At 38.1% G+C, this 72,089-nt stretch overlaps 3 protein-coding genes across 4 annotated transcripts; 2 read left to right on the top strand and 1 right to left on the bottom strand.

The window, feature by feature from the left end:
- The first annotated feature begins 12,835 nt into the window (after window positions 1-12,835).
- Window positions 12,836-29,172, top strand: LOC106876906 (cell cycle control protein 50A). The gene is made up of 8 exons (XM_014925655.3): window positions 12,836-12,993; window positions 18,449-18,582; window positions 19,785-19,925; window positions 20,759-20,957; window positions 21,480-21,590; window positions 24,129-24,350; window positions 27,990-28,155; window positions 28,622-29,172. Exons 1-8 carry the CDS (start codon window positions 12,858-12,860, stop codon window positions 28,644-28,646), a joined length of 1,134 nt encoding a protein of 377 aa, XP_014781141.1. The 5' UTR covers window positions 12,836-12,857; the 3' UTR covers window positions 28,647-29,172.
- Window positions 29,173-30,812: 1,640 nt separating this feature from the next.
- Window positions 30,813-41,432, bottom strand: LOC106876908 (EKC/KEOPS complex subunit TPRKB). The gene is made up of 4 exons (XM_014925658.2): window positions 40,988-41,432; window positions 37,736-37,858; window positions 37,242-37,415; window positions 30,813-35,707 (listed from the first exon to the last, which is right to left on the bottom strand). Exons 1-4 carry the CDS (start codon window positions 41,177-41,179, stop codon window positions 35,615-35,617), a joined length of 582 nt encoding a protein of 193 aa, XP_014781144.1. The 5' UTR covers window positions 41,180-41,432; the 3' UTR covers window positions 30,813-35,614.
- Window positions 34,036-55,464, top strand: LOC106876907 (dol-P-Glc:Glc(2)Man(9)GlcNAc(2)-PP-Dol alpha-1,2-glucosyltransferase). Of its 2 annotated transcripts, none has more exons than XM_014925657.3 (3): window positions 34,036-34,175; window positions 50,872-51,060; window positions 54,354-55,464. In XM_014925657.3, the coding sequence occupies exons 2-3, from the start codon at window positions 50,881-50,883 to the stop codon at window positions 55,413-55,415; spliced, it is 1,242 nt and encodes a 413-aa protein (XP_014781143.1). In that variant the 5' UTR covers window positions 34,036-34,175; window positions 50,872-50,880; the 3' UTR covers window positions 55,416-55,464. The 2 variants fall into 2 exon arrangements, with proteins under 2 accessions (XP_014781143.1, XP_014781142.1); XM_014925656.3 differs by lacking the exon at window positions 34,036-34,175 and adding an exon at window positions 43,193-43,407.
- Window positions 55,465-72,089: the final 16,625 nt, after the last annotated feature.

Genomic DNA, 72,089 nt, shown 5'->3' with positions numbered 1-72,089 from the left:
GTTGCAGGTGAAATTTTCCGTTTTCAATTGCAACAATCTCTCACTCTCTCTCTCTCTCACCTTTGTTTTCATTAAGATAAAAATGAAATTTTTTTTAAATACCAGTATAATTAAAAAAAAAAGTTAAGAGGTAATTTTGTTGGTATGGCTGTTTGGAACACTATAAGCCTTACAATAATAACTATGTGACTGATGCTATTTCTAGCATGCTAAACGTAGTTGGGTTACCTTGAAGTTTGTTTAAATTAGAGATATGATGAATTATTGAAAGAAATATTTACTAAGCAACTGAGGTTTTTTATAAATTGAAGTTTTCAGGAAAATTTACTTTCTGAACTTCCTTTTATTATTGAATATTTCAAGTTCACAAATTTAAACATTTGGTACAAGATAGTTTTTAACAAGCTTTTATTTATATGATTTTATTCATTGTTTGTAATGTTCTCTCTCTCACATACATACTAGAAGAAAATTATATTGGACAACTTATTCGAACTCATATGACTTATTTCCTTTCCATCACTATCTAAGAATTATCAAGTGAATTTGTTGCTATGGCAATTTGATACGCTATAGGTATTTATACATACATACAAACACATACATATCACATGCTGGTACGAGTTGGGAATGTCTCATACAGTATATTTTCATTATGGGCTCTTATTGTCTGGTATTTCTTCACACATTACAAGCATTGTTTGGCAATAAGTAAGTTCCTCATGCTGAGTTTAAGGGGGTTCAGTTTCTTTCCCAGTGTAGCTGCTTCGCTGTGATTTACATTGTTAATGGATTTTTCAGAAAGGCTTGAACATCATATAATCTCATTAAAATTTTATAGCATTATTCTGATATCAAATAATACGACATCTTGCACATCGGGGAAAGTCATGTGAGTTTTGGGATGAGTAGTTTTAATCTCAGATTGTGGCTATTTCTTCTCAATGATGTCACAAATGTCCTTGGTGAAGTAGCATGAATGTTATAAAACCCCATTTTTATCTTCCTTTAAACATAGAGCCTTTACACCTTGTTGTAATAGATACCAATATCTGTGATTGTGTACCTGTGTATCAGTGAGCCACAGTCATTTCATTTCCTTTGTAACCTTACTGCAAGTATCGTGTTTCATGTCCATGTAACAATTATCATGTATAATTAAATACCTAATTTTTATGGTATCCTAATTTAAACATATCATCATTTCAAATTTAGTCATTGGTATTTGTGCTATTAAATGTTTTAATTGTTTCTGTTTTTCTCTGTTATCCTGGTGCAGTACGGTAGATTAATTTAAGACTTTAGCTCTTATTTCTAGCAGGTAGATGCTTGTTAAGCATCATTACACTTCGTGCAAATTTATAATTCATAGCTATTTAATGTTATTGCGCCTGCAATCCACCTATGTCACTGCTGGTGATATCATCAATTTTAAAATTTATCCACAGATGATATGAACAGTAATGACATCTGATTTCAAATCTCAGTATCTGAATGTTTTGCATATATATATATATATATATATATATATATATATATATATATAATTTAAAATTTAGGGTACAGCAAGAATTGCTTCACCACACACCACAGCAATACTTGCTGAACCCTAAATTTTAAATTGTGTTTATACATTTACCGAAAATGGTTTTTAACACACCGAACTACTTGGTAAAATTACTAATTATCAATTAATTATTAATTTTTACCCTATATCTGTATGATATATATATATATATATATATATATATATATATATATATATATATATATGGAGGCTGTTGGATGTTATATGATAATGATTGCTCACAAAAATTGAAAGAGAAGACTTATACAAATACAATATACATAAACATATATATATATAAGTGCCAGTTGATTACTGGGGGTTAATGTATTCAACTTACCCACTCCCCAGAAATTGCTGGCCTTGTGCCAAAATTTCTAACCAATGTGTGTATTTGTGTGTGTGTATGTGTGTGAATACCCATATGTGTGTATGTATATATGTGCAAGTAATTATTTCCTTTCATTCTTTTACAAGTTTCAGTTATTAAGTATGTAATTATGCATCGTGATTTCTTTCTTATTATCCTTTTGGTATTTTTTTGATTTAAGCAATTTTGTCAACTGTCTTCTACCTGTCTCTCTCTCTCACACACATGCACATACATACACATGTACACACAAACATTTGATAAGTTTATATTTAAATTTCTTTATTTTTCTCCTTTTTTTTCTCTCTGTGTGTGTATATACATATATATGTGTTTCTGTGGCACAATAACGTTTCAAATTTTCACTCATATACACTTAAACACTCATATAAACTTCTCTACACTATGAGGAGTTTCAAAACCCACCATGTATCCAAAGAATGGAGAGAGAACAAGAGAGAAAATACAATTTCAAAAATGCAGCAGAATATCTGATCTGTTGGGACATGTACTAAAGTTCTGTTGAACGTTTTTCCAGGAATTTATCACATATGTTTGATAATTCTAGCAAATATGCATGACAGGACTTTATCAAACATATCCTTTCCATGTCAGTTAGTTTATCATAGTAAGGTATCACTGTCATATAGAACAGAGAACAAATTTGTGCTAGACATGTCTGATGGAATCTGTTATCCCCACATACTCTTATCATTAAAAAGAACATAATCCTATCAAGACACAAATGAGGGTGCATGTGATTGAATCTTTGTATCACATAGCTCAGTGGTCAAGGTGTTGCACTCACGACCCCAAGATCATGGTTTCAATTCCTAGCTTAGGTGAGTAAAACACTCCATTTCATATTGCTCTGTAATCACTTAAACACTCATATAAACTTCTCTACACTATGAGGAGTTTCAAAACCCACCATGTATCCAAAGAATGGAGAGAGAACAAGAGAGAAAATACAATTTCAAAAATGCAGCAGAATATCTGATCTGTTGGGACATGTACTAAAGTTCTGTTGAACGTTTTTCCAGGAATTTATCACATATGTTTGATAATTCTAGCAAATATGCATGACAGGACTTTATCAAACATATCCTTTCCATGTCAGTTAGTTTATCATCGTAAGGTATCACTGTCATATAGAACAGAGAACAAATTTGTGCTAGACATGTCTGATGGAATCTGTTATCCCCACATACTCTTATCATTAAAAAGAACATAATCCTATCAAGACACAAATGAGGGTGCATGTGATTGAATCTTTGTATCACATAGCTCAGTGGTCAAGGTGTTGCACTCACGACCCCAAGATCATGGTTTCAATTCCTAGCTTAGGTGAGTAAAACACTCCATTTCATATTGCTCTGTAATCACTTAAACACTCATATAAACTTCTCTACACTATGAGGAGTTTCAAAACCCACCATGTATCCAAAGAATGGAGAGAGAACAAGAGAGAAAATACAATTTCAAAAATGCAGCAGAATATCTGATCTGTTGGGACATGTACTAAAGTTCTGTTGAACGTTTTTCCAGGAATTTATCACATATGTTTGATAATTCTAGCAAATATGCATGACAGGACTTTATCAAACATATCCTTTCCATGTCAGTTAGTTTATCATAGTAAGGTATCACTGTCATATAGAACAGAGAACAAATTTGTGCTAGACATGTCTGATGGAATCTGTTATCCCCACATACTCTTATCATTAAAAAGAACATAATCCTATCAAGACACAAATGAGGGTGCATGTGATTGAATCTTTGTATCACATAGCTCAGTGGTCAAGGTGTTGCACTCACGACCCCAAGATCATGGTTTCAATTCCTAGCTTAGGTGAGTAAAACACTCCATTTCATATTGCTCTGTAATCACTTAAACACTCATATAAACTTCTCTACACTATGAGGAGTTTCAAAACCCACCATGTATCCAAAGAATGGAGAGAGAACAAGAGAGAAAATACAATTTCAAAAATGCAGCAGAATATCTGATCTGTTGGGACATGTACTAAAGTTCTGTTGAACGTTTTTCCAGGAATTTATCACATATGTTTGATAATTCTAGCAAATATGCATGACAGGACTTTATCAAACATATCCTTTCCATGTCAGTTAGTTTATCATAGTAAGGTATCACTGTCATATAGAACAGAGAACAAATTTGTGCTAGACATGTCTGATGGAATCTGTTATCCCCACATACTCTTATCATTAAAAAGAACATAATCCTATCAAGACACAAATGAGGGTGCATGTGATTGAATCTTTGTATCACATAGCTCAGTGGTCAAGGTGTTGCACTCACGACCCCAAGATCATGGTTTCAATTCCTAGCTTAGGTGAGTAAAACACTCCATTTCATATTGCTCTGTAATCACTTAAACACTCATATAAACTTCTCTACACTATGAGGAGTTTCAAAACCCACCATGTATCCAAAGAATGGAGAGAGAACAAGAGAGAAAATACAATTTCAAAAATGCAGCAGAATATCTGATCTGTTGGGACATGTACTAAAGTTCTGTTGAACGTTTTTCCAGGAATTTATCACATATGTTTGATAATTCTAGCAAATATGCATGACAGGACTTTATCAAACATATCCTTTCCATGTCAGTTAGTTTATCATAGTAAGGTATCACTGTCATATAGAACAGAGAACAAATTTGTGCTAGACATGTCTGATGGAATCTGTTATCCCCACATACTCTTATCATTAAAAAGAACATAATCCTATCAAGACACAAATGAGGGTGCATGTGATTGAATCTTTGTATCACATAGCTCAGTGGTCAAGGTGTTGCACTCACGACCCCAAGATCATGGTTTCAATTCCTAGCTTAGGTGAGTAAAACACTCCATTTCATATTGCTCTGTAATCACTTAAACACTCATATAAACTTCTCTACACTATGAGGAGTTTCAAAACCCACCATGTATCCAAAGAATGGAGAGAGAACAAGAGAGAAAATACAATTTCAAAAATGCAGCAGAATATCTGATCTGTTGGGACATGTACTAAAGTTCTGTTGAACGTTTTTCCAGGAATTTATCACATATGTTTGATAATTCTAGCAAATATGCATGACAGGACTTTATCAAACATATCCTTTCCATGTCAGTTAGTTTATCATAGTAAGGTATCACTGTCATATAGAACAGAGAACAAATTTGTGCTAGACATGTCTGATGGAATCTGTTATCCCCACATACTCTTATCATTAAAAAGAACATAATCCTATCAAGACACAAATGAGGGTGCATGTGATTGAATCTTTGTATCACATAGCTCAGTGGTCAAGGTGTTGCACTCACGACCCCAAGATCATGGTTTCAATTCCTAGCTTAGGTGAGTAAAACACTCCATTTCATATTGCTCTGTAATCACTTTGACATTTGACGTGTGGCACACCATTCATGATTTGACATTGCTTATCAAATTGACAGACAACATTGACTCAACGGAGTGAGTGAGCTATTGTACAACACAAACATTTGATCACTTTAAACAAATCATCTATGCAGATTTCTCAGTAAGAAGTTGTGGAATCCTCATTTGTTATTTACGACTGGTGAATCTGCCATAATTGTCATAGAACATGTTTATGGTTTGGTTTATCAGGTACATCTCATATTGTATAATCATATCAAAGCACTATTGTCAGAGACAGAGGGTGGGGCAGAAAACAAGAGGGACTTCTATCAGACATGTCATACAGAGTTTATTATACCAGTATACCACTGTAATACAGAGTAGCGATATCTTTTGTATATTACAATATGTGAAGATTAAAATAAAAAAATGTATTCTAGTAATAACAAGTTGTTATTGTTGTTTGTTCAAGTTTTGTGTTTGCTATTGAGCGAATGTGTGTCATTGCATCACCATTGTTTTAATGCCTACTTTTGCCATACTTGCATTTAGAAACATCCAAGCAACTCCCTTTACCCCTCAACGAGGAAACTCAACCTTCGGATTCTCAGTCTATTTACCCAGATAGCACAACCAGTTCCCCAGCATCCCAAACATAATTAAGCACCGCAACAATTTATTCCAACAAAGAAACCCGAACCATGTGCTTCCAACCAGTTTACTCAGGCAGCAACACCAACCTCCTAGCAATCCCAATATAATAATAATAATAATAATATAATACTGATTTAATTAATAACACTAATAACTTTTACCAACCAAATTACAGTAAACATTTTTTAGACCGAGTGGAGAGAAACAGGGACACGTGTTGGAACAAAACTTACAGGAGAAACCCAAGTAATAAATTTATCAAAGAAAACTATCCCTGCAACAAAAATCAGTATAGTAGCTAAAGGACTAAAGCTTCTTTGCTACAATAACAACATATTCTTATTGATTTATACTGCTAAAATTTATGTGAGTCCTTTCAGATGCAGGAAGCATGCTTTGTTTGGCTGCCAGAGTTTAAGAAATAATCAAATAGATTTTATTGAGAAATTTTCCTTTTGGGTCAATATTGCCTCTCAGGTTAAGTACTTCATTATTTTCCTTGGAAAGACATCAGCAGCAGTAGCAGTGTCATCGTCATCGTTGTCATTGTCTTAACATTCATTTTTCCATACAAGCATGGAAAAGTGGATGTTAAAACAATAAACAATGCCCTTCTTCTTGTCACCCTTTACCTGTTTCCAAGAAAGATAATATTTCCCCTTGACCAAGCATGTTTTTCACAGAACATTAAAAATGAACGACATTCAGTGAAGACAAGACACAAACACACACACACTTGCACATGCATGCATGTATATATATATATATATATTCGTGGGATTTTCGATCAGGATCGTTGCCAGTGCCCCTGGACTGGCTCTTGTGCGGGTGACACATGAAATGCACCATTTTGAGCGTGACCGTTGCCAGGGCCGCCTGGCTGGCCTTCGTGGGATTTTCGAGTGAGATCGTTGCCAGTGCCCCTGGACTGGCTTTTGTGCGGGTGGCACATAAATTGCACCATTTTGAGCGTGGCCGTTGCCAGTACTGCCTGACTGGCCTTCGTGGGATTTTGGTGGCCAACCAAAACCTTGTGAGTAGATTTGGTAGATGGAAACTGAAAGTTCATCATATGTACACACACACATATATACATACATACATACATACATACATACACATCTTTTTTCTTCTCCGGGACCATCAATACTATTTCCATAGAGCAGACCAACTGGCTACCAGCTTCATTACATCATACAATATGGAACGACAGTAACAGTACCTCTGTAGTTTGTGGTACTCTAGACCAGGGGTTTTCAAACTTTTTAACTTGCAGACCCCTTTATATTTCAGGCTTTACCTCAGGGACCCCCTTATAAACGCTTATGAAGTTTATACATAAATATTTGCTTAAAATAACATATATCTTTACATTTATTTATTTAACAGTATTTAACAAATAGGTTTATTGTCAATTAAAAGATTTCGATTAAAAAACATATATAAAATCAAATTGCCCATAAAAAGCATTTGCTGTCCACGGACCCCCTGTCTTGTCCTTGCGGACCCCCTGTGGTCCACGGACCACAGTTTGAAAACCCCTGCTCGAGACAACAGCACCTGTAGTATATGGTGTACTACACATGCATTGCCAAGACCTCTTCTCCTAATTACTAAGGAATATCAATGGAGACTGCAGCTGAATTGGCTTTATAAAAGAATTATTGATGAATATTAAAATAATTATCCTGAAAATATTCAAGCCAAAAACAAATAATGTGGATTAATGACAAGAACAAACACATAAGGAAATTCGTCATCATAGCTGGATGCCAAAATATACATCCTGCAATGCCCACCCCACACAGTATACAATATTAATTTCAAATTTTGGCACAGGGCCAGAGGTTTCGGGGGGTGGGGGGATCACTTATATTGATCTCAGTGCTCGACTGATACTTATTTTATTGATCTGGAAAGGATGAACAGCAAAGTCCACCTTAGTGGAATCTGAACTCAGTAATTAAGCTGGATAACACTGCTAAGCATTTACCTGGTGTGCTAATGATCCTGCCACCTTGCTGCATTATCAAAGTATACAATATTATAGACTTGTTTCAGCCAGTCTTACCAATCAGTTACAAACTAGATGTTAGATAACCAAATATTAGCTAACAGGGCAGTTATCTGAATACACATGCTCTTCGGGAGTGGCATACCTCATGTATATTTAAATAACTACCTTGTTATCTTGTATCTGGTTACCCAATGCTGTATACTTTGGTTAATATACCCACTCTATTCAATAAAACATGAATGCATTTTTTTTTCTGACTTAGTGATTCTTACTCTTTTACTTGTTTCTCTCATTTGACTGAGGCTATGCTGGAGCAAACTAATTGACTCCCAGGACTTATTCTTTGTAAGCCTAATACTTATTCTATTCGTCTCTTTTGCCGAACTACTAAGTTACAGGGACGTAAACACACCAGCAGTGGTTGTCAAACGATGGTGTGGGGGGACAAACATAGACACACACACACACACACACACACACACATGATGAGTTTCTTTCAGCTTCTGTCCACCAAATCCACTCAAGGCTTTGATCGGCCTGAGACTATAATAGAAGACACTTGCCCAAGGGTTCCATGCAGTGGGACTGAACCCAGAACCATGTGGTTGGGAAACAAGCTTCTTACCACACAGCCACTCATATATATGTATGCAGTTAAGTATATGTCCAGTCATAGAGTGACCAATGGTTTTGCATCCATAAAGTGCTTCGTTCTCTGGATGACTCATCAGATTCTAATGGCAAAAGCCATATAGCTCTTCAAACTGCAGAGGCAGAAATCCATTACAGTCAGTTAGTCAGTGAATAAAGAATAAACAACCCAAGTTGGTGAAGATCGGTTATCTCACTTAGCTCAGTTAGTTGGCAGTTCATATGGGCTAAAATGGTGAACAGGGATCTCTGCTCTTCACCACAGCAATATTGCCAGACCCATGCTCCATAATAACAGCTCTAATAACAGCAGTGACATCAACAACATCTCTAGGCCTGGAGCCAATGGAAAATGCCCCAGAGATGTAAACACAACCAACACTTGAGTTCAAAAATGTCTTGGCTCAGCCAGAACTGCCTTCAAGCAATGCCTCTACAATCACAGGTCCTCTTTCAGGATTCTGGAAAGACAATTTGTCACATCTATGTGTGGCGCCTGAAAAACACATGTTGTTAAAGAATATAAATGTAAATAATCCTCTGTAATATAGGCACAAGGCCTGAAATACTTAATGAGTACTTGTTATATTGGCCCTGAAAGGAAGAAAGGCAAAGTTAACCTCAGTAAAATTTGAACTCAGAACACAAAGACTGATGAAATGCTGTTAAGCATTCTGTCTGACATGCTGACAATTCTGCCAGCTCACCACCAATAATAATAAAAATGGTCTTTAATTGAGTATGTTGACTGCAGTGCTCACCTGGTATTTATTTTATTGAGCCAAAATGGACAAAAAACAAAGTTGACCTCTGCAGAACCTAAACTCAGACAGACAAAATGCTGTTAAGTATTTTTGCTGAGGAAGGGCATCCAGCTATAGATCCCTTGCTAGATCAGATTGGAGCCTGGTTCAGCCTTCTGGCTTGTCAGCCTTCAGTCAAACTGTCCAACCCATGTCAGCAAGAAAGGTGGATGTTAAACGATGAGGATTTATAGATGTAAGTAATAAACAATTTGTAATAAAGTCATTGAAATTAATCATGACTCAAAATGATTTCGTTTTATCGATGAATAACCAAATTTGATGAATGGCACCCGTGCCAGTGGAGTGCTATCAGCACTGTCCAAGCGTGATCATTGCCAGAGCAGCTGTCAGGCTTCCATGCTGGTGGCACGTAAATAGCACCATTTGAGTGTGTTCGTTACCAGCGTCGCCTCAAGCGAGGTCGATGCCGGTGCCGCTGGACTGCCTCCTGTGCAGGTGGCACATAAAAACACCATTTGAGTGTGTCCGTTGCCAGTACCGCCTGACTGGCCCTCGTGCCGGTGGCATGTAAAAGCACCCACTACACTCTCGGAGTGGTTAGCATTAAAAAGGGCATCCAGCTGTAGAAACTCTGCCAGATCAGATTGGAGCCTGGTGCAGCCATTTGGTTCGCCAGTCCTCAGTCAAATCGTCCAACCCATGCCAGAATGGAAAGTGGACGTTAAACAATGATGATGATGATCCCAATATAAGAAGTGACCAGTAATAAATTTTACAATACAATTGTTTTTGTTTGTTTTTTATCATCCCACAGTGGGGCACCACCTTGAAGAGTTCAGGTGTGGCTGTATTCTAAGAAGTTTGCTGCCCAACTATATGGTTCTGAGTTCATTGATCCTGGGTAAGTGTGTTCTACTACAGCTTCGGGCTGACCAAAGCTTTGTGAGTGGATTTGGTAGACGGAAGCTGAAAAGAAGCTCATCGAATTTATATATGCATATACATATATATATATATATATATATATATATGTGTGTGTGTGTGTGTGTGTCTTTGTGTCTGTCCAATACCACTGCTTGACAACCGGTGTAGATGCATTTACAACCTTTTGACTTAGCAGTTCGGCAAAGGAGACCAGTAGAACAATTACCAGGCTTAAAAAATAAAATAAGTACTAGGGTTGATTCGTTTGACTAAAATTCTAAAAGGTGGTACCCCAGCATGGCAGCAGTCTAATGACTAAAACAAGTTGAATATATATATATATATATATATATATATATATATATATATATATATATACATACATACATACATACATACATACATACATACATACATACATACATATATATATATATATATATATATATATATATATATATATATATATATAGGCGCAGGAGTGGCTGTGTGGTAAGTAGCTTGCTTACCAACCACATGGTTCCTGTTTCAATCCCACTGTGTGGCACCTTGGGCAAGTGTCTTCTACTATAGCCTTGTGACGGAAACTGAAAGAAGCCCGTCGTATATAAGTATATGTATATATATATGTATGTGTGTCTGTGTTTGTCCCTCCACCCGACCATCGCTTGACAACCGATGGTGGTGTGTTTACGTCCCCGTAACTTAGCGGTTCGGCAAAAAGAGACCGATAGAATAAGTATTAGGCTTACAAAGAATAAGTCCTGGGATCGATTTGCTCAACTATAGGCGGTGCTCCAGCATGGCCGCAGTCAAATGACTGAAACAAGTAAAAGAGTAAAGAGTATATATATATAGTTTTCATGCTTGGAATGTTGATTGCAAGAGACCTGCTTCTTCTTAAGGCCCGGTTTACCTGGTTCAGGTGTCAAAGACCACCATTCATAAATGTTGTGCCAACAAACTATCTCACCCACAGAATCCATCAAATTGTTTTACGCTTTTTAAACCCTTCCATCGTTATTCTCATTCACTCGTCATTACTTACTCTCTCTCTCTGTTTATCACTCTCTATATAGAGATAGATAGATACATATATTATATACATACATCTATATACATACACACACACACACATATATATATATATATATATATATACACATACACACCAATGTCGCCTTCCTGGCACGTGAAAAAACATTCGAGGGAGTTCGTTGCCAGTGCCGATGGACTGTCTCCTGTGCAGGTGGTACGTAAAATACACCATTTTGAGCATGGCCGTTGCCAGTACCGCCTGACTGGCCTTCGTGCCGGTGGCACATAAAAGCACCCACTACACTCTCTGAGTGGTTGGCGTTAGGAAGGGCATCCAGCTGTAGAAACTCTGCCAGATCAGATTGGAGCCTGGTGTAGCCATCTGGTTCACCAGTCCTCAGTCAAATCATCCAACCCATGCTAGCATGGAAAGCAGACGTTAAACGATGATGACACATATATACAACTATATATACACACACATATATATATACACACATATATATACACACACACACATGTGTATATAAATATATATATATATATATATATATATATATATATATATATATATATATATATATATATATATACGGTTTAGATATAGATTCAAGGCTTGAATATGGTACTTATGCGAAGGCACCCGAATATCGCATCCCAAAAGGATGGGTGATTAAAATCAAACAATAAGCAACACGGATTTCAAAAGTGATTGCAGTACGCACGTTTCATGCTACTTCAATTTATATATATATATATATATATATATATATATATATATATATATATATATATATATATATATACATATATATATAGGATCTTGTTGAGGGAAATACTCGGATCTTGTGAATTTTCTGAAGTCGTCTCCCCCACCCCTTGGAAAAGATTTTACCCACAAATTTCTTGATAATCGTAACATATACTTGTGAATTTTCCGAGGTTCTCTCCCCACCCTCCCGTTGCTTTGCGCTCATTTTTTTTTTTTTCATATTCGTTTCCTACACATTTTTTGGCTAATATTTACATTTTGACCCAACATTAACCAATTTTTTTTACACTCTTTGCACTATTTTTTTTCTGATTTTCGTTTCAGGGTCAAGTTGTAAACATTAACCGAAAAAAAAAAAAAAAAAAGTACTGGGGTCGATTCATTCGACTAGAAACCCTTCAAGACAGTGTCCCATGCTGGAGCACCGCCTTAAAAGAATTTCAGTCTAATGACTGAAACAAGTAAAAGGTAAATGTAGGTCTGCCTGAACAAGGCCAAACAACTGGAATTTGAATAAACTAGTGATGGTCTACAATGGCAAAAATTAGCTAATAAAAGTAGTGAAATAATTCATGAGTTGTGTGAAGAGTTCATTTCGAATAGAATACATGAGCTGAGGAACTTTTTACAACCTCATGAATATTCCTATATAAACAACCAAGTACAGCACTTAGGTTAAGCTTGCTTTGAGCTCTTTTGCTTTACAATGGCAGAAGACAGTTTGAGTTCAATCCCCTTGAAAGTTCGCTCTCGTATTAGTGAGTCTCCTCCTGCTGCCATCATGGCTTCTCTTCCGCGAACCAGCCTTAATGACGATAAACCCAAAAGTCGTAAACCTAAAGGTAAATAATGTCGCCCTCTTATATTCCTGCCTACAAAAGCACATTTGAACATCATTAGCACTGTTTCATAACACATCATGCCTTCATCCAATTCGTCATAGAAGATATATATATATATATATATATATATGAACACAACTCTGTTATGTTGTGTAGGCGGAAGTAGGGTGTTGGTTGTTTATGATATTTCTTTTCTTTTGACACACTGCAACATTGCTGTCCAGCTACTGTGTTTTAGATCAGGGGTTTTTAAACTGCGGTCCGCGGACCACAGGGTGTCCGCAAGGACAAGACACGGGGTCCGTGGACAGCAAATACTTTTTATGGGCAATTTGATTTTATATATGTTTTTTAATCGAAATCTTTTAATTGACAATAAACCTATTTGTTAAATACTGTTAAATAAATAAATGTAAAAATATATGTTATTTTAAGCAAATATTTATGTATAAATTTCATAAGCCTTTATAAGGGGGTCGATCCCTAAGGTAAAGCCTGAAATATAAAGGGGTCCGCAAGCCAAAAAGTTTGAAAACCCCTGTTTTAGATAATATGGTCAAGGTTATATCAACTTATATCCACTATGTTAGCAGTTTGTATTCAGTACACACATATAAAAAAAAAAGGTAAAGTGTATTTAGGAAGCTGAGCTTCGTTTTAATGTCGCTAATGTTTTCCGGTCAAACTAAAAGGTTTGACCCGGTGGGAAATAAAAAAAAAAAAAAATTCTTATAGGTGTAAAACAACTTGCTGCGAACGAATATGAAGAAAAAAAATGCGCACTCACGAACGGGGGGGTGCGGAGAGGCCTCGGAACATTCACATCGTCACACACACTCAGACACACTCACATATTCGTTTCCAGCAAGTTATTTTACACCTATTAGAATATTTTATTTTTTTAATATTTCCTACCGGGTCAAACCCTTTAGTTTGACCTATTTTCCATCACCCTTGAGCAACGCACTCAAACTTTATTGACCTATTTTAATGACAGCAAATAAACACATTATTATTATTATTGTTGCTTTTGGTAGAAGGCACTTGCCGTTTTGTGTTTGTGGTGCACTTCAGTGTTGCACTTAAACTTCGTCCGGTTGTTTTTGTTATTGTTACGATGCAGTTCAGTCCTGATTAAGTGGCCCCATCCCTTATACAATAACCACTTGTGTCTGTTTTTGCCACGGAGTTTTGGAATAGCCATCAGTACCTCACGAGGAATGAAAAGCGTAAGGAATTCTGGTGTTCCTCCATTATATTTCTAAAACATATTTCAGTGTTTCACAATAGTAATTATCAAATTGAAAGAAAAACAAAAACAGTAAATTTCAACTTTTAGCTCCGCTTTCCGTAGTTCCATGTTTTTCCCCGTTTTATGGGATAGTGGTAACTATTCCAGGACATGGCCCTTCATAGGGTAGGAGGAAGGCAAAGAATTCAGTAGCTTTTGTTTGTTTATAAAGTGTTCTCGTTTCATACAACGGGAATTACGATTCTGAAATAATTTTTCTCCGAAAATTTTAATTGTTTTTACATTTTTACACCCACCCCACTCAAATCAATTTCATATCATTTTACTTCCTCATGAGGTTGTGATAGCTTTTACAAAACTCTACTGTTTCTTTTGAGAAAGAAGGTATAAGTTGACAGAGATTTGGCTGCTATTTCTAGCTTCTCGAGTGACCACATATAAACAGACTGCTATTGGCCATTGCTGCTGCTCACTTTAAGTGCTGGACTGGACATGGATGTAGGCGAAATTAATGACTGTGATGTCATTATCTGGCATATGCTGGACAGTTTGACCGGAGCTGACCAGCCAGGGAGCCACACCAGGCGCCCGTTGTCTATTTTGGCACAGGTGCTTTTTCCGTGACAGGAGCGATGCATATAATCATTTAATGCCCGTTTTCCATGCTGGTATGGGTTGGATGGTTTGACAGGTGCTGGTAAGACTAAGGGCAACAAAAGGGGTTCATTGTTTATTCTGGCATGGTTTCTGTGGCTGGATGCTCTTCCTAATGCCAGTCACTTTACAGAGTGTACAGGGTGCTTTTCTTGTGGCACTAACACCAATGCTTTTAAAATCCTGGCATGGTCGGTTAAGAGCAAAACCAGTTGTCAACCTCTGTTTTTACTGGGTTTGGATTCTTCAAGAAATATCTATAATAATACTAGTGTTTTTCTCCGTCACAACATATTAATGACAGAGGAAAGGGTACTAGATGAATAAGGAAGAGAGAAGTGATGGCTAACTGGTAGTGGGACCATTTTGACTCTGTTTGAGTATGTGTGTGTGTGTGTGTGTATGTAAAAGTGAGGTGTGTGTGTGTGTGTGTGCAATGGAAGTGGGATGGGGTGAACATTCAATGTTGAAAAGAAAAATCAAACAGCGTTTCAATTCTGTGTGTGTACGTGTACAAGGGAAGTATGTGAATGTTTGTATGTGTAAACCAGTAACAAACGATGATCAATGTCACATCTCAAAAGACACTGCGTGGCACCTTGGGCAAGTGTCTTCTACTATAGCCTTGGGCTGACCAAAGCCTTGTGAGTGGATTTGGTAGACGGAAACTGAAAAAAGCCTGTCGTATATATGTATATATATATATATATATATATATATATATATATATATATATATATATATATATATATATGTGTGTGTTTGTCCCCCGCAACATTGCTTGACAACCGATGGTGGCGTGTTTAGGTCCCCGTAACTTAGCGTTTCGGCAATAGAGAACCGATAGAATAAGTACTAGGCTTCCAAAGAATAAGTCTTGGGGTCGATTTGCTCGACTAAAGGCGGTGCTCCAGCATGGCCACAGTCAAATGACTGAAACAAGTAAAAGAGTAAGAGTATATAAAATACTACAATTAACCATCATTTTTTATGGCACGGGGCCAGCTGGTTTATAATAATTCTTTCTATTATTGGGACAAAGCCAGTAATTTGGGGGTGGCGAGTCTTGTTGATTACTCTAACCTCAGTGCCCAACCGATATTGATTTTATTGACACTGAAAGGATGAAAGGCAAAGTTGACCTTAGCAGAATTTGAACAAGGAATTTTAAAACTGGATGAGATAATGCAGAGCATTTTGTCTGATGAGTTAATAATTCCACCAGCTTGCTACCTTAGAAGCATTTATAATGACTGTTTCTCTTATAGGTACAAGGCCTGAAATTGTTGGGGATGGGGCTAGTCAATTATACTGATCCCTGTGCCCAGCTGGTGCTTATTTTATCGACCTTGAAAGAATGAATGGCAAAGTCAACCTCACAAAAAGAAACATTTACAACCGTGCTGTCAAAAATGATGGCTAGTTGTAGTATTTCATATGTAAACAAGGACAAATGATAGAATCATCATCATTTAATGTCCACTTTCCATGCTAGCATGGGTTGGACGATTTGACTGAGGACTAGTGAACCAGATGGCTGCACCAGGCTCCAGTTTGATCTGGCAGAGTTTCTACAGCTGGATGCCCTTCCTAACACCAACCACTCCAAGAGTGTAGTGGGTGCTTTTACGTGCCACCGGCACGAAGGCCAGTCAGGTGGTACTGGCAACGGACACGCTCAAAATGGTGTATTTTACATGCCACCTGCACGGGAGCCCGTCCAGCGGTACTGGCAACGAACTCGCTTGAATGTCTTTTCACGTGCCACTGGCACAAGTGCCAGGAAGGCGACGCTGGGCACAGGTGCCATCACGATTTCCAGAAATAAAAAAAGGACACTGCTTACATTATCATCATAACTTAGCAGTTCAGCAGAGAGACTGATAAAATAAGTACCAAGCTTAACAAAAAAGAAGTACTGGAGTCGATTTGTTCGAGTAAAAATTCTTCAAGGTTGTGCCCCAGCATGACCGCAGTCCAATGACTGAAATGAGTAAAAAATAAACGATGTAAGTTAAATTAGCACCCAAGCCCGAATGGAAATGTGAATTTTAAAATGATGCAATCAATAGGCTTGTTTGTGTGAATATATTTACAAATAAACACAAACATACCTTTTCCTTTGAAGGTGTTTATTATTTCCATAATCCATTTATTGAAACTTCTGTCCCACCTCTGAGGGAAACATATGCTACCAGTAACTATACTTTGCTATTGATTAACTTATCTCTTTTTCCTTTCTCTCTCCCAAGGTTCTATGATTGTCAGTACTTGACTCTATATGGGATTCGCTTTGTCTATTATCTCCACCTAGAAAGCCCCCATAAAAAGTCCTTAATCTGTTTGATACCAACTCATTTCAGATTACCCTTGTTTCTAATACAAACTTCCTAATTTCAAATGATCTAAATTAAAACACTTTTATCAAAATTTTTTTTGTGTTTGTAGGTTACAAAAGCCAGCTTAATAATGACCTATTTTATTAGAATCTTCATTATTTTCAAAATTAATTTTAATGAAGGCATTTGCTTTTCATTAGAGACAGAGTAACAGAAGGATTAAAATGAAGTTATGGGCAAGGGGTAGGTGGAACCTGACACATATGTAGGAGGAGTATTTTCTCCTGGAACTGTCTCTGCAGTGGCCAGTCTTCTCATGTCTTGAGCACACTTGAACTTAACATGAGTGTGTTTGTGTATACGTATCTCTCTCTCCCTCTATATATATATATATATATATATATATATATATATATATATATATATATACACACACACACATACTTATCATCATCATCATTGTTTAATGTCCACTTTCCATGCTGGCATGGGTTGGACGGTTTGACAGGCTCCAATCTGATCTGGCAGAGTTTCTACAGCTGGATGCCCTTCCTAATGCCAACCACTCCGAGAGTGTAGTGGGTGCTTTTACGCACCACCAGCATGAGGGCCAGTCAGGCGGTACTGGCAATAGCCACGCTCAAATGGTGTTTTTACGTGTCACCTGCACAGGAGCCAGTCCAGCAGTTCCGGATTCAGTCCCACTGCGTGGCACCTTGAGCAAGTGTCTTCTACTATAGCCTCGGGCTGACCAAAGCCGTGTGAGTGGATTTGGTAGATGGAAACTGAAAGAAGCCCATCGTATATATATATATGTGTGTGTGTGTGTGTGTGTGTGTTGTATATGTTTGTGTTTGTCCCCCCAACATCGCTTGACAACCGATGCTGGTGTGCTTAGGTCCCCGTAACTTAGCGGTTCGGCAAAAGAGAACGATAGAATAAGTACTAGGTTTACAAAGAATAAGTCCTGGGGTCGATTTGCTCGACTAAAGGCAGTGCTCCAGCATGGCCACAGTCAAATGACTGAAACAAGTAAAAGAGTGTAAAGTGTAATAAATATATTTCTGTTTATTAGAGAGCGTGTTTGAAAGATTATTAACTGTAGAGCTTAGATCTAAACATGAGTTATATCCCTTTGGTCAGTGCTATTTAATTATCTCCTACAGTGACCTTACATCCTCTTTCTTTTTTTATTTTTGTTTTCCTCTAGATACAAAGTTTAAGCAGCAACGTCTCCCTGCATGGCAGCCTATTCTAACAGCAGAAACTGTTCTGCCAGCATTCTTTGCTCTTGGAATCACCTTCATTCCCCTCGGAGCTGTCCTACTGCTGACATCAAACCACGTAAGTGATCACATTAACCAATTCATGACCATAAAGGCGGGTCAATATGCTAAGTCAGAATGTTTTTTTTGTATTCTTCCTTTCTACTTGGAGAGTTTAAATGTAATCACAAAAGATATGTCCTTCTGTTGAAATGAAATTTCAGTAAATTTCTATATCTTTGTGCAGCTGAAGATTGCTCTGCATTTTACATTTGATGTAATGTTTCACATTGCTTAAATAAATAGTCGCATGAAACGATCATACTGCATTAACTTTGGATATCCTTGTTGCTTATTTTGATTTTAATCACACTTATATGTCTATATATAAATAAATTTAGTAAATGGAGTAAAACGCATATGTTAACTGAATACTTTTATTTCCAACATATGTTTCGAAGATTACAAATTATTCCTTCCATAGGAATAGGTGATGTTGATAAGAATGTAAGGGAAATGCATGGGAATCGGTTAAAATGTCTTACAGTTAAGCTGGTTCCCATGCATTTCCCTGAAGAGAAGATTACATTCTTATCAACATCACCTATTCCTATGGAAGGAATAATTTGTAATCTTTGAAACATATGTTGGAAATAAAAGTATTCAGTTAACATATGCGTTTTACTCCGTTTACTAAATTTATATATTTACTCAAGTACCCAAAATAACAAGGAGTTTCTACCTCATAAACAGGAGTTACACCACAGTCATTTTGTGATCTTTGCTACCCTGGTATCTATTAAACAATTTATTTTGTCCGGGTTAATTATTAACTAAGAAAAAATAAATACATATAATAATAATAATAATAATAATATATATATATATATATATATATATATATATACATATATATATATATATATATATATATATATATACATATATATATATATATATATATATATCTACATATATATATATATATCTATATATATATATATATATATATATGTGCCTGTGTGTGTATGGTGTAGTGAAATGGTCTAAGATAAGATCTTTTGTGGTGAAATTAGGATAGACATATATGTATATGTAGGTATGTGTGTACGTGTATAGATGTGTGAATGTTAGTGCTTGCTAAGTTGTGGCATTTGTTGAAATGTTACTTGTTGAGATTTTACTTGCTGAGTTGTGCTCCAGACATAGAGGTGGGTGCCTTGTAATGAGTGTGGACAAACAAGTGGACAGTGCAGCTGTATGTTTTGTCTTTTGCTGCAGGTGATGGAAGTAACAGCTGACTACACCAACTGTGTTAGTATTCACAGCACCGCCAATACAACCTGCTCTAAAATCATCAACAACAACAGTACCTCGAACTGTCAGTGTCGTATAGAGATTGATCTCAAAAATAACTTTAAGGTAAGGAATTTCATTCACACATTTCTGCCTCTCTCTTTCTACCTCTGCCTCCCTCCTTCTCTCTCTATCTTTCTTACTCTCACTCTTCCACCTCTCTCTCTGTATTATCTCTTGTATTGAGTGACTGAAATCATCAACATCATCATCATTTAACGTTTGTTTTCCATGGACAGTTTTGACTGAAAACTGGGCAGCTACACCAGACTCCCGTCTGATTTTGGCTTGGTTTCTGCAGCTGGATGCCCTTCCTAACACCAACCACTCCGAGAGTGTAGTGGGTGATTTCTACATGCTACCAGCACAGGTGCCAATTACGAGACACTGGCATCGGCTATGAGTACGATCGCACTTGGCTTGGCAAGTCTTCTCACGCACAGCATATTGCCAAAGGTCTCGGTCACTTGTCATTGCCTGTGTGAGGCCAAAAGTTCGAAGAGTGCTTTTTACGTGCCACCAGCATATGTACATGAAAAGGCTTCGTTCAGTCTCCATCTACCAAATTCACTCACATTGTTAAGGCTCTGGCTAAGCTGTGGCTATAACAGAAGATACTTGTCTAAGGTGGCACTCAGCAGGACTGAACCAGAATCCATGTGGCTGAGAAGCAAACTCCTTAACCACACAGCACTATATTTTCTTCTGCTTTTCCATGTTAGTATGGATCGGAAGGGACATTTTGAGGCCAAATTTTGCAGCTTGATGCTCTTTCTGCTTTTAGGTGCTCCTTATCACATTCACACACATGGTATATATCTATTCCATGAAATGGAATACGCACAACAATTTTGTTAGGAAAGAACTATTTTAAAATGAACTCCCTTTTGTCTTGACAGGCCCCAGTGTACTTGTATTATGGACTGACCAACTTTTATCAGAATCACCGACGCTATGTCCGTTCCCGGGATGACAGGCAGCTAAAGGGTGATATATTCCCACCAAATGATCTCGTCCGAGAATGTGAGCCGTTCCGTCTGTACAACAAAACAATTGGTTATGCACCATGTGGTGCTATAGCTAACAGTTTGTTCAATGGTATGTTGATTCAGATTAACTCTTCTCTATTTAATTTGTATTTTAAGGTAATTGTATGCTGTCAACTTAATGTGACAGTCCCCTGAAGGGAATAATACTACTGTCGGTTAGACCGAGAAAGCTGCACTGCTTCCTGTCCACTAAGTTATGAGGATATAAACACACCAAAACCAGTTGTCAAGCACTGGTGGGGAACAAACACAGCACACACACAATGGGCTTTCAGTTTCTGCCTACCAAATCCACTGATGAGGCTTTGGTCGACCCAAGAAGACACTTACACAAGGCGCCATACAGTGGGGACTGAACCTGGAGCCATGTAGCTGGGAAGTAAATGCATAATTTATAACAAAGTACAATACAAAATAGGGTTGGTAGGCAAAGTGTTAAAACAATTGTCTGTTCTCTTCCAAAATAATGTTTGTGTTTCTTTTTCTTTTCTTTTTTCTTTTTTTTTTTTTTTTTTTTGCAATGGGAAATCTTTCATGCTAATGGTTTACATTTTCTATTCTATTTTAACAGATTCTTTCCAATTGGAATATGTGAACAGATCAAGAGTTGTGCCTCTGATCAAGACTGGGATTGCTTGGGATTCTGATAAGAAAGTGAAATTTCGTAACCCATCAGAGCCATGTAAAGACACTTATATTTTCTTCTGTTTCTTGTCTTTTTTTTTCTTCTGTGTTGTTATTATTAGTGTTATTATTAAGCGGTGAAACATTTTGTCTGTCTTTATGTTCTGTGTTCAAATTCTGCCTTTCATCCTTTCGGGGTTGGTAAATTGAGTACCAGTGAAACACTGGGGTTGATGTAATTGACTATCCCCCTCCCCACAGGTTTCAGGTCTTGTGCTTATAGTAGAAAGGATTATTATTAAAGCGACAAGTTGGCCAGAAGTGTTAGCATGCCGGGCAAAATGCTGAGGGACATTTTGTCTATCTTTGCATTCTGAGTTCAAATTCTGCTGTGATTGACTTTGACTTTCATCCTTTTGGGGTTGATAAATGAAGTAAAACACTGGGGCTGATGTAATCGACTAGTCCCCCTCCTCTGAAATTTAGTAGAAAGGATTATTATTATTATTATTATTATTATTATTTAAGGCAGTGAGTTGGCGCCTATTATAATTATTGTTATTATTATTATTATTATTATTATTTAAGGCAGTGAGTTGGCGCCTATTATAATTATTGTTATTATTATTATTGAGTGAGAGAGCAGAGCATGCCATCAAAGTGACACTGGGGTAAAATATACGAAGCCCAGTATACCCATCATGACTACCCGTCTGATAGAGGTACACCAGGCACATGCATCACAACCATATGTGCGCGACATGGTGGTCTCATATCAAGATAAACAGCGCATGACCTTGCAGGTGGGGCCGAATTAGAATTTTCTTCAGGTCGAGTAGCCCATCCCGCTCAAAAGGTCCTTGAATAAGGTTTGTTTAAGGATGTTGAGCAAAACACCCATGTTTCCAAAAAGTGAATTATTCAAACCCTAAAGAATTCCTCTCAACACATGGCTATGATGCTCCCCCACTACTTCTGCTCATGATCAGAGATGCACATATCGTCAGCCACCAAGGGACATGCTTAACTGGTTAAGGTCAAACAACTGACAAGCAAATCTGTGGTATTGAGCAGAATATTTGCTGTAGTCCATCTTTTATACCAAGACAAAACAATATTATTATTATTATTATTATTATTATTATTATTATTATTATTATTATTTAAGGCAGTGGGTTGGCAGAACCGTTAGCATGCTGGACAAAAAATGCTTAGCAGCATTTCATCCATCTTTATGTTTTGAGTTCAAATGCCATTGAGGTTGACTTTGCCTTTTGTCCTTTTGGGGTTGATGACATAAGTACCAGCTGCACACTGATATTGATGTAATTGACTCCCCAACCCCTACCGCTCTGAAATTGCTGGTCATGTGCCGAAATTTGAGATTTATAAAGGTGACGAACTGGCAGAAGTGTTAGCATGCTGAGCGAAATGCGCAGTGGCATTTCGCCTTTCTTAATGTTCTGAGTTCAAATTCTGCTGAGGTTGACTTTGCCTTTCATCCTTTTGGGGTTAATGAAATAAGTACCAGTTGAGCACTGGCATTGATGTAATTGACTGGCCCTCTTCCCACAAAATTTCAGTTCATGTGCCTGTAATAGAAGGGGTTATTATTGTTATTATTATTCAAGACAGCGAGCTGGCAGAATTGTTAGCATGCCAGACAAAAGGCTTCGCACCATTTTGTTCATCTTTCTGTTTTGAGTTCAGATGCTGCTGAGGTCGACTTTGCCTTTCACCCTTTTGGGTTGATGAAATAAGTACCAGCTGCACACAGTGGGGTCGATGTAGCTGACTAGTCTCCTCTCACCAAATTTCAGGTCTTGTGCCTATTGTAGAAAGAAATTATAATTACTTGAAAACTTCATCCAGCTTTGTACTTTCTGAGTTTAAATCCTGTTGAGATGAACTTTGCCCTTCATCCTTTTGGGGGGTCGATAAAATAAAATACTAGCCAAGTTCTGGGGTTGATGTAATCAGGTGACCCTCCTCAACTCTTCCTGGCCTTGTGCCAAAATTTGAATCATTTATTGTTATTAGATATTATTATTACTGTTATTATAATTATTGTGACACTGTGGTAAAATTAATTCTTCTAATAGGAGAGTATTGTAGTTCGCTTGAAGCATTGTGTATTGTTTGTAAAGAATAAAATGTTTAGAATGGTACAACAATGCACTATAAAACAAAAAATGGACTATATACCTGTTGTAATTTAGTTATCTATAGTCCGATGATATTTCATCTAAGAAGATCTGAAGAAGGAATTGTAATTCCGAAATATCATCAGACTATAGATAACCAAATTGCAACAGGTGTATAGTCCATTTCTTGTTTTATAGTGCATTGTTGTACCATTCTAAACTTTTTATTCTTTAATTCTTCTAATATTTGGGAGTAAATTAAATGCATTAAAACAAAAACAGGAAATCATTTGGTGTGGGTGTTAAGAGTAGAAAGGGGCTATTTTGAAGGAGATAAACTTGATTAAATTACTAGTAATTTTGGACTGATCTTGTAATATGATATTGATAGAAAGTCAAACTGTGTAAATCTGATAAAGCTATTTAAATGTGAAATTGTCTTTCAATTCAAGTGAACTCACAGTATGTTAAGCCTCCCTATTGGCAGAAGAGCATCTGGGACCTGGATCCGAACAACACAGATGATGATAATGGCTACCACAATGAAGATCTAATTGTGTGGATGCGCACTGCAGCATTACCGACATTCCGTAAACTTCACCGCCGTATTAACCATACTGGTATATTTTCGGATAATCTACCGGCTGGTAGATATTCGGTAATAATCAACTACAGTATCCTTGTTTTTATGTTTGTAATTCTTTGATTATCATGACATTTTTTTTTTCTCCTTCAACTCTCTCATGCAAATCACTTGCCCCAACAGGTCTTCGCAAGCCGAGTTTAGTGTCCAATGAAGGAGAGGTTGGCATGGGTGCCAGTCGGTGAATTTAGTTCGATTTCGATTTCACTTGCCTCAACAGGTTTTCACAAGTGCAGTTTAGTGTCCAATGAAGGGAAGGTATGTATAAGTGGGCTGGCTACACCCCTGGCAGAGGCGTTGGATTATGGTCTCACTTGGCTTGCCGGGTCTTCTCACGCACAGCATATTTCCAAAGGTCTCGGTCAAAAGTCATTGCCTCGGTGAGGCCTAATATATATATATATACAGATGAGAGAGCGAGTTTTTGAAGTGTTGTACAGATATTATATAGTTAGAATAATAAGGTAGTCAGAATGTTGGATGATTATATATTTTTATTTACATCTTATTTATATTTTTAGTACTTTCTTTTATTATCGGATTTATCAAAAATGGAAGAAAGCACTAAAAATGTAAATAAATAAAAAAATATATATATATTCATCCAACATTCTGACTACCTTATTATTCATCATCATCATCATCATCGTTTAACGTCCGCTTTCCATGCTAGCATGGGTTGGACGATTTGACTGAGGACTGGTGAAACCGGATGGCAACACCAGGCTCCAGTCTGATTTGGCAGAGTTTCTACAGCTGGATGCCCTTCCTAACGCCAACCACTCAGAGAGTGTAGTGGGTGCTTTTACGTGTCACCCGCACGAAAACGGCCACGCTCGAAATGGTGTCTTTTATGTGCCACCCGCACAAGCCAGTCCAGGGGCACTGGCAACGATCTCGCTCGAAAATCCTACAGGAGCCAGTCAGGCGGTACTGGCAACGGCCACGCTCAAAATGGTGCATCTCATGTGCCACCCGCACAAGAACCAGTCCAGGGGCACTGGCAACGATCTTACTTGGCTTGCCGGGTCTTCTCACGCACAGCCCATTTCCAAAGGTCTCGGTCCGTAGTCATCGCCTCGGTGAGGCCCAATGTACGAAGGTCTTGCCTCACCACCTCAGCCCAGGTCTTCCTGGGCCTACCTCTTCCACGGGTTCCCTCAACTGTTAGGGTGTGGCACTTTTTCACGCAGCTATCCTCCTCCATTCTCACCACATGTCCATACCAGCGCAATCGTCTCTCTTGCACGCCACAACTGATGCTTCTAATGTTCAGCTTTTCTCTCAAGATACTTACACTCTGACGGGTATTCACATTGACATTACACATCCAACGGAGCATACTGGCTTCATTCCTTGCGAGCTTACGTATGTCCTCAGCAGTTACAGCCCATGTTTCACTGCCATGTAGCATGGTTGTTCGTACGCATGCGTCATACAGTCTGCCTTTTACTCTGAGTGAGAGTCCCTTTGTCGCCAGCAGGGGTAAGAGCTCTCTAAACTTTGCCCAGGCTATTCTTATTCTAGCAGCTACACTTTCAGCGCACCCACCCCCACTACTAACTTGGTCGCCCAGATAGCGGAAGCTATCGACTACCTCTAGTTTTTCACCCTGGAATGAGATAGAAGTTGTTTCCTGTTTGTTTGCAGTCTTTATTGCACCTGAACATCTGCCACAAACAAAAACTAACTTGCTAGTTAACCTGCCTTTGATGTTGCTGCACCTCTTATGTGTCCATAGCTTGCACCGGGTACATCTTATAGAGTTACTACCTACTCCTTTTCTACATACTGAGCAGGGCCATCTACCTGAAGGGGTTTGTGTTTTATCTACCTTCCTACTTATTAGGATTTTGGTTTTAGCTAGGTTGACTCTAAGGCCCTTCAATTCTAGACCTTGCTTCCACACCTGAAACTTCTCCTCTAGTTCTGATAGTGACTCCGCAATTAGGGCAAGGTCATCAGCATAGAGGAGCTCCCAGGGGCAACCTGTCTTGAACTCCTCTGTGATTGCCTGGAGGACTATGGTAAATAATAGGGGGCTGAGGACGGAACCTTGGTGGACCCCTACCTCTACCCGGAATTCATTGCTGTACTCATTTCCAACCCTCACCTTACTGGCCGCATCTCTGTACATGGCTCGCACAGCTCTCACTAGCCATTCTTCTATCCCAAGTTTCCTCATTGACCACCAGATAAGGGATCGGGGGACCCTGTCAAAGGCTTTCTCCATGTCAACGAAAGCCAGGTACAGAGGTTTATCCTTGGCTAGGTATTTCTCTTGCAACTGTCTCACTAGAAATAAGGCATCAGTAGTGCTTTTACCTGGCACGAACCCAAACTGCATCTCATCTAAATTGATTCGCTCCCTAATTAGTTGGGCTATGACCCTCTCTGTAACTTTCATAACCTGATCTAACAGCTTGATGCCTCTGTAATTATTTGTATCTAAAGCGTCCCCTTTACCTTTGTAGCAGTTGACTATGATGCTGCTACACCAGTCATAGGGTATGACTCCTTCGTGTATCACCTGGTTCGTAATACGGGTGACTAGGCTATAGCCAACACTGCCAGATATTTTGAGCATCTCTGCAGTGATTCCTGATGGGCCGGGGGCTTTCCCGGTCTTCATACTCTTAATTGCTTTATCTACCCTGGTACTATCAACTCGGATAGCTGGTCCCTCTATTGGGTCGACATAAGGCAGGCTCTCTCTATTATTCTATATATATATCATCATCATCATTATTTAACATCCGTTTTCCATGCTGGCATGGGTTGGCAGGTTCGACTGGGGTTTGGGGAGCCAGGAGGCTGCAGCAGGCCCCTGTATGATCTGGCAGAGTTTCTACAGCTGGATGCCCTTCCTAATGCCAATCACTCCGAGAGTGTAGTGGGTGCTTTTTATGTGCCACTGGCACAGGGGCCAGAGGAGGCTGGCAACGTCCATGACTGGTTGGTGCTTTTTACGTACCACCGGCATGGAAGCCAGTCAAGGCGGCGCTGGTATTGGCCACGTTAAGACAGTGCTTTTTACATGCCATCGGCACAGGGATCACAACTACAATTTCCATTTGATTTTGATGTACTTAACTCAATAGGTCCCCTCAAGCACAGCATGTCGCCCTATGATCCAAGGTACTTTTGGGTGGGCTGGTTATGCAACACTGGTGTAGTTTACAGCTGTGATCTCACTTTACTTGCCGGGTCTTCTCAATCACAGCATATCTCCAGAGGTCTCGGTCTTCTGTCATTGCCTCTGTGAGTCCCAACAGTTGAAGGTCATGCTTCACCACCTCATCCTATGTCTGCCTGGGTCTCTCTCTATCCTGGATTGGCACTTCTTCACACAGCTCTCCTCATCCATCTGTAGTACATAACCATACCAACACAAACGTCTCTCTTGCATGTCACATCAAATACTTCTTATGTCCAACATTTCTCTCCGGGCGCTTACACTGTCGCGTGTGCACACTAACATTACACGTCCAGCGGATCATGCTAGCTTCATTTCTTTCGAGCCTATGAATGTCTTCAGCAGTCACGACCCATGTTTCACTGCCGTGAAGTGGAACATGGGCCACACATACATTCTCTAAAATCCACACACAGGAAACTGTGTTTTTTGTGTTGTTTTGTTTTGTTGATTTCTTTAACCAGTGACTCCCAGATTATCCTGTGACCAGTTTCAGTGGCACCAAACGTATTGTGTTGACTACAATGTCATGGCTGGGAGGCAAGAATCCTTTTCTGGGCATCACTTACCTGGTTGTTGGCTGCATCTGTATCCTCCTAGGAATCGTTCTGTTTTTCATTCGTTTCAGATGTGGAAAGAGGTAAGTGTTCTCTTGTATTGGCTTGTGTATTTGTGTGTTTTTTGTGTGCATATTTGTGCTTTTGTGTATGTGTATGTCTTCAGAATGAAACGATTGGGTGCAGCTGTTTAGACACTGACAATTTGGCGCGGCTGATTGGGCTTTGGATCTGCTTAAGCAACTACGTTTTGGTGTACACACACCAGCACTGAAATGTACGTGTACAGATAGAGGGTGGGAGGTGTAGGAAAGGTTTAAAAAACCAGTGGCATTTTTTTAAAACAGACAGTGAAGCCTGGTTCAATTTTCTTCTTAACCAGCCCCTGCCAAACCGTCCAACCCATGGCAGCTTAGAAAACAGATGTTGGATGATAATGATGACAAGATGTAAAACTGGACCTTTAAGATACATGGAATAAGGCAATTTCTGGACACATAGTGTATATGATATCTCTTTCAAACTTTCCTTTTTTTTCTTTCCTTGTAGATCTCAAGAATTGAACCTACGATGAGTTACATGTTGACCAGAAGAGCTGACCAATCTGCCAGCCACCTGGTCCACTGGGTGACTGGCATTTCATGTACTGTGAACTTCTTTTCCTTTGTAAACCTTAATGTTTTATAAAACATACACTGTTTTATATATACACACACACACACACATATATATATACATATATGTATATGTAGTTTGTGTGTAAAGTATATTCATATATGGCGAAATATACATATACACACATGCACATGTTTCTGTTGATAATGTTTGTGTAAATACTGAATATAGTAATGAATGGATATTTATTTATACATATACAAGGTATGTAAGCAGATTTCTGTATATAAACATATTTGTGTAATCTGTGTGCTCTCTTCTCTCTCTCTCTCTCTATATATATACACACACACACACACATATATATACTCATACATACTCACTAACATATTGATACCACAGGTAACAGTTGAAGCATTCCAATAAAATTGATGTAAATTAAAGCCATTTTTAACTGCATCTTTGTGATATATAGCAAGAACAAAGAATTTATAAACCCACACAATTATATCTTTATATACACATACTTTTTCTCTCCCTTTTGTTGGTCTCTGAAATGAGTGCACACATACTTGCACTTGTGTGCAGAAACACTGGGTTCCTATTAACCCTTCTGATACCATCTGACCCGAAACCACCCTCGGTTCTATGATCTGAATTCCTGGTTTTAAAATGATCTAAATTAAATCTTTCTTTTGAAATTTCATGTTAATTTATATTACAAACAACAGCTTAAAAATGTCAGTCATTTTAATTCTTGGTTATTTTCAAAATTTGAAACAGAGACCAGAGACAGTGTATTTCAGCAGAAATATGGTAACAAAATGGTTGAGTCATCAGTAATTTTTTAATAAACGTACATACACACATTTGTAAATGCATATACAGCAATATGAGTGTCTACACATAAACACATACATGTGTACAGTGGATATTAGTGAAGAAAATACTGTTTTGGTAGTTAGAAATAATGTCCATAATGAAGGAGGTGGTTTATGCTGTGATATAGAACAAACCTCTCTCTCTCTTGGCAGTTGATTACTAAAGCTATAAACTATAATGCTACATTGTCCTGCTCTGCCTAGTTATCAGAAGACAGACAGGGACTTGTTACCTGAAATAATACACTAGTGTCTTAGTTCAGAGAGTTAACTACATTACATGACTATGATCCTCTGTGGTTTGTGAGAGGATTATGGTTAATCTGAATCAGCTTCTGCTCCTAAACCATATCAATGCTTTGTGTCTATGGATGCTTATATGGTTGCTAAAAGTTTTATATATATATATATATATTTATTTATTTATTTAAGGGCATTACTATACAAGAATGCCTCACGGTACTTTGACCTTAGAGTCCCTCTTAGTGTGAGGCATTCTTGTATAGTAATGCTCTTATATAAATAAATATATTTTGGGGAATAAATGATGGATTTTTCCCTTATGAGGTTTTTTTTTCATGCTAGCTACTTGATAAATTCTTATAAAAGAATTCATCCTATCTTGAATTAATTATATATGTATGTGTATATATATGTATGTTTGTATATATATATATATATATATATATATATGTATGTGTGTATATATATATGTATGTATGTGTGTATATATATATGTATGTATGTGTATATATATATATATGTATGTATATGTGTGTGTATGCATGTATATATATGTGTGTGTATACAGTATAAATATATTCGATAATATTTTCTGCTTAATGAATTGTAAATATATCTGATATAATGTCTATTTTTTTTCTTTCTCTCTCTCTTGTCTCCCGTCTCCATTTGTTCCCACCATTATATAGTGTGAGGTGGCGCTTGTGTTTTACTAGCTACAGAAAGCTGTTTAACGTTCGTTGCTAAAACAACAAAGTTTAAACACTGGCATTAATAGAAAGAAACCAGTGCTGATGTGAGTCAGGAGAGAACCCCTACCCAGCCCCTTTTTCCTCCAGAAAACCAAGTGCTCTACAAATGGATTTAAAAAATGTGTTTTGAAGAGAATACTGACCGATGTTTTAATCCCGATTCTTCTTCTCTGATGATGGTCAGTGCCTAGAACATATTCATAAAGGAAGAGCCAATGCTAGAAACACTTACGTTCTCTCCCTCTGATCTTTTTTTTTTCCCATCTTTGTTTCTTTTACTTTTTTTAACCCATTTATGCATAACAGTTTAATTTTCATTTAACAATCATAATCGATAAATATTTTGTTATGTATAATTTTCTGACTGATCTGTTTGGGGGAACAAAATGCCTTAATGGGTTAAGAAATAAAAAAGAAATTTCATTTGAATCGTTATGAAGTTTATAGATCATCCCACTGGAGTTGATTGATCTTGTTGAATGTGTTGTTACAAACATGATGGACAAAGTTATTTCCTGTCACCCTTGTAGTTATTGCTGATGAATATGTCTCTATAGACTAGACATATTAAAACATCTTGACTTTTCCCTCTAATTCCACTTTAGCCATATCACTGTAATTCTCTCTTGTGAAACAGATAATGACTGTTATATTTCTTCTCTTCATGTCATTCCATCCATCTCATTCAACGCAGATCTAACTCTGATTCCCACCTATCCATCCACCGCAAGCAGATAAGTCTAAAATAATTTGACAATCGTCTTGCAGTTTGCAGATTCACAAGATTCACGCATGTGTCTCATTTTATAGAAAGAACACTAAATTCTACATCATTTCAATTTCTGAGGGATTGGCATAGGATATATAACTGGTACAAGAAATCTTCTTGGTGAGAGTGGGATTAGCCTGTGATAGTCTTATTTCTAAGATAGTGATTTTTCTCATCCATGTAATATAATGGAACAGAACAGAGTAAACAAATGGTCTTACAAGATTATCTTTATCTTAATCCTACTTGCTGCCTTGATATCACCGAAAGTTCTGGTTTAAAAAATATTGAAGAAACAAGTATTTTGCATTATTTTCCAATGCACTGCTCGAGTTTGTAGTTAGTGCTGGTGACACAAAAAAACAAAGCAGTCAGTACATACTATAAAGTAGTTGGTGTTAGGAAGGGCATTCAGTTATAGAAACTAAGTTATAGCTGAGATTAGTGTTTAACATGGCTCTGTGGCTCACTGGTGTGCTTAAGTCCCTTCAGAAACTCTCTCTCTCATCTATCTATCTATATATATATATATGTATGTAAATGGATAATAAAACGAATGGTTTACACCAGGTAGCTTACTGGTAAAGCACAACCACTTTCAGAGTGATTGTTAGGTAAATAACAAATGAAAGCCTGTGCCAGTATGGAAAATAAATGTTGATGATGATCTGTTCTTGGAAGGATGGTGGAAACTTAGTCTCCCCAGTCATGATATGTTAGTAACCAAATAATAATGGATAGCTTCAGCCAATATGTTGTTCCATTTGGAAGCGACATTAGGTCGGTGAATTAAAAGAACTAGTAGAGCTAAAGTTAAGATGTCTTACTTATTACACCTTTTAGTAGGATTTTTAAGCTCAAGTATAATGGGGGAGCGGGGGGCTTCAATTTTGCCTTCTATTCTTCCAGACTAGGTTATAAACCATTATTTGTATTTTAAGAACCTACCTAATCTCCTCTTCATACATATTTAAAAAAGAAAACATTCCATAGTTCCTGGGGCAGTAACATAGCCTATACAACAGACTCAAAAGTATAGGGTGCGGCAGAGTAGACGGACGTTTTTGAAAAATTCACAAAATCATTAATTTTAGCTGCAAATAAATTTTATCGACATCAATGTGTTCGTATTGAATTAGCATTTGTCAGAATCAAGTGTGGAAAACAGCACTCATCATGTAGTGTCTGTTTTCATTGATGCATTTCTGAAGGCATTCTGGAGTCCGTACCATTCGTGGCACTCCCACCGTTCTCCTATTCATTAATGTACCTCATGTACTAAGTGCATTCACTCAGCGTAAGATTGTGTTACGAGTGAGAACAGCTTGATTTTGGTGAATGTTGAAGTGGTGCTGAAACTCACGCTAAACTGCTGTGACAGACTCGTTATGCTCTATCGTTCACAGCACCATGGCTTCACCTGAAAAGACATAAAAAAAAATGCTAAGACACCATGGACTTATTGGTACCTGTTGGACATATGTCCTTCCTTCTGGAGCTGAGTAATAGCCATTTCAAAACGTCTGTCCTCTCTGCCCCACCCTGCATTACTGTGCTATTGTCTTGAAGTTGGATGAGCATCTGTGTTGTTTGAATTGTGAAATATGACAGTGGAGGTCGACTTTAGTGGGTATCGATTCAGTCGACCGTGATACTTCTTGGTGTTTGGTATATAGTGTTGCCAACCTTGAAGACGGTCGACATTTCTTAGTTTTTGTCATTGGTGGCGGAAGTTTTCTCAAATTGTGATGTTGTGTTTTTTTTCCTTTAAAATATTTTATCGTATTTATTTCTTGGATAATTAAATATTGTTAAATTTTGAAGTTTTCTTTATTTTATTTTTATAACTTAACACTAGAAGTACCAAGCAGTCATTTATGATTGCTTTTGCTTTCTACTTTTTAGTTTCTATTACTACTGAATGCGCAATCATTAACATCATTTCAGATATATGTGTGTATATATATTTTTGTACATAAATAAATTGTTCAAATTCTTTATTCACTGCATTAGCTTACATTTAAAATAAATTGTATTAAAGATTTTCAATGTCGGTCAAAAATGACCACTATGGTCCTTGTAGGAAGTCAGAAATGTTGGTACTTCTAGTGTTAAATGATTATGATTCCATCAATTGTGCAGGTGTAGCTGTGAGGTTAAGAAGCTTTCTTCTTGGTCACATGGTTTCAGTTTCAATCCCCTTGTGTGTAGTACTTTGGGCTATTGCTTTCTACTATAACTCCAGGCTGACCAAAATCTTGTAAGTAGACTTGGTAACAGAAAGAGCAAGTGTCTTCTAAAATAGCAATAGGTCAACCAAAGCTTTGAATATGGTTTGGTAGATGGAAACTGAAAGAAGCCTTTCTTTTTGTCATTGTCATTTAATGTCCACTTTTCCATGCTTGATGGCTCAGCTAGCATTTTGAGGAAGATTTTCTATAGTTAGCTGCCATTTTTGTAATCAACCCTCACCTGTTTCCAAGCAAGGTAATATTTCTCCATGGATGACTGGAAACCTTTCTGGTGTGACAGCAATGCTTGTTTATAATCATTATATGATGTCAATATAAAGGGATACACTAACAAACACATACAATGAGCTTTCAGTTTCCTCCAACAAAATCAACTCAAGAGGTTTTCATCAGTGTGGAGCTATAAAAGATGCTTGCCCAAGGCGCCACACACTAGGACTGAGCCTGAAACCATTTGGTTGGGAAGTAACTTATCACCACAGCCACACTAATGCTTATTATCATCATTATCGTTATTTATTTTCCATGCTGACATGGGTTGGATACATTGTGGTGTCCACTTGTAATCTTCAATGAAAACATTTCGGCGTGGTAAGTATCATCTTTCTTGAAAACAGGTGGGGATTGACAGAAAATTTGTCTAAACAAATTCGTTCCGATCCATGCAAGCATGGAAAAATAGGTGTTAAAACAACAGGTACTCCATCAGTTACAACAAGAATTCCAGTTGATTCAATCAACAGAACAGCCTGCTTGTTAAATTAACATTCAAGTGGCTGAGCACTCCACAGACATGCATATCCTTAACATAGTTCTCAGAGATTCAGTGTGACAAAATATGACAAGGCTGGCCCTTTGAATTACAGGTAGAACTCACTTTTGCTAGCTGAGTGAACTGAATGTGAAATAAAGTGTCTTGCTCAAGAACACGAAGTACCAAAGATTGTGTTCATGAACTTATAATCATGAGCTGACAACTCAAAACAACTAAGTCACACACATTCATAGTGTTAAAGCAATGATAATGTTGACATTTAGTGACCAGTTCCAGTTTAAAAATACTCCAAAATAGAGAGAATGGTTTTGAATCTATTCAGATGAAATCTATGGAAAAATAATGCTATCATCATCATCATCGTTTAACGTCCGCTTTCCATGCTAGCATAGGTTGGACGATTTGACTGAGGACTGGTGAACCAGATGGCTGCACCAGGCTCCAATCTGATTTGGCAGAGTTTCTATAGCTGGATGCCCTTCCTAACATCAACCACTCCAAGAGTGTAGTGGGTGTTTTTACGTGCCACCGGCACGAGGGCCAGTCAGGTGGTACTGGCAACAACCTCGCTCGAATGTTTTTTCACGTGCCAGTAAGACGATGCTGGTAACGATCATGCTCAAATGGTGCTATTTACATGCCACTTGCATGGAAGCCAGACAGCTGCTCTGGCATTGATCACACTCGGACGGTGCTGTTAGCGCTCAACTGGCACGGGTGCCAGTCATAGAATTTGGTTCAATTAAGATTTCGATTTCACTTGCCCCAACAGGTCTTCGCAAGCAGAGTTTAGTGTCCAATGAAGGAGAGGTTGGCATAACAATTACAAAACAAAAGAAATGAAACCCAAGATTGTAATGATAATTATTCTAAAATATTTATTGTTAATTAAACCCAGCAGCTGTTGAGGGTGGAGGTTGAGCAATATTGATGTTTGCATTTTAAGTGTTTAGCTACATCTGCATGAAGGATCAACCTTTGAAGTTCTTGAGCCAAAGGGGAAAGCGCTTACATAGTTGCTTGACCTGCTAGAAATAGTAGCTAAACAATTCAGATCATACCCTATCGTCATAAATAAGGCAAGGACATATCAGATTATGTTAACATTATGCTGAAATGTCTTTATCATAGATGGACTTGATCAGAACTCAAAACCACAACAACACTGAAGGCTTTGTATGTAATATGTAATATGAACAATAACAAACACAGATTCAAAAGTCCAATGTTGTTCCCTCTTACCATTAGCAAATTGTCAGACTGCAATGATTTCTTTAACAGCAATTCTAGAGACAACAGCATCGACAAGGTTACCAATGTTTAATTCGTCAGCCGTAACTTTGTACATCTGCAAGTAAACAACAAAATGAATGTATAATCTATTCTTTACTACAGTGTATTAATGATACTTAGATTATTAATAACAGCAATAAGTATTTTATACAGTCCAGTAATAACTAAACACCATCTATCATAGTCATGTACTAACTACAACTGTCTAACACAGGGGTTTTCAAACTGTGGTCCGCAAGGACAAGACAGGGGGTCCGTGGACAGCAAATACTTTTTATGGGCAATTTGATTTTATATATGTTTTTTAATCGAAATCTTTTAATTGACAATAAACCTATTTGTTAAATACTGTTAAATAAATAAATGTAAAAATATGTCATTTTAAGCAAATATTTATGTATAAATTTCATAAGCGTTTATAAGGGGGTTCCTAAGGTAAAGCCTGAAATATAAAGGGGTCCGCAAGTCAAAAAGTTAAAAAACCCCTGGTCTAACACATTCAACACTTGCTAAACACTGCTGTGTAATCATCATCATCATCATCATTTAACATAGGTCTGATGGTTTAATTGGAGCTGCAAGCCAGAGAACTGCACCAGGCTCCAATCATCTGTTTCGGCCCTTCCTAATGCCAGCCACTTTACATAGTGTACTGGGTGTATTTTATGTGTCACCAACATGGGCACCCTTTACCTGTCACTAGCACAGGCCCCCTGTATGTGTCACAGACATGAGTTTCCTCTACGTGTCACCAGCATAGGTGCTTTTTACATATCACTGGTACTGGCAACCACCAAGATTCATTTAGCTTGATGTATCTTCTCAAGCACAGCAAATCGCCAGAACCAGGAGATATTCTCTTGGAGTTAAAAAATGGTAATAATATTGAAGTGGCAACAAACATTATTTTTCAGTATTGTTACTACTTACATCTCTTATAGAGTTTTTAGAACTAGCTACTTTGCTTAATAACATCTCTTATCCAGATAGGAGCAGGAGTGGCTGTGTGGTAGGTAGCTTGCTTACCAACCACATGGTTCCGGGTTCAGTCCCACAGCGTGGCATCTTGGGCAAGTGTCTTCTACTATAGCCTCGGGCCGACCAAAGCCTTGTGAGTGGATTTGGTAAATGGAAACTAGAAGAAGCCTGTCGTATATATGTATATATATATGTGTGTGTGTATATGTTTGTGTGTCTGTGTTTGTCCCCCAACATCGCTTGACAACCGATGCTGGTGTGTTTATGTCCCTGTAACTTAGAAGTTTGGCAAAAGAGAACGATAGAATAAGTACTAGGCTTACAAAGAATAAGTCCTGGGGTCGATTTGCTCGACTAAAGGCGGTGCTCCAGCATGGCCGCAGTCAAAATGACTGAAACAAGTAAAAGAGTAATCTAGTAAAATAACTTGGTTATCATTAAGCTGGTGTTAGGAACGTAAATTGTGACTAAGGTTTGGCAGAAGATTTTAATTCAAAACTTATGAAAACAAGACATTTGTACTACAAAGCCAGAGCCAGTTTCAGCCGGGTTGGTAACGAAAGAGTTATTAAATATAAATAGCGGTGATATGGTTCACTAGATTCACTCACCTTCTTTATTTCTGTTTCATCAGAGAATTGAGGAAGCAAGGAGACCGAGACTAAGTCCCCTTTGATCTTTGTGTTCATCTGTGTCAGGACAGTGTGGTTGACATCATCAACGATGGCTGTGAATAATGTATTGTCTTTGTCACCAACACCAAACTTACGGAAGGAATCAGAAATCTGAAATATATAAAACATAATAAACATAGGCGCAGGAGTGGCTGGCTGTATGCTAAGAAGCTTGCTTCCCAACCACATGGTTCTGGGTTCAGTCCCACTGCAAGGCACCTTGGGCAAGTGTCGTCTACTGTAGCCTCAGGATTGCCAAAGCCTTGTGAGTGGATTTGGTAGATGAAAAATTGAAAGAAGCCCGTCATATATATGTGTATTTATATATATTCCCCCACACCACATTATAACACCTTCCAGTTACTGTGGCAGATGAACTTGAAATGAACTCAACCACATCATACTACAACATATTCTCAAACTGGACTTACCCCTTTCAAAGGAGACAGGCAATACAGTATCTCAGAATGAATGTTTTTGGTAATCATCTTCTTAGTACGTCTGTGATGAAGAGCCTTGTGTGCGGCTGTGAGGACTTGGAATGGGTCGTGAATCTGAAAATGAAAACAAATTTTTTTTTCAGTTTCATCGAAGAACAATAAAGTAAGATAAAATGTCTTTTTTTTATCTTTTACTTGTTTCAGCCATTAGACTGTGGCCATGCTGGGGCACTGCCTCGAAGAAGCTCAGTCGAACAAATTGACCCTAGTACTAATTTTGCTTTTTGTAAGACCAGCCAAGGAAGATGATATGCAGGGTTGACCTTGACGGAATATGAGCTCAGAACTTAAGAGACCCCAAAAAAATGTCACAAAGCATTTTGTCTGAGGCTCTACTGATTCTGACACCTCTCCACCTAAATAAATAATAAATAATTAATAATAATAATAATGATAATCCTTTCTACTATAGGCACAAGGCCTGAAATTTGGGCGAGGGAGATAGTCAATTAGATCGAACCAGTATACAACTGGTACTTCATTTATCGACCCTGAAAGGATAAAAGGGACTTTATGTTAAGATGTGCACATAAAGTGTGACATCACGAGTTCGTGATGTATCAAATATGCAAAGTAGTGGCTGTGCTCTGTGTTATGTCATAATTAACAGTGTTAGTGGTTTTCCTGCGTTTATTGGTTTTGCTGTTCTTGTTGATGATGATGCCATTGTCAGAGCTGCTTTTGTTGCTGGCCATTGCTGGTTTCGTTGTTGTTGCTGTTGAGGCTTTTGGGGACCTGGTGTTGGCAGTAAGGGACTTCCATAGTTCCCTGTCTTCTGTTGGGGACAGAAGGCTCCCAAGCGTCCATCATTCCACACAGTTGGCACTATGGCCTTCTATCCTCAACTGTAACATGTAATTTTTCCCTTCCTGGAAGACGAACGAGATCCAGGATCTTGTGAATAACTTCTGGTTGAATATGGAGGAGCATCTCCACATTGGTCTCAGACCAATTTTCACGTCGTGTCCTCTTCACTTCCAGGAGGCTGTTGCTCCTTTCCAAAATGATCGCTGCCAGAATCCACCACAGGTTTACCTCTGGTGGTATCCCTGTGATCTTTATGCACCCCATCCTCCTTTCTAAATAGGATGGATGGTGCACATATCCTTCACTCCAACAAGGAACCACAGAGTGTTTGGTGGTCAGAGCTTCAGATTTAAAGAACACTGAAATGCCTGCAGAATGTCTGGAATTATTTCTGTCAGTGCCCTTTCCACATCCGCCTGGCTTGCCATCTCTGGCCACTTCATGTTTATGGTGACGCAGTTTTCTTTGTTTCTGCCAACACTTCGTGGGGGATAGCAATATCCTCTCGCACCTTCTCCAGCCTTATTAATTTAGCTACCTCAACTACACACGTCTTTCTGAAGCAGATCCATACAAAAAAAAATTCCTTACTTTTGCAGCAAATGAATTGTTGATATTGTTGTCATATATTTATTCGTTGTAATGATGGCAGTGGCGGAGTTGGTTGTTGTCGAGATATTGTTACTATGTGGTGTCATTAGTTTATTCGTTGTAGTGGTGGTGGTGGTGGTGGAGTCAGTTGTAGTTGTGGTACTGATACTATGCGCTGTCTTTTGGACTGGAGGCAATTCAGCTTCATTGTTTCTTATGTTGCTGAATTTGTTGCCACTTATTGCATGTGAATTTGAACCACTGTGTGCTCGTCACCTCTTCTATTTGCAGGAAATAGGCGGAGAGCATTGCAGCATCTTGCACCTCTTTATGTGAAGCATATCTCACCTCCACTTCTATGATTTCAACAAGCCTGACTTCATTGTTTTTTTTTTTTTACTTTAAAATTAATTTTGAAACAATTACTTTGAAATTACGGCCCACAAAACAACCAACCAATGCAAAGGTGCTGTTTTAGTTAAACGTTTAGTAACAAAATATGTAATTGATAACTTTTGGGACAATCAATCGTTTTGAGTGTCATGTCGCATTTTAAACTTGAGAAAAGCCTTGAATATTTATAATGTGCAAGTTATGTATGTATGTATGTATGCATTTTTGTGCATGAAGTGTATGCGGCTAGGGTTCGTTCTTACCTATGTCATTTTATATAAATTTCCCAGAAGAAAATGAAGTCGACGCCGAAAAAGCCGTATTAGTGATAATATTTCATGTGTTTACAGTTGACAACACGTGCTGTCAAGCACACGGAAACTAACGAACGAATTTTGACAAGTCTGAGACTCAAAACGATTGAATGCCACTTTTGGAAACATAAATTTAGAGTAAAAACTTACGAGCGGACAAATACTTGCATTTCGTCAAGACGAATAATGATAATAATAGAAATGATAATATTTTCTATTGTAAACATTATTCGGCCTCAGGTATTGGAGAAGAATATATAAACGATTACAAAGACATATTGTACTATAATTACTCATAGTTCAATATTTCATGGACGGAGGTAAAGAATATGCACACCACCCGTTTTCGGCGTAACCCTAACCCTAATTGGGTGTGCGTTTTCTTTACCTTCGTCATTTTATGAATCCTGCAAGGAAATATAGAAACCGACCATAGTGTTGAGAAATGCTAAGTGTGATATCTCTAGCGAATGAACAATTTATAAATAGATGCATTGTTTGGAATGCGAATATGAAAGACGTATTTTTAATTTTAGTCCGACATTCTTCGGTCAAACTAAAGGGTTTGACCCGGTGGGAAATAAAAAAATAAAATATTCTTATAGGTGTAAAACAACTTGCTGGGAACGAATATGAAGAAAAAAAAAACGCGCGCTCGCGAACGGGGAGGGGGAGCCCTTGGACCATTCACATCCTGAATGTTCCGAGACGTCTCACCGGAGCCAAGAAACAAAAGAAGGTACTACTAAAGCAGCGCGGACCCGAACGCGCAGCCGCGCGTCCGCGGTAGCTAGTCGTGAGTGGTCGATCCTAACCCTAACCCTAAAAACGTATTCATTTGCACACGCGGGTTAGGGTTAGGATCGACCACTCAAGACTAGCTAGCGCGGACGCGCGACTGCGCATTCGGGTCCGCGCTGCTTTAGTAGTACCCAAAAGAAAAATAGTGTAATAGATGTAAAACGACTTGCTCTGTTGAGAATATTTTATTTCTTTATTTCCCACGGGGTCAAACCCTTTAGTTTGACCCATTCTTCAGTCCTAACGATAAAAATAAAGACTATTAAACGGTGGTTACCATAGACGTCTTTAAGAGCGCAGCTTCAATTTCTCCGTTCATCACAGACTGTCGTACTTCTTTCATATTACCAACGTTGTTATACAGTGCAAATGTAACATGACCTCCTCCTTGTATGTTGATAGTGACCACATTCGATGAGATATCACCAGCATCAGATGCTGGAACAGCCGGAACATTCGTCTCAGCCATGTGGCTTACTTTGAAATTTTATTCGCAGACACTGTTTCGTATTTATTGAAGAATTAAAACAAGTTGATTATTTCAATTATAATTGAGTTGTTATTTGAAACTAAGAAAACAATTTTTATATTATCTTTTAAAAGTTGTTTCATCTCGGATTATTGCATTTTATATACATGTAATGAAGAAGAACAATATAGGTTAAAAGGGAAATTTCTTTCAAGTTAGTTTCTGTTATGTATACAATAGATGAGGCGGTGTTACAGGAAAATAGTTGACGGTCTCAATACAATAAGGTTTCTACAGTTATGTTTTTCCAGACTACCTCAAGCTTTTAATTTTAAGAAAACTTTTATTTCGTTTCACACACACACACACACACAATACATACGGAAGTATTAACGTGTATTTTAATTGTTAAGACAGCATGCTGGCAGAATCGTTAGCACGCCGGGCAAAATGTTAAGCGCATTTCGTCCGGCTTTACGCTCTGAGTTCAAATTCCGCCAAGATCGACTTTGCCGTTTCATCCTTTCGGGGTCGATTAAATTAAAATCAGTTGAACATTGCAATCGATGTAATCGACTCACACCTTCCCCGAAATTGCTAGCCATCTGCCCAGTATCAGGAGCGACAGTGAGGGCATTCGATGAATGGGAGCTTGTTTCCCGTCCTCCTACACACGACGATGCGAGTTCAGATGTCCTAAGCTCTGATAACGTGGCAAAAATATTGAAGTTAACATCGTCTGACCATCGTCACCAATTTTCTTTGCCCTCCCGCCTTCTCCAAGACAGAGACGTTCATTGTACTGTCCAGTCTGTCCAACAGATCTGCAATGCTCTTTTGTTACATTGTGTCGAATAACCTCAGTCGCATGGTATCAACTATTTTTAGGGCCTGTGCTTCACACCATTACAAAGCTATTAGCCAATATGTATGTATGTATGTATGTACGTCATTATTCAGTTTATTTCAAGATTTCTTGCCAAAAGAGAAAGAACCGGTTTCTAACCTAGATCCAAGGCCCCTTCATTGGAATTTCAACATCAACAACAGGGTATTTGTGTATGTATGTATGTATGTATGTGCAGATTTGTATGTTTTATGTATGTATTCTCATGCATTTAGTTGCATTTCTAGACATACTCATACATATTTAAATGATAAACTTTGGGAAAGTTTTACAGATTTTTACAGTTCCAGTGATGGATTTGATCTGTAGTCTTCGAATTAGCTTTCTTCTTTCTGGATTTGAGAAGCCTAATTTCTCAAGATTGGTATTTAGGCAGTGTGTTACATATCCCAGGACCCAAATATGTGTGTATGTATGTATGTATGTAAGTTCTCTTCTGATTTTATTTATTTGAAATGTTCCTCTGAGGGAGAAGCTGGTTTCTAACAAAGATACAAAGCTTCGTCGTTGGAATGTAAATGACAAAATATAAATTCGCGTTTAAACTAGAAAAAAGTCTTGCAAATTCTATCTAGGCGCAGAAGTCGCTGTGTGGTTAGTAGCTTGCTTACCAACCACATGGTTCCGGGTTCAGTCCCACTGCGTGGCACCTTGGGCAAGTGTCTTCTACTATAGCTTCGGGCCGACCAAAGCCTTGTGAGTGGATTTGGTAGACGGAACCTGAAAGAAGCCCGTCTTATATATGTATATATATATATGTGTGTGTGTGTGTTTGTGTGTCTGTGTTTGTCCCCCCGCCCAACATCGCTTGACAACCGATGCTGGTATGTTTACGTTTCCGTAACTTAGCGGTTCGGCGAAAGCGACCGATAGAATAAATACTAGGCTTACAAAGAATAAGTCCTGTGGTCAAATGACTGAAACAAGTAAAAGATAATAAAATGAGTATCTATCTATCTATCTATCTATCGCGCTAGCTAGCTATCAAGAAAGAAAGCAAGAAAGAAATAGAGAATATATATATATATATATATATATATATATATATATATATATATATATATATATATATATATAAAGCCTCAAGAGAGGTAAGTAGGTTAAGGGAATCTGGAGAGTGAGCTCCCCTTACAGAGCTAAGTCCTTCTCCAAGATGGCGACATCAATGTTCGCGTGTCCCTTTTACTTTGGCTTGGTCACCTTCTTCGCTTTGGCCACAGTTCTTCTAAAGTGGCTGCACTCTGTCCAACCTAAGCCTTACATGGATGAGATATTCCACATACCCCAAGCACAGCACTATTGTGATGGCAACTTCTCGCATGTACGATTATAATTATCTCTTTCCGTTAAAACTTCTCTCTTTGTAATCTTCTCGCTCGCACTTGCATTTTCCCCACATTTTAATATTTGTTTATGTATTTGTCTGTCTTCTCCTTACTTTTGGATCTAGTGATTTTTTTTTATGTGTGTATACGTGTGTGTAAATATTTATGAGGTGTACGTATGCGCTTTTGTGTGAATCATGTTGGTATGGTGTGTACATATGTGCCTTTGTATAGATTTATATCGGTGTATGTGTTTATATAAACATTCACACGTGTATACGTACATACATACATACAGCCATGTGTAAATGTATATAATGACAGAGATTCGCATACACACACAACCAGATACATGTATGTTTATATTGTACACACACACACACACCTACACGTGTTATTGCACTTTTCTATAACAGTTCAAATAGTTATTGATTGAACACAACAGTCGCGGTATTGTATTAGATGCTACTGTTACTACTGTACTATACCAGAATAGGAAATCGAATTTTCCAATATTCTTCTGGTGTTCTTGTTTGAATTCTTTGGTACCAGTAGCTGCAGTAGTGACGGTGTGTTTATAGCTATAAATATACAGTCCTACGCTTGTATATATATATATATATATATATATATATATATATATATATATATATATATATATATATGTGTATATAGACACTTTCATATATCTAGATACAAATACATGGAAACGTACATGTGTGTGTGTAATTCTATTTGTTTTAATGTAAAGTTATTTATTAAAATGTTAAATATTTTAAATGAAATAGAAATATCACTCAAAACTGTTTTTGCAGCGTACTATAATTATAAATATTACAATGTAAAGGTTGATAGTGACTTTAATGTTTCCGTTTCCTTTTCTTTTTATTTTTTACGATCGGAAAATGAAAGTTGAATTATTAACACTATTCGGCAAGGGTGACGTGTCAAAGAGGCGCCCAAACCTTCCTCCTACCTCAAATTTTTCTTTGGTTTCCTATATTTTGAACAACGGAAATTACGGTTTTATCACCTCAATACTTCAGCTTTTTAAATTTATAATTTTTCCCCCGCCCCTCAAATCTTTTGTTCTAAGCATTCTTTTTGTTTTCACTTTTTTTTAATTTTAGAATTTTTAAATAATTTATCTTTTAAATACGTATTCAGAAAAAAAAACAACTTCCTTTCAGTCACTAGACAACGGCCATGCTGGGGCGTTGCCTTGAAGGGTTTTAGTCCAACATATCAACACTAGGACTTACTAGTGGTGCTTACTCTATTGGCCTCTTACGGACCGCTAATTTATGGTGAACAAAGACACACGCACATACACACACATACACTCTTCCATTGTTTATGGATACTAACAAATATACACAATAACGATTTTCCGGAAGCTTTGTTTCCATAGCTTCTCTGGATTAATGATTTTTTCCGAACCTTGGTTAATACACTCTCAATTTAACAAATATTAAATTTCCTTAAATAATTAACTGCTATACAGGTACTTGTACATTAGTATAAATGATACAAGTTTATTAATAATGTTCTGTGCAAGTTGTGAAGGCACATGGCTCAGTGGTTAGAGCATCAGGCTCACAATCATGAGGTAGTGAGTTCGATTCCGGACCCAGGCTGTGTGTTGTGTTCTTTATTTCACGTTGCTCCAGTTCACTCAGTTGAAGAAATGAGTTGTGATGTCACTGGTGCCAAGCTGTATCAGCCTTAGCTTTTCCTTTGGATAACATCGGTGGTGTGGAGAGGGGAGGCCGGTATGCATTGGCAACTGCTGGTCTTTCATAAACAACTTTGCCTAGACTTGTATCTTGGCAGGGAACTTTCTGGGTGCAATCCATAGTCATTCATGACCAAAGGGGTACCTTTAAAGGTACCAGTAAATTCCTTGCTTGTAAAATAGTGCAGATTTTAAGAGGTTCCTGACTCTCAGTGCCTGGAAATGTGTTTTACATGTATAAATATGTAATTTCTTAGTTTTGTTTTATTTGCTCCTGAATTCACATTTTTGTTTCACTGTGAAATTAGGTTTGTGTTCATTTCATATTGTTTTTTTAACCCGAGGTCAACTACTTCAAAAAACATTTGAGTCATGTCCAACCTGTCTATTTCGTTTCCTGTTTTTTTCTCCAGAAATTGTGTAGCTTGGACTGAATCATCCATTGTGTCCTTCTAATAATGTAGTAGGGTGTAATTTGAGGGAAATTTGGCTACTATTTCTAGGAAGTTGAACAGCCACTTAGAGCAGTTAAAGTTTAGATGAGGAGGAATTTCAACCATGTTTTGTGGTCTGCTACCACAACAGCTCCTTTATAGGATCCAGTTAGCTCAAGACATCATCAGGAGGAACCACGTCCGGTTTTGGCCCCTACTCCTCTACCGTTTTGACATGCCCCCCCCCCTTTCTGAGGTGTCTTCAGCTCTGGTGTTGGGTGCATAAATAGGTTATACTTCTACAGTACACAAAATATTTTAACAATTTTTTTGTACAGTTCCTATCAATATTTGATTATAGAAATATAATGAGATTTCTTTAAACATCGAATGGCCTTGGGGGTTCATCCAAGTAAAATAGGAATCAAAAGGACCCACTGGTAAAAAATGGTTGAGAACCACTGACCAAGAGGCTTTCATTGGTTCTGATGACAGTTTGTAGCTGCGCTGTGGTTTTTATTAGTGTGTAGCTCCAAGGTCAGTAGACTGGCAGAACCATTAGAACATCCGAAATATATGCTTTGCGGTAATTCTTCCCACTCTTTACATTCTGAGTTCAAATCCCACTAAGGGCAACATTGCTTTTTATCCTTTCAGAGGTGATAAAAAAAAAAAAGAAAAAAGTATCAGTCAAATTCTAGTGGGGGTGGGGTGATGGTAATGACTATCTCATCATCAGTCAATGTTGATTTTTCCATGCTGGCCTTGGTTGGATGGTTTTTCAGGATCTAAGGATTGTAGAATTGTGTCAGACTTCAGTGTGTCTCTTGGCATGGTTTCGACATCTGGATGTTCATTCTCATGCCAGTCGCTTTACTGTGTGTATTGTTTTTTTGTTTTTTTTTGTGACACTAGCACTAGTGAAATGACCAGGTAACTTGCAAGACAAAGAGAAAAAAAAAAAAAGGAAAGGGAAAGGAAAAAAAAAAAAACCCTTGATTGAGTGGAATGCATTTTGGAGAATGAGGTCAGTTTTATGCAAGGTGTTCAAGGTTTAAAATATGTGCATTATTTCATAGCTTCAAGATTTAGATGATGTGATTGCTTATTTCGAAAATGACAGTTCAGGATAGGTGTAAAAGGTCAGATCTAATCAGTTTGAATGTAAAAAAGGTAAAATATTTGGGCTGGATATTTCTGGTTCAACCTGTTAGCATTTGAATTACTTCAATACCATAGCAATGACATTGTAAGGTAGGTGTGAGAGGCCAGATCTGGTCAGCTTGAACTTAAAACAGGTTGAAAATTTGGGCAGGATATAGCTTGTTTAAATGATAAAGAGTTAATGTTAAATACATCACATCTTTTAGCATATGGATTCATAAACTTCATTTTCATTGGTTGAAATGATAAAAGATTTCTTAAGTTGCACTAAGTTGTCTAATCGGAACTACTGTTAACCAGGATTCTAGTTGTGTTCTGACTCTGAATACATATTAACAATATAACCATCCTGAGCGTGACTGTTGCCAGTACCGCCTGACTGGCCTTGTAGGGTTTTCGAGCGAGATCGTTGCCAGTGCCCCTGGACTGGCTCTTGTGCGGGTGGCACATAAAAGACACCATTTCGAGCGTGGCCGTTTTCGTGCGGGTGACACGTAAAAGCACCCACTACACTCTGAGTGGTTGGCGTTAGGAAGGGCATCCAGCTGTAGAAACTCTGCCAAATTAGATTGGAGCCTGGTGTTGCCATCCGGTTTCACCAGTCCTCAGTCAAATCGTCCAACCCATGCTAGCATGGAAAGCGGACGTTAAACGATGATGATGATGATGATGATTTCATGACATATTTTAAAATTAGCAAATAATCTTTTTATATAAAATTCAGTTGGGTCTGGACTAATCATTGTCGTGCCAAACATTGGTTTGACATCCCATTTTGTAGCTATTGGTGCAAAGATATCAAGGACTTATGTGCAACTCTATGGCTATTGTCACTGCATTAAGCATTTATTGGTGTTATGACATTAAGCAGGTGAGATGTAAGTATCCTGCCTACATCTATTGTTGTAGTGTAGCTCTAGATCAGCTCTGATTCAGACATTCTAACCATTTTCAGGCTACATTATCTAATGTCCTTCATTTTTATAAATCGTAGTGAAATTTGAGATGCAGGAGTGGCTGTGTGGTAAGTAGCTTGCAGGGGGAGAGCTGGCAGAAATGTTAGCACGCCGGACGAAATGCTTAGCAGTATTTCGTCTACCATTACGTTCTGAGTTCAAATTCCGCCGAGGTCGACTTTGCCTTGCATCCTTTCAGGGTCGATTAAATAAGTACCAGTTATGCACTGGGGTCGATATAATCGACTTAATCTGTTTGTCTTTCCTCGTTTGTACCGTCTGTGTGTAGCCCCTTGTGGGCAGTAAAGAAATAAGTAGCTTGCTTACCAACCACATGATTCCGGGTTCATTCCCACTGCGTGGCACCTTAGGCAAGAGTCTTCTACTATAGCCTCGGGCCGACCAAAGCCATGTGAGTGGATTTGGTAGACGGAAACTGAAAGAAGCCCGTCGTATATATGTATATATATATATATATATATATATATGTATGTGTGTGTATACATTTGTGTGTCTGTGTTTGTTCCCCCAACATCGCTTGACAACGGATGGCGGTGTGTTTACGTCCCCCGTAACTTAGCGGTTCGGCAAAAGAGGCCGATAGAATAAGTACTAGGCAACCAAGGAATAAAGTCCTGGGGTCGATTTGCTCGACTAAAAGGCAGTGCTCCAGCATGGCCGCAGTCGAAATGACTGAAACAAGTAAAAGAGCTAAAGAGCATTGATTTTATTTGCTGTAATTTCTAGTAGGTCGATTTCCTTTATCATCATGTATTGAATGTTTTGATTAGTGTCTGTCATTATATGTCATATTTGTCATGTTTACTACAACTACAGGCGTCAGATTAAAACTTATTAACCATTACTTCACCCATATTCCCACGCTTTTATATCTACCATGCTGCAGCCTTTAAATCATGCCTCAGTACCGAAGCAGGTTGAATATGTCACTTGATGGCCGATAGAGATTTAACCATATAGCATTCAAACTGGCCACATTCAACCCAAAATATTCTACTTGTTTGATGTTCAAACCAACCAGAGCTGGCCTTTCACACCTACTCAACAATGTTATTCTGAAAAGAAACAACCGTGGCAGTGTGGTAAGAACTTTGCTTCCCAGCTACATAGTTCAGTCCCACTGCATGGCACCTTGGGCAAGTGTCTTCTACTATAGCCTCGTGGATTTGGTAGGCTGAAACTAAAAGAAGTCCAATATGCATCAAACTAATACCTATATTAAATCCAAAATAAGCATAAAGGAAGGGAGACAACTTACATTAGAAATTATACAAAGTATTCTCCCTTGATAGCCCCCCCCCCCATTTTCTCTCTGCACTTTAGAAGACGCAAAGCAGCACTCTAGACCAGGGGTTTTCAAACTGTGGTCCGCGGACCACAGGGGGTCCGTGGGCAGCAAATACTTTTTATGGGCAATTTGATTTTATATATGTTTTTTAATCGAAATCTTTTAATTGACAATAAACCTATTTGTTAAATACTGTTAAATAAATAGATGTAAAAATATCTGTTATTTTAAGCAAATATTTATGAAATATAAAGGGGTCCGCAAGTCAAAAAGTTTGAAGACCCCTGCTCTAGACAATAGCGTTAAGTGAATTATAGCTGAGGTTTAGTTTTGCCTCTTTACGTTCTGAGATCAAATCCTGTTAAATCAAACTTTGCTTTATACTTTTAGAGGGCGAAGCGTCGGTTAAATAAAACTATATCCATCGTTACCTTTTACTTGTTCCAGTCATTGGGTTACAGCCATTACTAGGGCATTGCCTCGAAGGGTTTAGTCGAACAAATTTGACCCCAATATTTATTTTTTCGGTCTCTTTTGCCGAAACGCTAAGCTACGGGATGTAAACAAACCAACACTGGTTGTCAAGCGGTGGTGTTGGACAAGAAACACGCACCCATGAAAACATGCACACGCACATATATGACGGGCTTCTTTCGGTTTCCATCTACTAAATCCACTAACAAGGCTTTGATTAACCTGGGACTATCGTAGAAGACACTTGCCCAAGTTGCTACGCGGTGGGACTGAACCAGGAAGTGGGGGGTTGGGACGAAAGCTTCTTACCACACCACCATGCCTGTATTCTTTTACTTGTTTCAGTCATTTTGACTGCGGCCATGCTGGAGCACTGCCTTTAGTTGAACAAATCGACCTCAGGACTTACTCTTCTGTAAGCCGAGGCTATAGTAGAAGACACTTGCCCAAGGTTCCACACAGTGTGACTGAACCCGGAACAATGTGGTTGGTAAGCGAGGTACTTACCACACAACCACTCCTGCACCTATGTATGAGTATAGGTGAATCATTAGCATGCCGAGTGAAATGCTTAGCAGTATCTTGTCTGCCGCTACATTCTGAGTTCAAATTCTACCAAGGTTGACTTTGCCTTTCATCCTTTCCGGGTTGACAAATTAAATACCAGTTGAATACTGGGGTCGATGTAATCGATTAGTCCCCTTCCCCCAAATTTCAGGCTTTGTGCCTATAGTAGAAAGGATTCTTCTTCTCCTCCTCCTCCTCCTCTTCTTCTTCTCCTCCTCCTCCTCCTCTTCTTCTTCTCCTCCTCCTCCTCCTCTTCTTCTTCTCCTCCTCCTCCTCCTTCTTCTTCCAAGGTGGTCAGCTGGCAGAATTGTTAACACGCCGGGCGAAATGCTTAGCAGTATTTCATCTGCCGTTATGTTCTGAGTTCAAATTCCGCCGAGGTCGATAAATTAAGTACCAGTTACGCACTGGGGTCGATGTAATCAACTTAATCCCTTTGTCTGTCCTTGTTTGTCCCCTCTATGTTTAGCCCCTTGTGGGCAATAAAGAAATACGAATTGTTAATAAACCAGGTGAGATGCTTAATGGTATTTTGCCCATCACTATGTTCTGAGTTCAAATTCCGACGAGGTCAACATTGCCTTTCATCCTTTTGGGGGTCGATAAGTTAAGTACCAGTGAAATGTTGGGGTCGATATAATCGACTAGTCCCCTTCCCCAAAATTTCAGGCCTTGTGCCTTTAGTAGAAAAGATTATCATTATTATTATTATTATTATTATTATTATTATTATTGTTAGTATTTCATCCAGTTTGTTTTTGTCTTTGTGATTTTTTTACTCTTATAACTTATGTTTTTGTTTTTTCTTTTGTCTTTTGCAGTGGGATCCAATGATAACGACCCTTCCTGGCCTCTACCTCTCGTCGAGTCTTCCCCTCTCCATACCAGGTCGACTGCTGTTTAACAAGGGGGACATGTTCTGTACCCCTTACGTACTACGATGTACTAACCTCTTCTTCTCTACAGGAAATGTGGCCCTTATCTTTCTGCTGCTTAACAGGATGCACCCAGTAAGTACTGCATCCATACATGCACACAATCACACACACACACACCCTCACAGACACACCTACATGTGTCTGTGTGTCCTCCATGCAGGCAGGCCTACATTCTTCCTCAACAGGATGTCAGTCTGTTGCTGGATTACCCATTTACAGCCTAGTGGACTGGAGCAATGTGAAATGAGAATGAATTACCGTTCTGGGAATTGAAACTACTATCTGCACTTATAGACACATGTACAGGGATACATGTGTGCACATATAAGAGTGTATAAAGATTTATACACAGAGAGAAGACCCTTGACAGGACTTCTTACATATCAAAAAAGGTAGTTAGAGCCAAACCACAAAAAATAATTCTTAAGGCCCACTGTTAATGACACTAGAGTGAACAAAATAAAGAATTAATTTTTTATTTAACATGTAAGAAGTCCTGTCAAGGGTATTCTCTCTGTGTATCAACCTTTATACACTCCTATATATAAGAATATATATATTTAAACACAGACACATTTATATTATATATATATCATCATCATTTAATGTCCATTATCCTTTGGCGTTATGTTGTGTTTGAGAAGAAGACCCATCAAGTTGAGCAAAATCGCAGTTGTGGAAGATACCAGTGTCATGCAAATGGCGCCTATGCTGGTTGCACATAAAAGCACCCACTATACTCTCGGAGTCGTTGGCATTAGGAAGGGCATCCAGCCATAGAAAAAAATGCCAGATCAGACTGGAGCCTGGCGCAGCCTTCCAGTGTGCCAGCCCAGTGAAACCATCCAACCTATGCCAGCATGGATAATGGATGTTAAATGATGATGATGATATATATATATATATATAATGTAAATGTGTCTGTGTTTATATATATATATATATATATATATATATGTAACCTCGTGGGCATCGGTGCCATTTTTCTCTTCCTCCGTTTTTCCATTCTTTGAACTTTCCGTCTTTCCGACGAAGGGCTCTGCCCGAAACGTCATACTCTCTCTCTTTCCTTTCTCGAGCGTCCAATAACACTATCCGTATCACGTCCTCACTTTTTTGTTATTGTTTTTTGTGTTTTTTTTAAACTTATATGTATATATATATATATATATATATACATATCCTAATAAGTAGGAAGGTAGATAAAACACAAACCCCTTCAGGTAGATGGCCCTGCTCAGTATGTAGAAAAGGAGTAGGTAGTAACTCTATAAGATGTACCCGGTGCAAGCTATGGACACATAAGAGGTGCAGCAACATCAAAGGCAGGTTAACTAGCAAGTTAGTTTTTGTTTGTGGCAGATGTTCAGGTGCAATAAAGACTGCAAACAAACAGGAAACAACTTCTATCTCATTCCAGGGTGAAAAACTAGAGGTAGTCGATAGCTTCCGCTATCTGGGCGACCAAGTTAGTAGTGGGGGTGGGTGTGCTGAAAGTGTAGCTGCTAGAATAAGAATAGCCTGGGCAAAGTTTAGAGAGCTCTTACCCCTGCTGGCGACAAAGGGACTCTCACTCAGAGTAAAAGGCAGACTGTATGACGCATGCGTACGAACAACCATGCTACATGGCAGTGAAACATGGGCTGTAACTGCTGAGGACATACGTAAGCTCGCAAGGAATGAAGCCAGTATGCTCCGTTGGATGTGTAATGTCAATGTGAATACCCGTCAGAGTGTAAGTATCTTGAGAGAAAAGCTGAACATTAGAAGCATCAGTTGTGGCGTGCAAGAGAGACGATTGCGCTGGTATGGACATGTGGTGAGAATGGAGGAGGATAGCTGCGTGAAAAAGTGCCACACCCTAACAGTTGAGGGAACCCGTGGAAGAGGTAGGCCCAGGAAGACCTGGGCTGAGGTGGTGAGGCAAGACCTTCGTACATTGGGCCTCACCGAGGCGATGACTACGGACCGAGACCTTTGGAAATGGGCTGTGCGTGAGAAGACCCGGCAAGCCAAGTAAGATCGTTGCCAGTGCCCCTGGACTGGTTCTTGTGCGGGTGGCACATGAGATGCACCATTTTGAGCGTGGCCGTTGCCAGTACCGCCTGACTGGCTCCTGTAGGATTTTCGAGCGAGATCGTTGCCAGTGCCCCTGGACTGGCTTGTGCGGGTGGCACATAAAAGACACCATTTCGAGCGTGGCCGTTTTCGTGCGGGTGACACGTAAAAGCACCCACTACACTCTCTGAGTGGTTGGCGTTAGGAAGGGCATCCAGCTGTAGAAACTCTGCCAAATCGGACTGGAGCCTGGTGTTGCCATCCGGTTTCACCAGTCCTCAGTCAAATCGTCCAACCCATGCTAGCATGGAAAGCGGACGTTAAACGATGATGATGATGATGATATATACATATATAAAAACAAAGACACATATGTATATTATATCATTGCCATTAGTATTTTGGCGTCTATGTTTCCATACTTGCATGGTTTGGATGGTATTTGTAAGGGTAGATTTTCTGCGGCTGGAAACCCTTCCTGTCACTGACACTCGCCTGTTTCCGAGTAAGGTAATATTTCTTCAATTCAAGACATGTTTCCATGGAAACTTGGAAATGAAGGACAACATTTATATGATGGTAACTGTCATTTACAGCTATCACATGATAGCAATATACATGTGTATATTGCTGTTTAGCAATGATCAGTCCTAATCCACAGATCTATGGGTAGGAGTGTGATAATGCCATCTTTTTTTCAGACATAGTTCTATGTATTCCTCCTTAGTTTTGAAGATCCTAAGCTTGTTGGAGAATCCCTTGTTGACTTGTACTTAGTAATCACCTGACTGAATTTTGGTGAAGGAAGGAGTTTAACACTGCTGCCTTCTTTTGAGTGTCCTGCTTTGATATCGGTTCATCCGGGACCTTGGATAGCAGGATGTTCCTTGAAAACATCTGCCTCCACTCCATGAAGATCCTGCAGATGTTTTGGTTAGGCGTTAAATAGCTGTGGGCCCTTTAAATCCCAAGTTATTGAAGTACATGGTCCTCACTCTAGACGGGATAAATGGGACCTTTGGAATAGTGCAGTGACGTCCAGTTTGGGCGCTGATATAGCTCTCGATACCAAAGTTTGGTGCCAGCACCTCCATGATCTTCCATATATCACTGCATACCAGGGAGTAAATTTGTAGCTCTTTCAGTCTTTTTCAGTAGCTCAGTGGTTCCATTGATGCGATTTTCTTGATGTAGCACTGCTGAACTGCCTCAAGTTCTGCTATTAATTTGACACTGTCGAGTGACCACAGTCGAGGGCAGTGTCCCATATATGTCTAACATTTCTCATCTCTTTTGTTATTTTGCAGAAAATGAGTTCCAGTTACACATTTTTGGTGGCATCGACATTGGGCAGCTTCCCAATGCTCTACTTCTTCACGTTTCTCTACTACACTGATGCTGGTTCCACTTTCTTCACACTTCTAATGTACCTCCTTCATCTCCATCACCAAACTATACCTGCTGCCCTCATTGGTGTCATAGCCATCCTCTTCCGCCAGACGAACATCATCTGGGTTGTGTTTATGGTCGGTGTCTCTGCCCAGAACACTCTCCTTCAGTGGATGGCTGTGCAAAAGAAGAACTTGAAAACTCAGCGGAAGCACGACTGGTTGCTGCTACATACTTTCTTCAATCTATTCTCTGTGAATCTTCAGCGGAATCCGTGGGTCATTGTAGAGCTTGTGCTCTCCATCCTGATGAAAACTTGGTGTTATATAATTGTTACTCTTCTATTCCTTCTGTTTGTCTACATCAACAATGGCATTGTTGTTGGTGACAGAAGTCACCATGAAGCCACGTTCAACTTCCCTCAAATTTATTACTTTCTATCGACTGTTTTATTTTTTGCGAGTCCACATTTGATATCATTTCAGAAAATCTACAACTGGCTCTCACAATCTATTCAGAAACCCATCAGCTTCATCACTTTCTCTGTCATATCGGCATTGTTAATCGCTAAATTTACATATGTACACGAGTACCTCCTAGCAGACAATCGGCACTACACATTCTATGTATGGTCCAAAATCTTTAAAAGACATTACCTCGTACGATTCTTACTAATTCCCATTTATTGGTACACTTTATGCCAAATTTACTTAGACTTGAAAAAGAAAAATATCTTTTGGAAAATAGCTTTTGCTGTTTGCATCACTGTCTCTTTGGTTCCACAGAAACTCTTGGAGTTTCGCTATTTCATAATTCCTTATTTATTGCTTCGGTTAAACATGCCCCTCCCCACACCCCTGAGTAAGATGCTGTTGGAATTTACCGTCACCACTTTTGTAAATGCAATCACTATTTATCTATTTGTCTACAAGACATTCACATGGCCTGGAGTAAAAGATGCACAACGTTTCATGTGGTAGATGCTGATGTATTTAAAAATTGAATAAAACAAATACTGTCTGGTCCGTATATATATATATATATATATATATATATATATATATATATATATATATATATATATGTATATATATATATGTATATATATATTTGTATATATATATAAAATCTTATTTACACATTTTTAATGATTTGTTTAAATGTTTGTTATTTTTATTTTGTAATTCATTCTTTCATTCATTTTCACGTCCATTTTACTGTGGTAGCATGAGTTAGATGAATGTTTTGATCAGGCATTGTTTTCCAGCCAGTGGCTCCCGTGCAGGTGGCATGTAAAAAACACCTTTTTGAGCGTGGCCGTTGCCAGTAACGTGTGACTGGCCCTCGTGCTGGTGGCATGTAAAAGCACCCACTACACTCTCGGAGTGGTTGGCGTTAGGAAGGGCATCCAGCTGTAGAAACTCTGCCAGATCAGATTGGAGCCTGGTGCAGCCTTCTGGATTGCCAGTCCTCAGTCAAATTGTCCAACCCATGCTAGCATGGAAAACGGACGTTAAACGATGATGATGATGATGATGATGCTGTTCATGTTGCTAACACTCACTGAAAATGTAAACAAACACATGCATGCACTCATAATCACACACACACACACACACACACACACACACACACACACACAGACATACACACATACATGCATGTGCACATACTTACACATATGGCATAGGAAGGGCATCCAGTCATAGAAACTATACCAAAGCTGACAGTGGAACACAATGGCAAACCATCGAACACACACATTCTAGAAATGTACATGGACATTAAATTATACTGATTTGATATATATCATCATCATCATCGTTTAACGTCCGCTTTCCATGCTAGCATGGGTTGGATGATTTGACTGAGGACTGGTGAAACCAGATGGCTACACTAGGCTCCAATCTGATTTAGCAGAGTTTCTACAGCTGGATGTCCTTCCTAACGCCAACCACTCCAAGAGTGTAGTGGGTGCTTTTACGTGCCACCGGCACGAAGGCCAGTCATGCGGTACTGACAACGGCCACACTCAAAATGGTGTATTTTACATGCCACCTGCACAGGAGCCAGTTTGGCAGCACTGGCAACGATCTCGCTCGGTTGCCAAAAACAGTCAGTGAAAATTCGAAAAATATTTTGCCTCAGCCTGGTTTGTCCTACGTTTTAAAGACGATCAAGTATGCTTTGAGGGAGATTTAGCTGGTATTTCTAACCGGTCAAGCCACAGTGTAGATTTTCATGTTTCATATTAGTAGAAAGAAAAGGTCTTAGTTACCTCCCAAGTTGATGATAATAGTGATGATGATTATGATAATGATTGTTTCAAATTCTGGCTCGAGATCAGTAATTTTAGGGTACGGTGTAGGTCAATTACATCAACCCCTGTGTTCAACTGGTACTTTATTTTATTGAACCCGAAAAGATGAAAGGCAGAGTTGACCTCGGTGGAATTTGATCTCAGAATGTAAAGAACTGGAAGAAATACCACAAAGCATTTTGTCCTGTGTGTTTATGATTCCAATAATGAGTTCTTTTATTCGCCACAAGGGTATGTGATGAAGGTGACATTACCAGAACAGTTCACAAAAATATAATGAAATAAATAATGATATAGGCGTAGGAGTGGCTGTGTGGTAAGTATCTTGCTTACCAACCATATGGTTCCAGGTTCATTCCCACTGCGTGGCACCTTGGGCAAGTGTCTTCTACTATAGCCTCGGCCGACCAAAGCCTTGTGAGTGGATTTGGTAAACGGAAACTAGAAGAAGCCTGTCGTATATATGTATATATATATATATATATGTGTATATGTTTGTGTGTCTGTGTTTGTCCCCCCAGCATCGCTTGACAACCGATGGTGGTGTGTTTTCGACCCTAGAACTTAGCGGTTCGGCAAAGGAGACCGATAGAATAAGTACTAGGCTTACAAAAAATAAGTCCTGGGGTCGACTAAATGGCGGTGCTCCAGCATGGCCGCAGTCAAATGACTGAAACAAGTAAAAAAGTAAAGTAAATTCGGCAAATAACTTAAGAGCAGGATCATAAAAATATCAGAAGTATAATCATATAGAATAATTTACCAAAATATTTTCGTCGCTTTGAGACCGCGATCTGTGCTGCACCACGGAATTTTGTCAGTGAACAGGTCGCGGTTTCAAAACGACGAAAATATTTTAACACAAATTAAATTTAAATGTTGAAGTGAATGTAACGGTTTTTGTGTGTTTTTAAATGGCTTATAAAAACCTTCCACGCTGCAATTGTTTTTGTTTCAGCAAACGATCTCAGATCAGGTCACTTGCTATGCAAGTACATCTCCGTAAATCATATAGAAGTAATATCATTACAGAAATCGACATATGTCTGTAATTGCAACCGAGATAATCTTTAGTCCATCATTAATCTTTTGAACCTGCGAGTTTACAGCCGAAATATAACGATATTTCTGCTATTTAGCAAACCGTAAGCACAAAACCATTTGGTCATCCTCTTCTGCATCTTCCATAAATAATTCAAACGAAATCGCCCCCGTTTAAGCGTACTCGCAGGTTGAAAGGATTAATGGCTGAACGATAAATGTAATAAAATGGATGGTTTATCTTAGAAAACAACTGTGAATAACGCAAAACGGATTATATATGAGAAGCTGTAATGATTGGTTGCATATCTATGTAACGTAAGAAGGAAGCAATAAGCTAGTCGATGTAACATACAATATACTAGGTAACAATAGGTGAGGATATGTATGTGAGCAAAAGGGGAAGGGAAATTTATGTGTAACTATAAGTATTTGTTTTATATTAGTTCAAGCATTTGCAGTGTTAATTAGAAACGTTATATTTGCCTCAGAACACATTTCAAATTACCCATACATGCTGTTTAGTGCAATAATAATTATCACATACGCAGAGTAACGCAGGCTGCATCAGGTCTGTTAGAATCCAGTACTTATCGAACCGTTCTCCCCTTTATCAACAAACATGTATTTGTCGGTACACACACACACACACACACACACACACACACACATAGACACATGTAAATCAAAAATGAAGACGAAAACAAAAGTCAAATGGATGTACACAGGAAATGCATTTGGTTGACGCTCAGTTTAAGATGGAAAGAAGAAGGAGTGTGACGTTTCGAGTATGACGTTTCGTCAGAAAGAGGAAAAGTCTGGAGAGAAGGAAAAGACTAGTCAATCGTCCGATGAAGGCAGGTGTGTCATTACATGCTTACAGTGACCATGCATTCAGGATGAGGGTTGACGCTTCCCATTTATTCCAACACAAATGACACGCTGTTAATCTCGTAAGTGTCCAAAGTGTCTGCCCTCAAGATGATCATATTTCTGGAGTCTGCAAGCCATACCACGACCAGAAACTTACAGGAATGCAGAGGTTCTGATTGATGTTGATTTCCTGCCGGGCCTCTATAATGAACCCGTCCAACAGCCGCTTGACAACGGCTGCTGGTGTGTTTACGTCCCCGTAACTTAGTTTTATAGCAAACGAGACAGAATAAGTGCCAAGTTTTTTTTGTTTTAAGTACTGGAGGGTCAATTCATATTCATTCGACTAAAAATACTTCAAGCTGGTGCTCCAGCATGAATGCAGTCTTTTGACTGAAGAGAGTAAAAGATGACTTTTCTTTTTTTTCTTTGTCCCCTGACGAAGAATTGAATCCGAAACGTTAAACATTCCACTCTTCACGGCAAGTTCACTGTACTACTAGATTATTGCCTGATTATTATACCCAACCACTAAATTCTGCGAACTGCCTTTCTCACTAAGCCTACACTTAAACGTCTCAACTCACAGTTGCACCACATTTTAAAGACTTTTCTTCTTTCTTTTTCCCTCTCTGCTGACTGCTAAACTGTGACTTTTTTCTCTTTTTCTCTGCCTCCTGACGAAGGATTGAATCCGAAACGTTGGATGTTCCACTCCTCACGGCAAGTTCACTGTACCCACTTCACTTTTTTCTATAAAAGACTGGCCGTCCTTGTCTGCTAGCGATACATGTCTACGCTCTAAGTACCATACGTCTGTAAGAGTGGATCTCTCAAGGCGAACCTCAATATTCGGCGTTCTAATACTACCTCGTTTAGTTGGATATAAAGATTGTCATTTTGTATTGATACTGCTTTCGTTGTTAATATTTATCTTTCAATAAGCTTGCTGGCCATTTGCAACATCAGTGACTAAAATGCGGATCTTATCTGCTGGCGATGTATATCTATGCTCTTAGCAGCGTACGTCCATATGAGAGGATGTTTCAAGGCGAATGCTGCAGTTAACGGCATTCTGATAATTCATCCGCGTTTAACAGGGTATAACGATTGCTACACACACACACACACACATATGTATGTATGTACGTGTGTGTGAGTGTATGCACGAATATTATATATATATATATATGTGTGTGTGTGTACGTGTATGTGTACATATGTATGTGTGTGTGTCTGTTTATTTCGTAGACTTAACGATTATCATCGTCGTAGCTATTATTGAATTTGTCTTCTGTGCCAAGTCATTCTGAGTTTTAGCTATTGAAAAATTATATCAACTACTGTCTTGTCACAACTAACATAGTTTTGTGTATATTGATTACAGTTACAAAAGTGGATCGAGAAAAGCATACAAGGGCCTCCCTACTCGAATCTTTAAAACACAATGATAAAATGGCGACGAAGATGTTAGAAAACCTCCTTAAGCTGAATAATCAAGCGGGAGCCATGACATGGTTTGTTCAATAATTTTGAATGATGTAAAAGAGGTAAAAAGAAACACCTATTTTTGTCCTCACTTAGTGCTGAGGCGTTTTTGATTCTCAAAGACAAGCTTTTCCATGCAAATATTGAACATGCCAGATCCGTTCAGATAAAACGGCATGAGAAAATCTTGTTAAATTCACTGAAAGATTAATAATAGCTGATAATGTGAAATTGCTGGAAAGCAAGTTACATAATTAGTTAACTTTATTTTAAGAATAAATTGAGAAGCAGCAGTTTGTAAATTGAATTAATTGAAAGAAACTTTCTAATAAGAGATAATTAAAACTGAGTTTCATATCAGGATTGCGTTGTTGTTGTTGTTGTTGGTGGTGGTGATGGTGAAAACATAAAAATGATGTTTGATTCTCTTTGCAAATCATCTAGATTTAGGATATGGGGAATTATCTTTATTAGCCACGACCATGGACACTGAAGCGGTATAATTTAATTTCCAATTTTGGCACAAGACCAGCAATTTCAGGGAAGAGTTTTAGTCGCTCAACTGCTGCTTATTTTATCAAAACCCCGTAAAGAGATGAAACGCAAAGTCTATCTCGGCGGAGTTTGAACTCAGAATGTAAAGACGGACGAAATGCTGCCAAGCATTTTTTCCGGCGTGCTAACGATTCAACCGGTTCGCTGTCTTAGAAGCGGTATATATCGTTTTGAATTTTTGGCACATAATCAGAAATTTCAAGGGAGGAGGTAAAACGATAACATCGACTCAGTGCTGAACTGGGATCTTGTTCAAAACGGGGGCACCAGTATTTTCTTAACGAAACACTTTGAAACTTGGGACACTGGTAGAATGTGTCATATAAAACATCTTTTTCTCTTAGTCTTCTTAACAAAAAAACGTACATCGCAAGTTATTTCATATTAAAGTTGTCGTATTTCTGTAATTTCAACCAATGACTGACGTCCATTCAGCCGAATTTAACTTAAGTGCTGATTACGTAAACAAACGATTCTGGCGGTGATAAAATTATTATTTCCTTGTCAAAAAATGGCTGAAGCATAGGCAGTAGCTAATACTTTCATACAGTTCAGGCAGATGTTAACGAAATAAACACGCGTCAAAGAAAATGAAAAAAGCAAATGTTGTACACATACAGTTCAGGCAGATGTTAACGAAATTATAAATGGAGATTAAATACGCTTTACACCGCTTAAACTGCCAAAGGAGTAAGTGTAAACAGCTGAATACTTGTCAGTGATTGGTTGAAATTATCGAAATAAGACAATTTTTTACATGAAATAAATTCGAATACAAACATTTTTTTCTGTTCTATAACACAAAATAGATAAGTATAGGAAGTTTGAAAGTCTTTCGGTACCAAAAACACTACATAAAACATTAATGAAAACTGGTGCCCCCGTTTTGAAGAAGATCCCTGAACTGGTATTTATTTTATGAACCCCTAAAAAGATGGAAAACAAAGTCGATCTTGGCGGGATTTGAACTCAGAATGTAAAATCGAACGAAATACTACAAAGCATTTTGCCGTCTTTAAAGTCATATACACTAATCCCTCAACTATCGCGGATGTTATGTTCCCAAAACTTACGCGATAGGTGAAAATCCGCGAAGTAGAGACAGTACTGTACTGTATATTTGTTTTAATTATTCTTATAATTTGTATATATTTATTTTATTATAAATGCAAAACAATACCATAAAGGAATCGACGTAAGCTTAAATAATAAACCGCGATAGGTGATCCGCGATAGGTGATCCGTGATAGGTGATCCGCGATATGGCGAAGGATTACTGGATACTGCTTTCAAATTTTTGGAACATGACCAGAAATTTCGAAGCTGGCGGGTAAGTCGATTAGATCGACCCCACTGTTCAATTGGTACTTATTTTATCGACATTGAAAGACGAAAGGCAAAGTCGATTTCAGAACGTGAAGACGAACGAAATGTTGTTAAGCATTTTGCCGGGCGTTCTAACGATTCTACTAGCTCACCGACTTCGAAGCTATCATTGAACGGAAAAATTTGTAATCGAACGATAAAGTAACTTTGGTTAAGCCGTATCAATGGCTACAAGATCAGTGTCAAAGATATGTATTCGACATCTGTCATATTGGCATTGAAGACACACATAAGCGAAACGGTTAGCATTTGAATTAAAATGCCATAAACATAGAAATCTGAACCAGTTTGGCAAATGTTGTTGGTCAGTGACTGTCTACAACATCAATAAAACCGCATAAGAAGACTGTAACACATCTCTGCTCAATGTCAGCAGTATAGATCATGATAATGTTAAAGACATCTACTTTAAATTCAATGACATCGTAATTTGAATGAATATTGTGGTTTATCTTATTCAGCTAGTGAGCATTATTCCTTTATTGATGTTAAATATATCTACTGTAAATTGAATGATATTGAATTTGAATGAACGTAGATAGTGGTTTTTATCTTATTCAGATAGCGAACGTTATTTCTTTATGAATAAGATCAGTCTGACATTAATATATCAGTCAAAAACTACAACAATTTATGACACTTCAGCAAGAGAAGGCAACGGTAATTGCTAATTTTTCACACAATAATAATGGGTTCAAATTTTGGCACAAAGCCAGCAATTTCGGGGGAGGGGGTAAGTTGATTACTTCGACCTCAGTGCTCAACAGTTTTATCGAGCCCAAAAGGATAAAAGGCTTCGGTGGAATTTGAATTCAGAGCATAAAGACAGACAAAATGCCGCTAAACATTTTGCCCGGCGTACAAATGATTCTGCCAGTTTGCTGCTTTTTTCTTTTTTTATACACTAATGGCTTCAAACTTTGGCACAAGGCCAGCATGTTTGAGGGGAGGGGTTAGCTAAGTCTATTAAATTGACCGCCCCCTTCAGTGTTCAACTACTACATATTTTATCGACCCCGAAGCGATGAAGGACAAAGTCGACGTTAGTGGAATTTGAACTCAGAACATGGGAAGAAGGGTGGTATGAATTACAATGTTAGGGGTGTCACCAGGCCTGGATTTATGGTGGATTTCTGTCTATATCTGTACGGACAGAGGAGAGAATCTTCTGCATGCTAAAAGATCGAGGGGACAAGATGGCTTGCAAAACGATTTAAACAACAAAATACAGTATAGAACCTTTTAAACAAGAGAATTAGTCATAAACTTACAGCTCTCGAAAAACAGACTTCCAGCTATGGCGGCGGCGACGACGACGACGACGACGACAAGAAGAAGAAGAAGAAGAAGAAGAAGAAGAAGAAGAAGAAGAAGAAGAAGAAGAAGAAGAAGAAGAAGCAAGCAAGCATGCAAGAATCTTTGTCATTGGTTCTTCTCCGTATGATTTATGATTAACCGGAAGGGATATTTTACTGCGACCACAATATTCCCCTTGAACGGGATGCCGGTCCATTGCAGGGTTTAAAGCTAGCAGTTTTGAAGAACTGGAGGCACGTGGCTCAGTGGTTAGGGTGCTGGACTCATGATTGTAAGAGTGTGGTTTCAATTCCTGGACCGGGCGACGCGTTGTGTTCTTAAGCAAAACACTTCATTTCACGTTGCTCCAGTCCACGCAGCAGTCGAGAATAAATAATCCTGCGACGGATCGGTATCCAATCCAGGGGTGGGGGAAAATACATGCCACCGAAAGCTGGAAACCAGCCCTAATGACTCTATATGACTCGGGAAGGATCTCTTTGATTTTGAAGGAAGAGATAAGTCGAATTCACCGTGCAAGGGCGGACCGAAGGGGGTGGGGAGGAGGACTGAGGGGCACGTTCTCCCCCTAAGAGGAGAAGTGCGCCCTTCTAAATAATATTATTACGCCCTTTTCTCCTGGAATTGTATTCCCTTCTCATCTAGTGCCCATCCTTCGAAAAATTCCTGGGACCGCGCCTGCCGGATCCAGTACACATAGCGGTCATACCCCGTGTGGATGGATTTTCTAGATCTGACACAAAGATGAATAATTCCCGACTAATATGTTCCAGTTCCTTACAGCAGTCTAGCATGGGCAGGTCCTAGGGTCAATTGCCCTGGGAGCAAAATTTATTAGAGGCGTAAAATTTCAAAAGGAAAACAATTAAATAGTAATAAAAAATAAATTCCCCCCTCCTCCCTGAAATATTTGCTTTCCCTCGGGTACTGGAAACCTTCGCTAGGATAGATATCATATAAAAATTCAGACCTAATAATTTTTTGCTCCCTCGCTAAAAAGTAACACTGCGTAAAACGATTTTTCTCCTTAGGTATCAATTGTTTTCCTGTTTGCTTACCTCTTGAGAGTATGAAAAATGGCTAACATTACCTGGGGCATGGCCGCAGTCAAATGACTGAAACAAGTAAAAGAGTAAAAGAGGTTGCTGCTTGTCTATATTTTACTTTTCCTTCTTCTTCTTAAACACTTGATGCATGTAAATGTCCCTTCAAAATACTTGGGGTAGCGGAAAAATATTTTTCAGGGCATAGACAACATTAACTGTTTTGGGAAAAGAAAGAGAGGTGAAATATAGACTAGTAACAACCGGCGAGCGTGTTTATAGGCTTAATTAGTTGTGATTCTTCCAAATATAACAATGTTGGTTGCAGCACACGTTTCAGATAAACATTTTAGCCAAACAAATTCAAAATTGAAAAATAATTTAATCTGTCAAAAAAAATAAATAAAAATAAAATAGATAAAATAAAATAAATAAAAATAAATAAATGGATAATTCTCTCCAGAACTATTCAGAGCGAATATTCTTGAGAAAATATATAACATTCATATGGACTTTCAGTAATCAGTGAAAAATTGTATATGGTAACCTGGTTGATCGTGTTCAGTGGAAGAATATCTAGAATTTTGCTCAGAATATCAACAATTTCGATTTTCAGGCAACACCAATTTACAACTTCGGAGAAGAATTCATATTGATTGGGAATACGACAAAGATATTGGAAATATTCTGATAATTATTAACTAATTTTCTTCTTGGATTGAAACCTTCCGTTGTTCTGATGGGAGTGCTGCGACAGAAAATTACACGTTAATTGAAATATTCTCATGATTTGGTGTGCCAAACACCATAGCCTCTGATAACGGAGATGATGTTTACGCCTTGAGGCAATAACTTAACTTAATTGGCTGCTATGAATTAGAATCACCAATATATAACCTCAGCGTGAACAGTGTTGCAGAATAACTAAATGGTACTCCGTTGGTTACGACGACGAGTGTTCCAGTTAATCCGATCTACGAAACAGCCTGCTCGTGAAATTTACGTGCAAGTGGCCGAGCACTCCCCAGACACTCTCTTTACTCTTTTACTCTTTTACTTGTTTCAGTCTTTTGACTGTGGCCATGCTGGATCACCGCCTTTAGTCGAGCAAATCGACCCCAGGACTTATTCTTTGGAAGCCTAGTACTTATTCTATCGGTCTCTTTTGCCGAACCGCTAAGTTACGGGGACATAAACACACCAGCATCGGTTGTCAAGCGATGTTGGGGGGACAAACACAGACATACAAACACATACACACATACATATATATATACATATATACGACAGGCTTCTTTCAGTTTCCGTCTACCAAATCCACTCACAAGGCTTTGGTCGGCCCGAGGCTATAGTAGAAGACACTTGCCCAAGATGCCACGCAGTGGGACTGAACCCGGGACCATGTGGTTGGTGAGCAAGCTACTTCCCACACAGCCACTCCTGGAAATTCTGTGTGACAAGGTTGGTCCTTTCAAATACAAGTACTACTCGTTTTTGCCAGCTGAATGCACAGAAGGAACGTAAAATAAAGCGCCGCCGGGAATCGAACTCATGGTCTTACGATCACGAGCGGAATACTCTAACCACTAAGCCACGCGCCTTCGGTGTTGCAGAAAAAAATGGCTAAGCTAACGGTCTCTGATTTAGGCTCAAGACCAGCAATTTTGATGATAGGAGGTTAGTCGATGCCGTCGGTTTTATTATTTGACTGGTACTTTATATTATCGATCCGGGAGGGATGACAGAAAAAAGTTGATCTTGGCTGGATTTGAACACAGAACGTCAAATGTCGGAAGAAACCTCACAAGGTAGTTTGTCCGATACTTAGCGAGTCTGCCAACTCGTCATCTTCGCTGACTGCACATAATTTCAAATTTTGGTCCAATACCAGCTATTTTATGGATAGGAGTTTAATCGATAGTATTGATCGCAGGACTTGATTGGCACTTTATTTTTACAACCCCAGAAGGATTAAAGAAAAAATCAACCTCGGCGGATTTTGAATTCAGAACGTATTGAGCAGGGATACTTGCCGCTATGCAGTTTGATAGACGATGTAACGGACGATTCTGCCAATTCATCTTATGTACAGGGTGTCCACAAAATCTGGGTACATGGGGATTAATACATACTTTAAAAAATTATTATTTCTTATATTTCATTGTTTATGTTATGATTTTATTTACTCCATGTACCCAGACTTTGTGGACACCCTGTATACCATTTTTTAAAATACTTATTTGATATTTGATTCTTTTACAAGATTATCATTTGTCTATATCAGTGGTTCCCAACCTGGGGTCCACAGAGCCCTGGTGGTCCGCAAAGGTAGTACTGGGGGTCCGTGAACTAACTTCAAAATTTCATGTATACAGTGGGTGACCCCCTTCGGTCATGAATGACCATGGAATTGCACCTAGAAAGTTACCCGGTGAGCAAGGTTGTTTATGGAAGACTAGCAGTCGCTTATGCATACCAGCCTCCCCTCTCCATAGTACATATGAAACATTTCTGTCACACGGGACCTTGAAGACTGCTAGAAAGCAGGAAAGTATACCAGTCCTTAAATATTTATTTTAACAACCCCAGAAGGATTAAAGAAAAAGTTAACTTCGGCGGATTTTGAATTCAGAGCGTATTGAGCAGGGATACTTGCATTTTGACAGACGATGTAACGGACGATTCTACCAATTCATCTTATGTACAGGGTGTCCACAAAATCTGGGTACATGGGGATTAATACATACTTTAAGAAATTATTATTTCTTATATTTCATTGTTTATGTTATGATTTTATTTACTCCATGTACCCAGACTTTACGTTCTGTTTTCAAATTCCACCAGGATTGACTTTGCTTTTAATCCATTTGGGGTTGATAAAATAAGCATCACTCGAGCCGATGTAATCGGCTAGCCCCTTCCCGAAAAATTCCAGGCCTTTTACCACGTTTTGGCACGAGGTCAGCAGCTGCGCGGGAGCAGGTAAATCGATTATATCGACCCTAGTGCTTAGCTGGTACTTATTTTATCGACCTTGGCAGAATTTGAACTCAGAACGCAGCGACAGATGAAATACCTATTTCTTTACTGCCCACAAGGGGCTACACACAGAGGGGACAAACAAGGACAGACTAACGGATTAAGTCGATTATATCGACCCCAGTGCGTAACTGGTACTTATTTAATCGACCCCGAAAGGATGAAAGGCAAAGTCGACCTCGGCGGAATTTGAACTCAGAACGTAGCGGCAGATGAAATACCGCTTAGCATTTTGACAGTGTGTGTAGATCGCCGATTTATCATATGCCAAAATTAAAACGAATTATTGATCTTTATTTCCTTTCACTTCACCATAAATCTACTCGCATATTTTTGTGTAGCACTGTATTTACTTATATTTCTCTATCTCATATTCACTTAAAAATCTTTTCGTTAAACCCGTTATTTTATAAGCATAACACTTGTTACCCTTTATCAGTTTTTATGGCGTCACGCCACCACATTAATTTCTCTACACATTATTTAACGCAACTATTTTCATTTTTAAAACAATTCTTTCGTCTTTTATATCACATTTTCCCTTCTTACTTATTAATAGTCTCTTCCACATATTGCTAAATCTTCACAGCTACAAATACAAACCTCCAAGTTAAATTTTGCCAGCGTATTTTCCTTACTTAATTCTAAGCTTAACCTTCGGCTGATTTCATACATTTAAACTAAACTCAAATATACATTCTCTTATTAAAATTAGAAATCTTAGCACGATTTTAAAATAACTATAAAACAGTATAAAACTATTCCAGTATATTCCACTTCACTACTCAATTTTTTTTTCTTCTAAAGTTGCCATTTGAATCGTAATATTTGTTCTCAAATTATAACCGTTGTTCTGGAACATGGTAGTTTTATAAAAATATAACAGGCAATTCAAAAACGCAATTTCTTTATAGCGTACACAATTTCATAAAATCTAATAATTCACATTAGTGAATCTCTGGTTCAAATATATATAGTATATATATATATATATATATATATATATATATGTGTGTGTGTGTGTATGTATATATATATATATATATATATATATATGTATATGTATATATATATATATATATATATGTGAATATATATATATATGTATATATATATATATATATATATATATATATATATATATCTATATATCTATATATCTATATGTATATATATACATATATATATATATATATATATATATATATATATATATATATATATATATATATATATATATATAATTAAATGCTATTTCCAACAGGTTTTTCTTTAAATTTCATCGTATTTATCATTTGTCGGTTTGTTAAATACGTTAAAGATAACTTCCCTTATAAAAAAAAGAAGAAAAAAAAGAGAAATTCAACTTTTTGAAGGAACAGGTTTATAGTTTACGAGTAGTAGTTAGAGTGTTGTGCTCTCAATCCTACGTTCCTGGTTTCGATTTCGAGACCGTGCTGTGCGTTGTCTTCTTGACGCGTAATTCCCATTCCCCCGTTTCTTCACTTCATTTATTTGTAAAATAAGTTTCAGCAATATATGGAAAGATAACTCTGCAACGGACCGGTGTCCCATACGCAGGGGAGTGTTGTTAATCTCAGCCAAATCACTCGCCATGGAAATAGGGTTAAGTTTCGGCTTTATGGGCCCCAGGGCCATAAAAGACTCATGTAAAGAAGTAAACGTTTTGAAATTCATTGCTTGGAATATATGTATAGTTCCATGAATTTGTCATTTTAAAACTGATCATATCAAAAGTATATTACACGTCCGTGTCATTTATTCAACTTAATTCTCCATGTTTTTTTTGCCTAACACACGCGCACACACACACACACACACACACACACACACACACACACACACACACACACACACACACACACACACACACACATCCAGCATGGCCGCAGTCAGATGATTGAAACAAATAAAAGAATAAAAGATTAAGAATTTGATGGCCGTTTCGCATCATGCAAAAATAATTATTTTAGTGAATAAGAAATTATTTTACATGTCTTCACTATTATGTAAACTATAAATTGCTTAATACAAACCAATGCAGATACAAAAGGCTAACTCTTCAGATCGACAAAATATCATGGTTACATCAATTTTTTCACTCTGATATACACTCCGATTAAAAAAAAAAAAAAAAAGAATCATCTTCAAATTTATAATGTATGGATGACAAAAATTGAATTAAAACAATTTACTGTAGCGAGGAGGAAAAGAGATGTTGCCAGATACATATATGCATACACAGACACATAAGCAGCGGCGGTAAAATTACTACATTCCGAGATTTCTGCATGCCTTCGCGTCATCGGTAGCAAGTATCCACTATCAATCGCATGCTTAGACAAATTTCATCTCAAGTGCTATAGAGAAAAATAGTGATTGAATAAGTCACTGGTATCGCAAATAACTGTCAGGCTGGGTAAAAATTTGTCATCAGCGACAGTAGCAGTATTTGTTCACACTACCCATCAGTATATCATACTTAATGTAGATATATTGTAAGAAAGCTATAATAGTGAGCTATTCATCTTCGAAAGGCATCTCGTATGCTACTAAAAAGCACAGAGGTATCAGTAGCAGACAATAGACATCCAATAGCGGCAGTGGAATTTAACACGTTCATGTACAATGGAACGTGAGAAAACCTATTGCTGCGGAAATAGTCCCGTGAGAAAATTCTCGAAGCAAACAAAATGTGTGAAAACACTTTGGAATATGAATGAAGTCATTTCATTGGATTGTAGGATGCATGCGCTTCAGAGTTCTCGCGCGACGTCGCCTATAAATATTGAATTCGTTTTTCACAACCCTATAACAACGATAGTTTTATATGTGTAAGAACAGTAAGTAGTTCTTTACTGATGTGTATAAATCTCGACCAAGCTGGAATAGAATTACTAGAGCTGCACGAAAAACGTTGAATAAATATAGTGTACAATCGTGTGCAACTATATATAGGCCTGTTCGTGTACACTTGGATCTGGGAAGAACTTTTTCGCAGAAGAAACTACTTTTGCGAATGATGTCATCGGATCGTAGAAGCATTCTTGCATGTCGTCAGCTACGAATACCGAATTCGTCAATCACAACCCTATAAGAAAGTATCTATCTATCTATCTATCTATCTATCTATCTATCTATCTTCTCTCTCTCTCTTTCTCTCTCTCTCTCTCTCTCTCTCTCTCTCTCTCTATCTATCTATCTATACATATGTACGTACGTATGCATGAATGGCTAGATGGATGTGTGTATGTATGTATGAGTGTGTGTACGTATGTGTGTATGTGTAAGTGTATGTATCTATGTTTGTAGGTGTGTGTGTGTGTGTATGCGTGCATGTTTTGATTCATAGATATGTGTGCACATGTGCATGTGTGTTAACAATTACACCGTAAAGCCTTCTTGTTCTTTTCTTTCAGTTTAACAGGGTTTCTGTTGTTCCGTGCTTACATTTCAATTATATTTTACGTCCGGTCAGTAGGGAACAGTTGAGATGTAAAGAGAAAGGAATAACGAGTTATTGCTCTAAAACCACAACAACACGAAGCGACAGACGTCGATGCAATGCCATTTTATACAATGTCCTATCCTAAAAAATTACTCCAACAAACATCTTACCCTGAGGTTTTAATCTCATGAAAGCCGATCGTAAGAAGAAGGTTTAATTAACAGTTGGAATACAGTATCACTGTAATGGAAACTTGAGAGCATCTGAAGTTCTAGTTTGATTTTATAGTCTAGAGGCTTCCCTTTTCGTACGTTTTCCTAACCGTGAAAATAAATCTATTCATCACTGCTACATAAAAGATCTCCTTCATACAATTTACGATTATCGATCTAACGTTGACACTGTATTTTGATTTAGCCATTTTTTTTTATCATATAGTGATTTCAACCACACCCCGGCTATTTCTATTTATCTATTTTCTCCGTTTCCGTAATATTATATCCTATCTATTACTTATTATTCGCTCCTCCTTCTATTATCTCCCGTCTATTTATACAGTGAATCTTAGCTTTATATTACTGTTTAACGAGACAGTATTAGCAAAAATCAGGAACCATAGTCAGCCTAAAAAAAAAGAAAAGAACAAATCATTCTTTACTTCATCTACTGACGCCTTTGTGCAGTCAATATCTGTTGCTATTATATGATTAAACAAACACAAACACAGACAGATATGCACACATATTATCACACAGACACATATACATCACCAACGTCACCAAATAGTAGAAAAAATCCCACACATATTTTTCTATAACAAGGTCTACATAGGACTCTAAATTAGCTCCAACTTCTTATAATTCTTTGAATTGAAATAGCTGATTAAGTATTTGGACGACTGTCTGATATATAATATAATATAATATAATATAATACAATATAATATAATATAGCATAATATAATACATACATACATACATCTATATATATATATATATATATATATATATATATATATATATATAAATATACGTACATATATATATATATATATATATATATATATATATATATATATATATATATATATATATATATATATATATATATATTTATATATATA

The sequence above is a fragment of the Octopus bimaculoides genome, chromosome 5 (assembly GCF_046866305.1).
Source record: "Octopus bimaculoides isolate indiv1 chromosome 5, ASM4686630v1, whole genome shotgun sequence".
Lineage (NCBI taxonomy): Eukaryota > Metazoa > Mollusca > Cephalopoda > Octopoda > Octopodidae > Octopus > Octopus bimaculoides.
The sequence above is the reverse complement of the archived record's forward strand: the minus strand, read 5'-3'. Positions and strand labels throughout refer to the sequence as shown.

Excerpts from the sequence above, each read along its gene's own strand:
- LOC106876906 (XM_014925655.3), top strand. The coding sequence starts at position 12,858 with ATGGCAGAAGACAGTTTGAGTTCAATCCCCTTGAAAGTTCGCTCTCGT. Across the intron at positions 20,958-21,479 it reads AGCTAACAGTTTGTTCAATG|ATTCTTTCCAATTGGAATAT; the intron begins GTATGTTGATTC and ends CTATTTTAACAG. Across the intron at positions 21,591-24,128 it reads TCGTAACCCATCAGAGCCAT|TGAACTCACAGTATGTTAAG; the intron begins GTAAAGACACTT and ends TTTCAATTCAAG.
- LOC106876908 (XM_014925658.2), bottom strand. The coding sequence starts at position 41,179 with ATGGCTGAGACGAATGTTCCGGCTGTTCCAGCATCTGATGCTGGTGAT. Across the intron at positions 37,416-37,735 it reads GCCTGTCTCCTTTGAAAGGG|ATTTCTGATTCCTTCCGTAA; the intron begins GTAAGTCCAGTT and ends TATATATTTCAG. Across the intron at positions 35,708-37,241 it reads ATGAAACAGAAATAAAGAAG|ATGTACAAAGTTACGGCTGA; the intron begins GTGAGTGAATCT and ends GTTTACTTGCAG.
- LOC106876907 (XM_014925656.3), top strand. The coding sequence starts at position 43,240 with ATGGCGACATCAATGTTCGCGTGTCCCTTTTACTTTGGCTTGGTCACC. Across the intron at positions 43,408-50,871 it reads GTGATGGCAACTTCTCGCAT|TGGGATCCAATGATAACGAC; the intron begins GTACGATTATAA and ends TGTCTTTTGCAG. Across the intron at positions 51,061-54,353 it reads TGCTTAACAGGATGCACCCA|AAAATGAGTTCCAGTTACAC; the intron begins GTAAGTACTGCA and ends GTTATTTTGCAG.